The sequence below is a fragment of the Eucalyptus grandis genome, chromosome 8 (assembly GCF_016545825.1).
Source record: "Eucalyptus grandis isolate ANBG69807.140 chromosome 8, ASM1654582v1, whole genome shotgun sequence".
NCBI classification, from domain to species: domain Eukaryota; kingdom Viridiplantae; phylum Streptophyta; class Magnoliopsida; order Myrtales; family Myrtaceae; genus Eucalyptus; species Eucalyptus grandis.
Genome location: NC_052619.1, coordinates 54,393,929 through 54,466,017, shown reverse-complemented (window position 1 = coordinate 54,466,017; position 72,089 = coordinate 54,393,929). Strand labels below are relative to the sequence as shown.

Genomic DNA, 72,089 nt, shown 5'->3' with positions numbered 1-72,089 from the left:
TGGATCATAGGAGGATCTTTAAGTTTGAGAAATAAAATGTTGTTAAACCAGGTTTCCAGGTACTCCTGGGATTTACACTGAAGAGCAAGTCAAAGCATGGAAGAAGGTGGTGGATGCTGTTCATTCCAAGGGTGGCATCATCTCCTGTCAACTTTGGCACGTTGGTCGTGCCTCCAACCGTGGTACTAAATTCATTTTCTCAAACCGACGCCACAAAATATCTCTGTAGCTCCCCCATATATCACATAATCACGACCTGCACTGTTTGACTTTGACAATTTGTTTTTGCTGTTATACTTTTTTCCTACTTTGGCAATGTTAACTTATTAAATTTCACCTTCTATACTTGTTTCTAACAACAAATTGTATTATTTAATGGTGATCGTATTAGTTTATCAACCGGATGGAGGCGCTCCGATTTCGTCAACAAATCAATTTATCTCCGATAAATGGAAAATCATCATGCCCGACGGGACTCTTGATGTTCCTCACAAACCAAGAGCTCTCCAAACATGAAGTATGGCAAGTTATCGAGCAATATCGCCAAGCAGCTGCAAATGCCATTCGAGCAGGTTAGTCCATGAACTATAGTCATATCGTGATGGATGCTTAAATTAGTTTTATTTTCTTCGTTTGTTGCACATAAGTATTAATAATCAAATCGATTTCAACTTTAGGTTTTGATGGTGTTGAGGTGCATGGAGCACATGACTATCTCATTGATCAATTCTTAAAGCATTCAATCAATGATAGAGTAGATGAATTTAGAGGATCAACTGAGAATGGATGCAGATTTTTGATGGAGATCATCAAAGTGGTGGCAGAAGAAGTTGGCATTGATCGAATGGGAGTTAAAATCTCACCAGTAGTTGACCACAATGATGCCATGGACCCCGATCCACTCAGTCTAGGCCTAGCAGTCATCGAGGGATTGAACAAGTTCCAAAATGAGATAGGTTACAAACTCGCATATCCCCACGTGCCTCAACCTCAGTTCACAGCCAATGGCATGAAAAATTATGGCGAACAAGAGGAGGATGAAGAAGCTCGATTGACGAGAACTTGGAGGAGAGCTTATCAAGGTACTTTCATGTTAACCGGCGGTTTCACCCGAGAGCTCGGGATGAAGGCTTTGGCTGGAGGTGACACGGACTTGATATCGTATGGTCGGCTCTTCATCTCTAACCCTGATTTGGTCTACCGATTCAAGGTGGATGCACCATTGAATGGTTACAACAGAGAGACATTTTATACTCAAGACCCAGTTGTTGGTCACATAGATTATCCATTTCTTGACCAGGAAAATGGGGAAGTGACACACTAGTAAATGAGAATGCTATCGGTGTGTTTGTACTCATGGGAACTTTGGGTTACATTGTACAAGTTAAAGCTAAGGAGGATTGAAGAAATAAGATAGCTAGTCCATTGGATATACCTTATGTCCGTGATATTAGGGAACATGGTTTGTACATCATAGAGTCAATTACGTAGAGTCTGATGAATAATTATACCTCCTTGTTCAACAAACTATAATTCTCTCTTGTATTGCACTTGTTCGTATATTCTGATTATTAATAAAAATACGTAAAATAATATAATCAATTATGGTGAAAACCAATGTTCATGTGCTTTTTTTTTTTTTTTTTTTTTTTTTTTGCCGGTAAGAGGTGACACCCGTATGGGTTGTTGGAGAGTTAGTAGCGGGAACGAGGAAAATAGAGTCCGGGGGAAAACAAGGGGACTACTTATTTGAAATATAAGAGTGCCATGTAAGTGTTGAAAAATGAGCAATGTGATGAACCCAGAAAGGCTTTTTTCCATTCAAGAAGTACTTTAGTATCTAAGATTGAACAACTTGCACCAGTGTCTATGAGAGCAATAACAGTGATAGATTTGACAAACTTTGAAGTGAAGATTTTCATAGGAAAATGGGGACATTGGATTTGGCTTGAAAATATGTCAGGGTTTTGTTCTAATGAAGTGAGGGATATGTGAAAGAGTTTGTTCAGGTGGTTCTTCATCTACAGAGAATAGAGATTCAACATCGTCATTTTCAAGTGAAAAGCTAAATCAGAACAACAAGCCTTTCCATTCTTTAGATTCCGAATTTGGCAGAAAAAAAGATGGCACTATTTCCATCAAGTTTGGAAAGGAAATGGAAGAAAGTCCTTCTATCTTCCAAACCCTCTTCATAATTGAACCATGCGTTCCTGAGTCAATCTTTGAGCCAGACCCCAAAAAGCTTGTTCAATATTTCCAGAGTAATGGAGACCCTGTCCATTACTACAAACACAAATATGGTCACTACTTCTGGGATCCTTTATGTCAATATTCCTATTGTACAAATTCTCCTGACGAAGTAGACCCATATGCAAAACCCCGACGGAAGCATAGAAAGTCAAAAGATATCATGTATCAAAGGTACTTAAACGGAGACTTCTCCATTGACACTCTTAGTGAGTGTGATAAATTTCAATTTATGGTTTCTTATGCTTCAACTCCACCACTAGAGTTCACTGCTCCACCCTTCATTTCACCGGATCCACCACTGTCACCACCATCACCTCCTCCTCAAAAGAAATCATCCATTTCCCTGTTTTATAAGCCAATCTTAAAGTGGGCAAAAAAGCATTCCTACTCACTCGAAATTCCACAAGCAACACCGCCTAGCTCTTCCATTGCTATGTTTCGAGAGGCAGAGATTCCTCCTCTTATATGTGAAAACTCGCAACTTTCATTCCCTGCTCCAGAAGAATTCATTGATCCACAAGGTAGATATCGGCATGTTCTTAAAATACTTGCCCCCACTAATGTGAATGAACATGGAAGACAGAAAAGAACTCCTGTTGCTGAAGCTGTCCTGAATTAGCAATTGGTGACTCTTTTAGCACACAACAATGCATTCAAAGCAATTGACTCCAAAATTATGAACGTACAACAAGATCTTCGAAGATATGATGAAACCACCAAGAAAATGCTTTCGGACTTCCAAAAGAGGCTTCATGCCTTGGAATCTGGACAACATTTGAGATATCATCATATTGAAAGTCCCAAGGCGGAAATAGAAAAGCTCGAAAGACAGATCCAACTCCTTGAAAAAGGAAGGTCAAATCCTTTCAACCCATTTTCAACTATGGTGCGGATAGAGCATTCGCTTCCACAACCTTAGAATACTTCAATCTTTGCTGCCCTCACAGACGTTCCTATTAGACAAGATAAGACAGATGTGGTAGATATGCAAAATCGCCTCAAAGAACTGGATCGAATAAGGAAAGAAAAGGGAAAATAGAAGATGCTTGAAGAATCCCCGCTTGTTATAAAGGAAAAGCCAAGCCAAATGATGCTATCAAATCCGTTAGAATCATTTTTGAACGATCTTAGCAATCGGGAAGAATCCTGTCACCTTCAAAAGACCAAATTCTAGCAGAATCGGTTTTTTTCGAACAAATTCTGACATTGAGTCAAATTCGCTATCTCCTTCAACCTCTTCATCCTTCTCAATCCTTGACCTTGACTCATTTCTTATTATGCCGGCAACGTCATCAATATTCAAGGCTGACCCTCCAGATCAGGATATGGAATCCAACCCTTCTGAACCAGATGTGGTTCAAGCAAACAATCCTTCTCTGAATATGACCACTTCCTCCAAATAGTTTTTCACTATTAACGATATTTCCTATTGTTGACACCTAAATTTTGGCGATTCGATCATTTATTTATTGCATAGAAAATTATGAGTCAATTTTATCCTTGAAAAAAATATTAATTGCATATAGATTTAGGTGCATTTATTTTTAATTTACATTTTTGCATTTTATTGGATCGGTGGTGGATGAATTTGAATTAGTGGTTCTAAGCTTTAATTTGGCAGATTAGACTAAGCCCATGAAGCAAGTAAATTGGCCCAAGCCAATTTTCTTTTAATGACAAAAATTACCTAACTTGAGATTTGAAATGATATTACGGTGGATTTTTGGAATTTAAGAAAATCGGGTTGCAATCTTATCTTTAGGCGATAAAATCATGAGATGTGGAAAATAAAAAAAAGTGATATTACATGCGAAAAAGAAATTTTCGCGGATGTTGATTTGAAAAGGAAATTAAAACCCTAATCCTCAGCCTATAAAAAGGTTTTTCACGTAGGGTTTCAAAGGAAGCCACACATATCAATACACATGGCCGTATGTAGGGGGGCTTCGCACACACTGAGAAAAAAGAGAAAGAAGAGAAGTCACGGCCAAGTCCCTTTCGCGGCTGTGACCTTGTTATCTCTGCAATCCTCACGTAGCCTCACCACTACGCCTACCCTCATGTCGCTATTGCTGATCCATCAAGAGTCCTACCACCAGCAATGCACCTCAGGTCAAGCTCCCAGGAGTGTCCAGCGGTCTCGGCAAGCTCCTCACCAACACAACTCAGGATCGTCTGAGTCACTTTCATCATATTTTAGAGCCAGCGAGACTCCTGTGGAGTTCCATCTATGCCCGATGGATTCGCCGATGTTCAACAAGGTCAATATCTCTCCACATACGTGAAAGTCACGCCAGATTTTTGTGGCCACCGCTCGCGAGCCTGAAGTCCGAGCTGCATCTCTCGTTGCCCCGAAGTCCATAGGCAAAACAAGTAGCAAGATTTTGGTGAAATAAGCCCAAGTGGTGGATTTGTCTTCTTCTGGGTGTTGTCCAGAAGTGAGATTTTAGTGAGATTTTTGTGAGTTTATTTCATGCAAGCAAAGGGATATTTTTGGGCAAGGATAACGTGAAGAGTTTGGTCCGTGGCGCCGTACAAATTTCAGAAAATAATAATCAACGCTTCCTTGTCGAGAAGCCTTCACCACCGAGAACCCATGACGATTTGCTATCCAGCCGAGGTGCGACCTTCGATGATGATCACACGCCATGGAGCATCCGATGACGATGGTAAAAAACTCACGACGTTTAGAATTTGGCGGCTTTAACAAAGCTCCACTTGGCGATGCTTGGAGATCAACATGGAATGAGAGAAAATTTTCCAGGCGTCCTTGACGTGCCCGAGACCTCCACCGATCTAGTTATTTTACTCTCGTTTGAATTTTTATTATTGCAGGTCTTCCTTGACTGAATCCAGTCACCGCCCGGCAGCCGGCGAGTTTTACCACAAACCAAGCGTCGCCGTTCCTTGAATTCACCGTATTTGTGTTTGCAGGCGTCTCCGTGAGCATCGGTCATCTCCCATGGCCGCCCCAACGTCTATCTAGAGGCAATTAATCATGTAATCTATTAGCAAGTCTTGAACCCGCGGCAACTGCTTCGATGATTCTCTGAACAACTCAACTGACACCAGATTCTTCAATGGGCACAAGAGGGCGTTTCCAATGCAAAAGAAGCGGTGAAATTTGTCCTGTTTTGCTCAAGCTTTTTTTAAAAGGCGAAGCTTGATAGCAAAGTGAAAAGAAGCTGAAGTTCTCAGATAGAATTCCAAAGTACTCCGTCTTGTGGAATGCGTCCGACGATTACCGAGCGATCGTGCATGCTACGGATCGTCGATCTTCCTCACCGTGATTCTCATGACCCATCATCCGTCCGAATTTGGAAACTTCACCCGCGTGATATCGTGAATTAGGTAAGACTCTCAATTAATTTGATTTTCATATATGTCTACCTAATTCGTGATATAGCAATCTTCCTTTGAATGTTTGATCGGTATTGTCGTATCCAAGAGATCTCTTGATCCCTCATGAATTGGGAAATTTTCCTAATTTCACAACGTGCATATGATTGACAGTCCGATTTCACGCTTGAAATATGACTCGCAATCGCACGGAAAAATCACCAATCCGATCTCACACTCGAGATACGATTTGTGATTTTATTTAAAAATTGGTCAATTCGATCTCATGCGCGAGATACGATTCGATAATTTATTCCCAAAATTAAATGGACATGGATGATATATTGCTTGATTTGTTGCTGTGCTATTCTTAATGCCTTTATTTGATTGCTTCTGTAAAGGAAAAACCAAAAAAATATATTTGAGTTAGATTAGATGCATTTTAGAATATTTCTTGTTTTAGGGTTATCTTGCATATTTAGGATAGAGATTTTATTTCGAATTTTTAAAAATAAAAATCCAAAAATAAAAATTCGAAAAAATGCATTCATTTAGGATGTTAGTTTTAAATTTGAATTACACGTTTATTTATTTGGCAATTTTAATTTCAAATTTCATATAAAAATTAGAATTCAGGCATTCTTTGCACGTCATTGCATATTATGATATATTGCATGCTTATTAGGAAAATAAAAATCATGTGCATATCATATAGAATTAGGTTCATACAATGCATGTCATTTAGTGATTTTTGTTAGGTTTATTTAATTAGAAATTGCCCGTCATTGAAATTAGGCCATTCGATTAATTTAGATTGCATATTTAAGTGTTGCATTTCTTTAATTTCGAATCTCATGGAAACTACAAAAAAATATTTTTTAGATTAAATCCATCTCATGCTTCAGGATAGACTACATGCTTATTTATGTCATATCGCTTAGGTCATATAGCTAAGTCATGTTGCCATGCCATATCATTTCATATTAGATTAGAAGCATTGCATTACATATGGATTATATTCTCGTTAAAAAAGTGAAAACAAAAATAGAGTGATGGCGTGTTAATTAGAAATCATATCTAGGACTGTTGATGTAAATTCTAATCTAATATTGCAGATGCTTTCGATGCCATGAGGTAAATCTTGCAATTTATTCATTGTTTTATTTGGGTGTTAAATTGATGGTTTGCACACCCGCATGATCACCTAACATGTTAGGGAAGTGAATTAAAATTAATTCAAGCTGCTTGTAAAACATTTTTTTTTTTTTAAATAAAAGAAATGGTACCGAAAAGGCATTAGAGAAGTCTAGTGTAATCAAGTCCTCGTACCCAAACTCTCGGTTCGTAAGAATAAAATAATCTTCCCATTATTTTACTTAGGTGTCTAATAGATCTACTGTAACTGTTTAGTGGCGACTCCTAAATAAAATCTATTTGCATGTTAAGAAATTTGAACTTAAGTCGCGAATTGGTATGGGCTTAGGAGAGCCCGAGTTAAGTCTAGGCTTAACAATCCATTAGCCAAACCTTAGGTGGTTCACACCAAAAAAATTGGTTGCGACACCTATTCCAAATGGCCAGAAAGATTTGAGAAATTTTATACTTGGTTAAATGCCCAATCTCTTACCAATCAGGATAAATATGATGTCATTTTTGGTTTTGTCACAAGGTTTACAGGAAGTCTCAAACATTGGTGACAATCGATGACAGAACAAAAGCAAGTTCAATTTTTACTTTCATCAGATTTCAGCCATGCCATCTTATATAATTTTTTTATTGGAAAACCTCCTAACCTTCATGAGCTCACAAGGAGAGAATTCTTTAAAAGAAAATGTTGCTCTCTCAGAAAAAGCATCTCGATAAACATTATCGATAAATGCTCAAACTTTTATATGGTATTAAAGCTGATCCAAATCTAAAGCAAATTTTCCTGACTTCCATCCCTAAAGAGTTATCCTAGTAGGTTGAGAAATCTTTTCTTAGCAGACAAAGAAGAATTACGGATATTTCTTTGGAAGAAATACAACAAGAGATCCATCTATGCCTAGAAGATTTGTGTTTGAAGCGCCAAATGGTCAAAACTTGTCTCACAGACAGCAAAGAACTAGATAAAGCCTGCTCTCGCTAGGATTTGAAGATCAAATGCTTCAAAAGAGACTGTGATGGCTCTTGTGGAAAGTCTTCCAGAAAGAAACACTTTAAAAAATTCTAGATAAAGAAATCCAAACATGGCTCTAAGCACTTCCGGAAAAGAAGAAATGGCGATTCTTACGCAAAAGGAAGGATCGTTCAGGCCACAAGAAATCAACTCAATGCTTCATCTGCAATCAAAAGGGCCATTTTCCCAAAAATTGCCCCCAGAGAAGAAAATGTCAGAATCATTTGATACATCACATAGAGAATAAGATAGGTATTTCACTTGAAAATGACGATGTCGAATCTCTATTCTTTGCGGATGAAGAACTATCTGAACAAACTCTTGGTGTCATTCCTTGTTACCAGACTCCCAGTGAAACTGATTTAGATTCCGAAGACCTTTTTCACATATCCTCACTTCATCAGAACAAAACCCTAACATATTTTCAAACCAAATCCATTGTCTTCATTTTCCTGTGAAAATTCACTTCAAAGTTTGCCAAGTCTATCACAGTCATTCTCTCATAGACACTAATGCAAGTTGTTTAATCTTAGACACTAAAGTACTTCCTGAAGAATATTGGACTTCATGTGTTTGATATTTTAATTCTACATCAGGAGATACTTTTTCTACATATGTAAGAACTACTCTAGTAATTGTTCAATTTTTTTTCCCAGTGTTCCATAACTACAAAAATCTTCGGATCTAGTCTTCCCAATAAAAGATTTAATCATTGGTTGGGACATTATAACTCAGATTTCTTAGCTTCATATCATTCCTGGAAAATGTCTTAAGTATAAGAACCAATTCTCTGGATTTGTCAATAGCCAAAGACCTTTTTCCATCCAAATGAATCTGTTAGATCCGATAATACAGAAGCTGTTAAAATATTGTTCATAATCCCATTCTGAATTTTCCTAAAAATGTTCTCATCATTTATGGAAAAATCTAGAATTCTTTATTTGTCTTCCCTTAAAAAGAATAAAGACATTAATCCAACCAATGCGAGTCATATGGGAATGAATCCAGAACATCTGGTTGCTGCTAAAAAAGAATGCTCAGAATTGTTACGACAAGGCCTTATTGAAATCTCCAATTCTCAATGGGCTTATGAAGCCTTTTATGTCAATAAGCGTTCTGAGCAAAATAAAGGAAAAGTATGACTTGTAATAAACTACCAACCTCTTAATCTCTTCTTTCAAGATGACAAATTCCCTTTACCTTCAAGAAATTCCATTTTTACCAGATTATCCAAAGCCCACATCTACTCCAAATTTGATCTCAAAGTTGGATTTTGGCAATTGGGCATCCACTGAAGACAGACGCAAAACGGGGTTCTGCATCTCGAACCAACATTTTCAATGGAAAGTCTTTCTTTTGGCTTAAATGTGGCACCATCCCTATTTAAGAAAGCCATGTGTCGAGTTTTTCAACCCATCTTGTCAAGCGCAGTAGTATATATTGATGGTATTATGCTCTACAGCCCTGATGAGGAATCTCACTGCCAACTTCTTGGGCAGTTTGCAGAAATCGTAAAAATACATGAGATTATGCTTTCTCAAAGAAAGATGAATATTTCCCCAACATAAATCAAATTTCTTGGCATGCACCTTAACAAATGAACGTACTATCTAAGGCCACACATTGCTCAAGAATTGTTAAAATTTCTTAAAGAGAACTTTATGACAAAACAAGTTCAGCAATTTCTTGGGATAATTAATTATCTTAGAGACTTTGTTCCAAATATTGCCAAACTGCTATTCCATTGCAATCAATGCTGAAGAAGAATCCTCCACCTTGGGGAAAACCTCATACTAAAGTAATCACTGAACTTAAGGAGATTATGTAGACTCTTTCCCCATTGCAAATCTCTTCAACAGGAAAGAGAATTCTCCAGATTGATGCTAGTGATGAATACTGGGCAGCCATTCTATTCGAAAAAATTGATGGTAAGAGACATTTGTGTGCCTACAAAAGTGGAAATTTTCCCAGGCTGAAATGCATTATCACTCAACTTTCAAAGAAATTTTGGCGATAAAAAATGGCATAAAAAAGTTCGAATTTCATCTTATCGACCATCACTTCCTAGTAGAATTAGACATTGCATTTTTTACTTAGATGACAAAGTTTAAACAAAAGCATATCTTAAATTCTCAACTGCTTCAATGGGCCGAATGGTTTTCAAAATACTCTTTTGAAACCAAACACATTGTTAGGAAGAATAACATGCTTGCTGACTTCTTATCAAAACCAAAAGTACTAGCAGAATACGAGATTGACCAAGCTGGCGATACCCCCAGGAGATGGACGAACAAGTCTAGAATGATAGCCTAACTGAAAACATGGAAAACCTCATGTGACAATGCCACACAAATCTATTCAGATTCCATGGAGGTTCAATTCTTTATCCTTTTGGGTTAAACTCAAACTATCCGTTTATACATCCTTTAATTTGGAAGGATGAAGACTTCCTTGATCAGTTGCGATAGTTATTATGATATTTAACCAATAAGTACTTAATAACTATTAAGATTCCAACCAAAAGATTCATTGCCAACCTCACCAGGATATTTGGACTTGGTTTAAACATTGAAAGGGAAAATGACAAAAACCTCTTAAACTTCCTTAATTGGTTTTATCCTCCTAATCATTGGAAGCAGCTCTTACAACAAGAATTGAGAACCATCCAACCAAACCCTAAAGTCCACACTATTCTATTCTTTAGACATCCATGGGCTTTTGTCAATAACAATGGTAACATCACCGATGCTCCACAGATTATAGATATCACATCTTATAAACCTCAACCACATCTCACAGAAGCTTGGATTTACAAATCCTTTCTAATATGTTGGAAGTTAAACAATGTCAATCGAGTGATTTTGTCTATACACAAGACATATTGGTTCGTTATTCTTGTACAAGCATACTCCTTTTCTTAGTAAAGTTATTCTATTTTCCTTGTGTTTATGTTCAAAGAGTTTGAGATTTTAAATTGTACTTTGAGAGCATTATAGCTTTAAAAGAGTGATTTCATAAGTTTCTTAGCAGACCAATTTTGTTTTCTATATGTCTTTTTTTTCCGGGCTTTCTCCCTTCAATCTCCAATGTTATAGTCCAATTTCTTTTTTATATGGTTAATGGTAGGCGAGGAATCTAAAATAAGACCCAATGAGAATATTAAAAGTCAAATCACAATGATTAATGAAAAGAGCCTTACGTTATAAAAGTTGTCAATCTCTTGGTTTTAGTATATCCAAAAATTTGTTTGTAATTTTGATCGATATTCTACAATTTCTCTCCCTTTGTGCCACATTAATTGTGCTTTTACGGAGATTTCCTCTCCCCCTTGCTCATTCGGCTTGGCCCTTTGCCTCAAGCTCAAATAGCTTTTGTGAAAAAATCCCAATCTAGTCGTTTCTTGAATTAAGTATGGTAGATTACAAATAGATGGCGCATAAGAAATATACTAAATGGCAATGACGTCTTGGTCTATTCAGAAGGAATTATGCCAGATGTGACCTTCTCTTTTACCAACTTCGCCTGCCATCTTCAATTCTCGATGTTATGCTTTATCATCTTCTTGGTTTGTTCATTCTTAGTTGGATATAAGCTACGCTCAATGGCTTTGAACCTCATCATTCCATGTCAATGGGCAAGTTCAATCTCCCTCGGGAGTATCATCACTTGCTTTCTTTCTCTCCCTATTCAATTGTCCATACTACTGCTACTGCTATTGTTACTGCTACCTACTGCTATTGCTACCTACTACTACTGCTCCTACTACTACAGCTACTACTACTACTGCTACTCCTACTCCTCCTACTGCTGCTACTGCTACAGCTACTGCTGCTACTGCTACTTCTACTACTGCTACTCCTACTGCTACTGCTACTGCTACTGCTACTACTACTACTATACGACTGATGTTTATTTATTTCTTATTGGCCACTAGAGAAGTTGGCACGTGAGCAGTGTTGTTCGAGAGTTTGTAATATGAGTGTGGAAATTTATTTCTTATTGGTCGCTAGAGAAGCTGGCACGTGAGCGGTGTTTTCCGAGAGTTTGTAATGTGATTGTGGAAATAAAAAAGAGTCCCACATAGGAAAAAAAGAAGGAAACTATTTTGTTCGAATATGAAAGCAACCATGTTTTTGTTTTTTAAAGGCATGGGCACTCAAGCGGACATTTTCCATTGGCACGTGAGCGGTGTTGTTCGAGAGTTTGTAATATGAGTGTGGAAATTTATTTCTTATTGGTCGCTAGAGAAGCTGGCACGTGAGCGGTGTTTTTCGAGAGTTTGTAATGTGACTATGGAAATAAAAAAGAGTCCCACATAGGAAAAAAGAAGGAAACTATTTTGTTCGAATATGAAAGCAACCATGTTTTTGTTTTTTAAAGGCATGGGCACTCAAGCGGACATTTTCCATTGAATACGCCTAATTATATTTAATCTTAATTGGGCTTGACAAGTTGTGGTTAAGCAATTTTGAATTTTATTTTAATTAATATTAACATTTCAGACAAAAATGTATGTCGGAAGTTAAACAATGTCAATCGAGTGATTTTGTCTATATACAAGACATATTGGTTCGTTATTCTTGTACAAGCATACTCCTTTTCTTAGTAAAGTTATTATATTTTCCTTGTGTTTATGTTCAAAGAGTTTGAGAGGTTAAATTGTACTTTGAGAGCATTATAGCTTTAAAAGAGTGATTTCATAAGTTTCTTAGCAGACCAATTTTGTTTTCCATATGTCTTTTTTTCCGGGCTTTTTTCCTTCAATCTCCAATGTTATAGTCCAGTTTCTTTTTTATACGGTTAATGGTAGGCGAGGAATCTAAAATAAGACCCAATGAGAATATTAAAAGTCAAATCACAATGATGAATGAAAAGAGCCTTACGTTATAAAAGTTGTCAATCTCTTGGTTTTAGTATATCCAAAAATTTGTTTGTAATTTTGATCGATATTCTAGAATTTCTCTCCCTTTGTGCCACATTAATTGTGCTTTTACAGAGATTTTCTCTCCCCCTTGTCCGTTCGGCTTGGCCCTTTGCTTCAAGCTCAAATAGATTTTGTGAAAAAATCACAATCTAGTCGTTTCTTGAATTAAGTATGGTAAATTACATATAGATGGCACATGAGAAATGTACTAAATGGAATTGACGTCTTGGTCTGTTCAGAAGGAATTATGCCAGATGTGACCTTCTCTTTTACCAACTTCGCCTGCCATCTTCAGTTTTTGATGTTATGCTCTATAATCTTCTTGGTTTCTTCATTCTTAGTTGGATATAAGCTACACTCAATGGCTTTGAACCTCATTATTCTATGTCAATTGGCAAGTTCAATCTCTCTCAGGAGTATCATCACTTGCTTTCTCTCTCTCCCTATTCAATTGTCCATACTACTGCTATTGCTACTGTTACTGCTACCTACTGCTACTGCTACCTACTACTACTACTGCTACTCCTACTCCTCCTACTGTTACTACTGCTACAACTACTATTACTACTGCTACTACTGCTACTCCTACTACTGCTGCTACTGCTGCTGCTGCTACTACTACTACTACTGATGTTTATTTATTTCTTATTGGCCACTAGAGAAGCTGGCACGTGAGCGGTGTTGTTTGAGAGTTTGTAATGTGAGTGGAAATTTATTCTTTGTTGGATATAAGCTACGTTGAATGGCTTTGAACCTCATCATTCCATGTCAATGGGCAAGTTCAATCTCTCTTAGGAATACCATCACTTGCTTTCTCTCTCTCCCTATTCAATTGTCCATACTACTACTGCTGCTACCTACATCTACTGCTACCTACTGCTACTGCTCCTACTACTACTGCTACTATTTAATTTTTAGCGCTCCATCATCTTGATGGAGAATGACACAAAATGTTGAAAGGGTGGGAGAATTGGGCATGGACCAGGGGCAAGCCCCAACCATCATTCACTATCCTTGCCATATAATCCATAAAATAAGGTTGCAATAGATGAAGGCACGGGTTTATTGCAACTCTCTCCGGACCTCTCCTTGCTACTTTTGCGGTGCTCATGACTCCAGGAGGCCCGACTTAAGTGAAGGCAAAGTGGCATGTCAAGACTATTCTTTTTCTCCCCCTTGAGATTTCCTACATGAGTGGTCGAATTGAAATCTAAATGCCGCCCGACTTTTTTGTTCTTCTCGTGTATAGTAAAAACAGCACATGGCAGGGCAAGGAGAAAAGTGAGGTTAAAGAAAGCAAATTGCAATTCGACCTTCCCAACATGCGACGACTTAGTAATAACAAAATTAAACCTAGCCATGTTCAAACTGAATTACGGCGAAGCTTCCCAGTTCTTGCTGCAATGTTCAAATGGCAACACCAAACTATAAAAACCGATGAGCAATATTGATCAACCTCACATCGCACCGTCTTCAAATCTTCACCATCATATTCTTAGTATCAATCCTTGTTGTTCGTTCTTGACAGAATACAAGCTACGCACGAAATGGCCGCGAACCTATTCACTCCATGCCAGATGGGCAAGTTCGATCTCTCACAGGGTAGTGCTAGCGCCTATGACGAGACGCAGAGCGATCAATGGGATTCCATTGCCGGTGCATGCAGAGTACTATGCGCAAAGAACGACCAAGGGTGGTTTTCTCATCACCGAAGGCACCCTCATCTCTGACACGGCCGCTGGGTACGTCCTTTCGTCCTGAGATCAAGCTGTCTTGTATATATCATGCAGAAAGGAACTGAAATTTTCTACATACCGATGTACACCTGAGCACCGCAAGCTATTTATACCCTATTCATTGTTTGACAACAAGTAATATGAACTTCGCTTTGGATCATAGGAGGATCTTTAACTTTCAGAAATATAATGTTGTTAAACCAGGTATCCAGGTACTCCTGGGATTTACACTGAAGAGCAAGTCGAAGCATGGAAGAAGGTGGTGGATGCTGTTCATTCCAAGGGCGGCATCATCTTCTGTCAACTTTGGCACGTTGGTCGTGCCTCCAACCGTGGTACTAAATTCATTTTCTCAAACCGACGCCACCAAATATTTCTGTAGCTCCCCCATATATCACATAATCACGACCTGCACTATTTGAATTTGACAATCTGTTTTTGCTGTTATACCTTTTTCCTACTTTGGCAATGTTAACTTATTAAATTTCACCTTCTATACTTGTTTCTAACAACAATTGGTATTATTTAATGGTGATCGTATTAGTTTATCAACCTGATGGAGGCGCTCCGATTTCGTCGACAAATCAATCCATCTCCGATAAATGGAAAATCATCATGCCCAACGGGACTCTTGATGTTCCTCACAAACCCAGAGCTCTCCAAACACATGAAGTATGGCAGGTTATCGAGCAATATCGCCGAGCAGCTGCAAATGCCATTCGAGCAGGTTAGTCCATGAACTATAATCATGTCGTGATAGATGCTAAAATTACTTGTATTTACTTCATTTGTTACACATAAGTATTAAGAATCAAATCAATTTCCGCTTTAGGTTTTGATGGTGTTGAGGTGCATGGAGCACATGGCTATCTCATTGATCAATTCTTAAAGGACTCAATCAATGATAGAGTAGACGAATTTGGAGGATCAATTGAGAATAGATGCAGATTCTTGATGGAGATCATCAAAGTAGTGGCAGAAGAAGTTGGCACTGATCGAACAGGAGTTAGAATCTCACCAGCAATTGACCACAATGATGCCATGGACCCCAATCCACTCAGTCTAGGCCTAGCAGTCATTGAGCGATTGAACAAGTTCCAAAATGAGATAGGTTCCAAACTTGTGTATCTCCATGTGACTCAACCTCGATTCACAGCCAATGGCACGAAAAATTATGGTGAACAAGAAGAGGATGAAGAAGCTCGATTGATAAGAACTTGGAGGAGAGCTTATCAAGGTACTTTCGTGTTAAGCGGCGGTTTCACCCGAGAGCTCGGGATGAAGGCTTTGGCTGGAGGAGATGCGGACTTGATATCGTATGGTCGGCTCTTCATCTCTAACCCTGATTTGGTCTACCGATTCAAGGTGGATGCACCATTGAATGGTTACAACAGAGAGACATTTTATACTCAAGATCCCGTCGTTGGTTACATAGATTACCCATTTCTTGACCAGGAAAATGGGGAAGTGACACACTAGTGAATGAGAATGCTATTGGTGTGTTTGTACTCATGGGAACTTTGAGTTACATTGTACAAGTTAAAGCACTAAGGAGGATCGAAGAAATAAGATAATTAGTTAATGGGATATGCCTTTTGTTCGTGATAATAGGGAACATGGTTTGTATATTATAGAGTCAATTACGTGGAGTCTGACAAATAATTATATCTCATTGTTCAACAAACTATAATTCTCTCTTGTATTGCACTTGTTCGTATATTTTGATTATTAATAAAAGTACGCAGAATAATATAACCAATTACGGTGGAAACTGATGTTCATGTGCTCTTTTTTTTTTTTTTTTGCCGGTAAGAGGTGACACCCATATGGGTTGTTGGAGAGTTTGTAGCGGGAACGTGGAAAAAAGAGTCCGGGGGAAAACATAAGGGAACTATTTATTTGAAATATAAGAGCGCCATGTAAGTGTTGAAAAATGAGCAATGCAATGAACCTAGAAAGGCTATTTTCCATATGTCTTGACAATAGCAGGTTTTGGCTTTCGAGGAGCCTATTAGAGAATGAGATATGATTTGATTCTAATTATTCTAATCGCGGGTTAATTGACCTGGTCAATCCATTAAATTATATATTTGAAATATAGAGTATGAAACGTTATTGCATATATTCTTTCCCATTATAAATAGGCTTGTAATACTTGTAGGAAATGTGGCATCCCAAAAATAACTCACGGCCATGTGTTTTATAAGTAGGAGTTTATTGAATTATGATTTCAAGATTTATGGCCAAGTGAATAAGAATGATATGGTATTTATATAAATGGATAATTGTTGACACCTAACATTTTTTAAAAAATAATAAATTAAATAAAATTCGGTTTTTGAAAATCTTTGTTGTTGAAAATATATTCTCATCTCAAAATTTTAAAAAAATTAACCGTTTGATTTTTGGAGTCATTTCTTTGTTGAAGAAGTTGAGTGAATATCGCCGGACCTTCAACAATTTCAAGTCTTTCCTCTATAAAAAGGAATGCGAGGTTTCGGAACCGGAGGGGAGAATAGAGAAAAGTACAGTGGCAAAGAGAAAGGGTAGAGTTCAGCAGAGACGTGAGGAGAGAGGGAGAGAAGAAATTAAAAAAAAAAAAAAAAGGAAAAAGTTGACAAGACCCCTACTGTTCACCTTGTTCCCCATTTCGCTTCTGCTCTGCACGGTGTTGCTGCTCGTCCGCCACCACACCACCATCGTGCAACCTCCGCCGCCTCCAGCCCGAGCTCCGCCACCGTGCCTACTGCCCATCGCCGAGCGCCGCTCACCTCTGCTGGTTCCGCCTCCGCCGGCCGCTGCTGCTCGCCCTTTCACTGCAGTGGCACTCGCCCCAACAACCTGCACCACCACGACGCCGAGCCTCGCTGCGCCTTCCTCGCCAACGCTCCCTGCAACCCGCCAATCCGTTGCCAGAGTTGTAACCCGCAGCAGCTACAACCCGATCTCTCGCATCGCAGAGTTGCTGATCACCGCGACGTCAGCCCTCTTTGCTCTACCACCGCTTCGCCATCCTCCTCGTGAAGCTCGCCCTGACGCTGTCACCAATTTGCAGAGCCCGAGCTCCCGGTGGTAGCTGCGACCCGAGCTCCAGATGTTGCATCGCCGCTCCACTTGATGACCCACGACCCACACCCGGAATACTCTGCCGCGCCAGCACCACCGTTGTCGCCACCGTCCAGTTGCCACTCATCTGCGACCGCGTCACGACGCCCCGAGCAACCACCGCTCGGCACTTGCGCCGGCAACTGCACCATCAACTCCGTTCGAGCCCTCTTGCTGCTGAGCTCGCACCGTTGCCCAGCCCGAGCTCCGCCACCACGTCCCCTGCCCAGCTGACGCCACTCCGCCAGTTCGAACCAGATCTGCACCGCCTACGCCCGCCTCTACAGTGCCCAGACCTCTCGCGCTGCTCTGCCTTCTACGCCCCCTCCCGAGCGACACCTGACGCCACCGCCTCGAGCTCCTGCCGCCGTCGCTCCTGATCCGAGCCTGCTGCCGTGCTCTTGACCCACCTATTGCCTCCCCTGTTTCTGTTGCAGGGCCTTAGGTAGTTTATTTTTATTTTTTTACTTATTATGTTAGCTTATTTTTAAGTTTCATTATTTGAATTATAGTATTGTATGTTAATATTTGTAGACCTTGTAGACATTAGGAGTTTTAACCCAAATTAAGGTAATTATTAACTTGACCCGTAAGACGTCGGGTTATTTTTTTTAATTACTTTAATTTTTAGGAATTTGGATAGCATTTCAATTATTAAATCATTATAATGTTAAAATAATTGTTAATTTAATCCGTGAGACAACGGATTATTTTTTCGGTTATTTTAATTCTTATCTTCATTCTTTTAAAATAATTACTTGTTTGGAAATATTAAAAAATAAAATAGGGCCACGAAGCACCCAACGAATGGAGGATTGGAACGGCTTAAAAATACATAAAAATCTAAATATTGCCTTAGAGCATTTAGGTTTAGTAAATTAGGACTATATTTTTAGGGTTAGTAAATTAGAATTGCATTATAGGATTATAATTTTTAGATTATACTTTTAGATTGGTGATTTTTGTTAGGACTAATTTCAAATAATGTTGGCATGTCATGATATAGTTTTTAAGATAAGATATAGCTTAAGTTAAATTGATTCCTAAAATAAATTAGATTATCATTCACTTTAGTTAGTTTAATTAGATTTAATTTCGAATATCAATAAAAAAATCAAAAAATATTAGGTACATATTAATTAATTTGCATAATAGGTTCAATTAGAATTTGTTTATTAATAAAATATTGTCATATCTAGAACTTAAGTACTTAGGTCCATGCACATTTCATATTAAAGCAATACACCTAGATATTTTTAGATTAAGTCGATTTTCATTTAGTAAAACAAAAAGAAGAACAAAAAATGTTATGCATGCCATATGAGTTATAGTTTAATTATTTTTTTTAATTAAAAAAAATGCTAAAAGATGATCATTGCACCATTAAGTTACTTTCTTTCCAATAAAAAACATTATGTCATTAAAAAATAAAAATAAAAATCATTTCCTTGGTTAGTTAATAGGTTAATCCATAATTAATCTCATATCATCATTATTTAGCATAGGTTGCATATATGCATAAAAAATGAATCATCATAAAAAAAATCATAAAAGAGCATGCATGTAGAATACCATGTCATTCATCCCATATCACGTAACACATGCATATTTAAGATTATATAAATTAGATTTGCATATATATAGTGATAAGTTTAAGTCATATCATATGAATTGCATCTCGCATGTCATTAAAATAAATTCATGCATATTAAGTTAAATTAAGATTGCATATAATTAACATTTTTTAAAGAAAAAGAAAAAGAAAATTAGGTGTCATATTATTTAGAAATCATGTTTAGGACATGCATTTTTATTAGCATTTTTATTTGAATGTTATTTTATTGATTGTGCACCCGCATGACCACCATTTGCATGTTAGTAGCTTAGATTAATTAATCAACATTGCCTACAAAATATTTTTAAAAATTAAAATAAAAGGTACCGAAAGGGCGTTAGACTAATTTAGCGTAACCATGTCCCCGGACTTATTGAATATTTGGTTCGTAAAAATAGAGTATTCTCTTATACTTTATTTGGGTTTCTAATCAACCCTAATTGATTAGTGGCGGCTCCAAATTGAATAGAATTGCGTGTTTAAATAGATTAATTTCTATCAAGTCGCGATTGGTAGGACTTGGGAGGGTTCGCGCCAAGTCTTCAGACTTAGTAATCCATTAACCTAAACTTTAGGATTGCCCTGAAAATTTAGGTCGCGACAATAATTATTGTTGTTGGAAACGCATCCTATGTCCATGTGAGACCAAAGATTTTATTTGATAAGGAAATTATGTATTTGGCCATGAATTTTATAAGTTGGATTTTATTAAACTATGTTGCAAAGTCTTTTGGCCTTTTTATTATGCATTTAGGTATTTATTTAAAATGAGGATTAAGATGTGTTATTAAAAATAAACTTGGGCCATTTAAGTTTGGGCTTTAGGCCCAAGTGAGATGGGCCTAAAGTGGGCCATAAGCCCGGCCCATGTCGATGCATGGAGAGGGGGAGGAGCCGCATGGCCTCCAAGTCTCTTCAACAAAGGAGACACTTGTCTCCTTCTTAGGGACAAGTGTCCCCCATGCAAAATAAGAATGCATGCAATATAAGAAACCAAAAAGAGAGAGAGAGAGAGAGAGGGAGTGGTCGGTCTAGGTGCCGAGAGAGAGGAGAGAAAGAGAGAAAGAGAGGAAGAGAGGAAGAGAGAAAGGAAGGAGCTTGCCCATCGCCGCCCGCACGCTGTCCGTTCGTCGCCAGTGTGCCGTCTGTTTGCTGTCGTCCGCTTGATCTTAGAGGCAAGTTGAGACTGATTTCCACTCTTGCATGTGTGCCTTGCATGTAAGATTTGTTTGTGGTGAGTCTCAGATTTTAGGGTAGGCGAAACCGAAGCAAAAATGTGCCTTGTTCTTGAATATGCTTGCTGTTTTCGTATGAACCGCCTGAGCCAGAATCTTGTGAGAGCTTGCATGCATGTTTTGAGTTCGATTTTGACTTTTATTTCTTCATGAAATTTGTAGAAAACATCTTAAAATATAACATACTAAAATTTGGTGCAAAATGGTGGATATTTAAGGGGTCAAACCGTCATCCTACGAAGACACTAGATCTGGAACGTTTTTGCTGACCTTTTGGTAGATCTGTGGTTGCATGTCAATTTTTATCAATAATCTCTATTTGACTTCTTCATTAAACTTGTAGAGAAAATCTTAAAGACTAACATACTCAAATTTGAAGTAAAATGAGCAATTTTAGCCTAGTGAATCGACTTTCTCTTGAAGACGGTAAATCTGGAGACGCGGTACTGGGCACCCGAGACTTCATGGACCCATATGGTGACTGTTATTTGTAAATTTGTCTTAGATTCCTTAATGAAAGTTGTATGGGACCTCTTGAAGTAAAACATATCCAAATTTCAGAGGAAGCAAAGAAGAATAAGTGGGTAAAAACTCGGTATTTCGGAGATGACTACACTGGTCGTTTCGGTGTGAGAACCAGAAGCTTCGAATGACTATAGGAAATTATCTAAAATTAATCTGGCCTATAAGTATTCATGAAAAATCTAATTTAGTGTCTTAACTATAACCTGTTAAAATTTCATAATTTTTGGAGGTCGTTCAGGTATTTTAATCGAATTATTTCAAAGACTGCGCAATCTGTTTCTATCCGAAATTGCATGCTGTATTTGTGTGAGCTATATCTTCTTGTGTGAAACTCTTTTGGGCATGTGTTCTTCATGAAATTGTTATCTTATTGTCTTATCTAGTACGTGCTCTAATTTTGTGATTTTTGAGGATCATATTGATATTTAATTTAAATGATTTCCAAAATTGTGCAAGCTGGAATTTAGTAAATTTCAAAAAGGCATGATATATGGACTATTCTAAGTTGTATGGATTCCATGGATTGTATTGTCTTTAGTGATTGTATCTTGCTGCATGTATGATGATGATTGGAGATGCATATAAGAATTAAAAATGATGAAAGTGATTTTGTTTACCATTACATCATATGCCATGCTAATTTTGAGACATAAATTAGTGAACATGAAAAATGATAAATGAGGAAATTGTTGGAGGCGGTTGATAATGCCCCGGGAGTGTCGGGATGCCCGGTGGCCTAGTGGCGTAATTCCGGAGGGTCTTCGGGAGTTTCGAGATGCCCGGTGGTATACGGTACGTAATTCCAGAGGAGGGGGGATCCTGGTGGTATGTCGATACGTAATTCCAGAAGCCCGGAGGTTTGTGCCCAGGGGGATGCCTCGTGATGCTAGTTGGGATGCGAGATGCCCGGCCAGGGAGTGTAAATGCCGGATGCCTAGTTGTATCTTGGATACATGCCCGGAGATTACTCGCGATGATTGGTTGGATGTGAGAAATGAATTGTGGAATGCAAACATTGGTCCCTGGAAAGAAAAATTGATGAGATCCTTGTGAACGATAAGAATTGAAAATGAATCATGTGCATGGGTGTATGCATATGGCATGATGCATGATTGGCTTATGAAAATAAATTGATGCTATTTGATATTGAAAATGCAATCATGAAGGCATGAATGGATCTCATGGTGATGTATGCTTGATAGCATGGATGATATGAATCATGGTTGTATGTGCACCTATGGCATGGTGCTATATGCATGATAATGATGATGGTACATGTTATATGATGATGATGAATGCATGGATGCATGGTAATGATGATTATACATGTGATATGATGATGATATGTGCATGGATGCATGGTAATGATGATGGTACATGTGATATGATGATGATATGTGCATGGATGCATGGTAATGATGATGGTACATGTGATATGATGATGATATGTGCATGGATGCATGGTAATGATGATGGAACATGTGATATGATGATGATATGTGCATGGATGCATGGTAATGATGATGGTACATGTGATATGATGATGATGAGTGCATGGATGCATGATGATGGTAAGTGCATGGATGTATGTGTACCTATGGCATGGTGGTACATGTGACATGATGATTGTAAGTGTATGACATGATGGTGATGACTATATGATGATGTATGTACATGAGATATGATGACATGTGCATGATATCAAGGTAAATTGTGCATGGATACTTCAATGACATGTAATGCTATAGTTGTGATGATTGTGTGGCATGATGCATTGAGTGGTTTATTGGTTATTTACTTGCTGAGTGGTTGTACTCACCCCCTTCGGGGACCAATATTTCAAACTAGATAAGACACATCTGCTACCACTACTACCAGTAGATGGATCAAGTGATTAGATATGACCGAGAGGAGGAGGATAGCAAGGGAAGGAACTTTTGGATGCCGACACTGATTGATGGACTTTAAGTGTACAACCGTTGGAGGAGATGACGGTCATCTTTTGAAGTGTAGCCGAATATAGAAGACTACGGCATTTTGATGTACCAATGAATGATGTCCATCTGGTTTAAGTAAATAAAAGTGTACGGTTTTGACTTATAAATGTTTAGTTGGTGTGCATCGTTTTCTGTATATAGGGAAGGGAGTTAATGGATGTGCTTCTGCTATATGAATTGCACAAGGGACCGATCAAAAAAAAAAATGTAAACCCCTAAGTTGTATGGACCTGCTACAATTGAAATTGTATCAAGGTGACATGTTATAAGTAAAAGTGAAAGGTAAGCATATTGTGGCGACCCTAACGGATCGGGGACCGTCGAGGGGTGCCACAGGAAAGTCAAGACATACATAGTACAATTTTCTCCAATATTCTTCATATTCTATTCGGAAACATAGTATCAGAGCACATGGATGATCAGAGCCTCTACTTTTTGAGATCATGAGTTATTTATTTACTTAATAAAGGACTGGTGGTAAACCAATCCTCCCGACTTCTCAGGCTTTGAGTCTATGATCCTCCTACCAGCGTCCTGCTCTCCAGATACCTCTTAAAAGCTACGGGATTAGATGACTTGGAAGAGTCCCTACGAAAGTGGAATAAGCTGATAAAATAGACCTCTAAGCTCGGACTCCAAGAAGAGTTCTAGGAGGTGCGTAGCGGTTTGAACATTAGTCTTTATCGATGCTTTTCATATGACCCATGGAGTGGTAACTAGGAAAGTCGAAATGAAAGTCCTATGACTGGATATCAGAGCACGGTGATCATTGAGCCTATCTCTTGCCTTTCGGTCATCCAATGTTGGCCAGCGACCACTAGCCGTCTATTTGCTTCTTTTTTTGGACCCTCTATTAATTTGCTTTGAATGACTTTTCTGCACACCATCTTTTGTTTTTGGATTGGTTATCATGTCCAAACTAAGCTCCCGGGCTGAAGAAGCCTCTAGCCACACACCTGCTCATGAACGGAACTATAGTTTGTACTTCCTCCATACCTCGGATAGCCTTGGTTCGAATTTAGTTAGCATGGTTTTTTCGGGTGATAATTATAATAGCTGGTCACGAGCCATGACCATTGTTTTGTACGCAAAAAACAAAATGAGTTTCATTACGGAAGATATTCCGAAACCAGAATCAAATCATATCTCCTTTAAAGCCTTATGCGCAAATCTCACCTGCAACGCTACAGCACAAAGCATCCATTACCCAAGAAACAAAAAACAACGGCCAAGAAGACCATCCACAGACAGCCAATGCAATTCTTCATTTAGCAGAAATAACAAAATATTAAATAAATAAATAATAAAATAAAAAACCCAAGAGGCGGTAGGCAGCATGAACCAACCTTCCTTGGGGCGGCAGCATTATCGCTAACGGGTTTCGAATCCATCAGATTCCGCTGCTAATCGTTCAGTTTAGAGTTTGAGTGAAGAATTTGCTGAAAGATTAATTGCCCGATATATTAGAAAAGTTCCCGAAATTAGTTATCAGCCCAGTGATCAAAGGGAACTCATCGCGCCAATCAAAGGAGGGTTTCTCAAATTCGTATTTTCTTCCCTGGTTTCTGCGCGAGATGGTAATGGCGGTTAGGGTTCCCACCGGCTGCGATGGGGAAGACGACGCGATCGCAGAGGACGAAGCTGGGCTTTTCTACGTTGGGCTTGGGCCTTGGAGACCTGCATATTGGGCCTTCTGCATGCTGTCAGTTTGAAGAAGTAAGCCCGCTACATCAGGCAGGGACAGTGAATTTTTTAATTTTTGGCAAGTATATTACTTTCACAACCAATTTGATATTTCCATTTAAGACTACTCTGTATAAAAAAAAAAATCGTTCATACTAAGTTTAATTCATAATATAAGAAGGTATATGACGCAACAGGAATGGAAATAATGAGAATCCTCGGTCGCAAATACGAGAAACATGCTCGCAACATGAACAAAAGTGCATGTGCATGAAGCACGACAATTTGCATGAAGCACAGCAATTCAAGAGATAAGCAATAAAAAAGAAAAATTCACTTAAATATTTTTTCCCCAGATCATAGAGATGGAATTCGAATAATGCACATTGTCGATTATTCAGTTCATTCTAGAATTTATATAAATACTCTTTATTCCCTCCAATGAATGTATTATTATTACCTCTACATTCATTACATGCTCAAATTAGAAAATTTTTTATACGTATATACAGAATAACCACTTATTTTAGTATTCCTATCTTAAAAAGATTCTCAGTACAATTATTAATCATACCTAATGAAAAAAGATATTCATTTTTTCAATATGTTGATTGTACATAGAACAATAAAAAATGATATTTTTGTGCAATGATCCCCCTTGAAAATTTGCTACACGAGATGTCTATGGCATGGTCCAAATCGAAATCAAAGTTGCTACCATACCTCTTGTTCTTGCACATCATCAAGCGATCATCTCGCAGATGAATTATAATTGTGCACGGTAGAAGTCAATTAGAGTTTCTCAATCGAGAAGCAAAGAGAAAATTTCATTTTAATTATCATTATTATAAATTAAGGGAGCCATATGATTATTATTATTAGCAGGTGATGAAATGTCGAATGGTCTTGACAGAAAGCTATTGAATAAGAGTTACGGTAATCTACGACTTCTTTAGTCTTGACTAATGAAACCATGTTTGCTTCATCATCACTATCAAGCATTTATATCTTTGTGGGGAAAAAAAAAGAATAGTCAATAGATGAAGGCATGGGTTTATTCTGACTCTCTCCAGACCTCTCCTCGCTACATTCGTGGTTCTCATGGCTCCAGGAGGCCCAACTCAAGCGAAGACAAAGTTGCATGTCGAGACTATTCTTATTATCCCCTTGAAATTTCCTACATGAGATGTCGATGGCGTAGTCGAACTTGAAATCTAAATGCTGTCCAAATTTTTTGTTCTTCTTGTGCATAATCAAAAAAGCACATGACAGGGAAATTCTAATAACATGAAGACGAACCCAAAATAGTTCTGGTCACCCAAGAAAGCCAAGAGAAAAATGTCATTATCATTATTATAAATAATATAATGCAACATATTATTATTTATTAATATTAGATTCTCCGGACAGGGAACATAGATTGATTGCTCTATATTGAAAGAAGATGAGGAAGACGAGAGATTTTATAAATTTGTGTATTCAATTGTATCTTCTAATGGAGAATGTGTTGGAGAAATCTTTCCAGAATATTTTGAAGCCGACAAAACATTTCTATCGGTCTAGTCTCGGATAAATACGTACTTTCTGTTTAGAGTCTCGAAGACTTTCAGATCACCGGACTCAAGACTCAAGACTCAAGACTCAAGACTATTCTCATTGACAGTTTTTCTAATCCAGTGACGAAGGCAATCTAGAGACGAAGTATTTGGTTGAGGATTTAGTCCTATCCTCTGGAGAAGATCTCTTGGCTGGATAAATATAACGGATTCTTTTATTCGTAATCAAGATCGTTTGAAGATCCGATGGTCGATGAAATATTCTTGGAATGTTCTATTCTTGGAAACCAAGATCCTGATTGTATGGGCGAATAGGATTGATGGGCTATCGTCAGGTTCTTTTAATAGCTCGAATAATCTTCTTGATTGATTCTGTCCAACGGGTAGATTGGAGGAATTCCTTTAGTAAGTGCCAACGGGTATGATGGCATAAATGAGTATAAAAGGAAGACATTCTAGTTGCTTTAGTGCATGATCGATAGAGAAATTCGAGAGTCTGAAGCACCTTGATTATTAGTCGATACATTTTGAGCGAAATTGTATACACAAAGAGTGTCTATACTCAGTGATACCTTGAGCGAGTGTGGTAGATCATCTACACCGAGAGATCAAGGGAGAACAATGCTGTAACATCTCTTTGTTCATAGTGGAATCCAGCCAATAAGCTGTTAGTGCAGAAGAGTGGACGTAGGCTTGAAATAAGCCAAACCACTATAAACCGCGTGTTCAATCTTCTCTTTTCTTAGTCTTACTTTGATTATTATTTGTCTCAAATCTATTAACTGTCTAGTATTGTGCAATTATCGAGAAAAATCCTTTACATACCTATTCACCCCCCTCTAGGTACTTATACTAGCTATATCAATTGGTATCAGAGCTCGTGTACTCACTCTATTTGAAGTGTTTTACTTCAGAGTAAAAGATCCATGGCTAGTATGCTAGCACCAGGGCTGATGGAAGGGCAAAGCAATACCAGACCACCCTACTTTGATGGAAAGGATTACAACATCTGGAAGAACAAGATGAAAGCTTTCCTACGATCAAAGGATCCTTTGGAATGGGACGTTGTAGAAAAATGAATTACTCCTACAGCTGCATCAGTCTCTGAAAGAGGAAAAGAAACTGTTGAGACCAGCGGAATGACTCAGGAAGAGATAATCAAGAGACAAGCACTCGATGCAAAAGCAATTTACTCTTTATATTGTGCTTTGTCACCAACTGAATATAACAGAATATCTTCTTGTGTTACAGCAAAAGAAGTTTGGGACATATTACATATCACCTATGAAGGAACAAATCGAGTGAAGTAAACCAGAATTAACATTCTCCTCGGTCAATATGAAGCCTTCAAAATGAAACTAGGAGAATCTATAATTGACATGTTTAGCCATTTTACAGATATTGTCAATGGTCTTGAGAATCAAGGACAAACAATTTCGATCCCATGAAGGTAAACAAGCTCTTTGCGTGGACTCTCCAAGGATTGGAACCACATAAAGACTTCAATAAGAGAGACACAAAGAATTATGCCACTATCTGTCAACGAGCTGATTGAAACTCTTCAGTCTTATGAAGTGGAACGAATCAATGAAGATGAAGATCCAAAAGGTAATAAATCCATTGCATTAAAATCAAATGATGATTCTGATGATACAGATTCTGAAGATGATATGGATGATGAGGAGCTTACTCTCATGATAAGAAGATTCAGAAAACTGAATAGAAAAGGAAGAAGGTTCAACTCAAAGAAACAAAGTTTTCAAAGACAGCAAACCAAGTCTGTTGATGATGAGGAACCAAACAAAGATGTAGTCTGCTTTGAATGTAAGAAAAAGGGACACATCAGACCCAACTATCCTCTTCTGAAGAAGAAGAGAGGAAAAGCTGAAAAGTTTCGAAAAGCTCTCAAAGCCGAAACCTAGAGTGATACAGAGTGTGAAGAAAGTGATAATGAATATGCCAACCTATGTCGATGGCACACCGGACTCGGACTCGGTTCTCGGATCGACTCGGATAGTGAATTTGAGGCAAGTAATTTTAAAATTCCTGTCAAAGTTTCTAAATACATTGATGAACTGTGTTTTAATCTTAAGACTTCTCTCAAAAGAATTTCCGAACTTAAAAAGGAAAACTCAGCTCTAAAACAAAAGGAAAACGTTTTAGAAAAAAGAGTTAAAAGTCTAGACTTGACTGTTTCCACTCTTAAAGAAAATGAAGATAATCTTTTGAAAGAAAATGCCCTTTTAAAAACTGACTTATCAAATCTTTCAAAGAAATTTTCAATAGGGTCCGAAAAACTTGAAAAAATTCTTTCAGCTCAAAGACCTTACTTTAATAAGTCTGGTCTAGGTATGACAGCAAAAACAATTCCCTTGATTGATTTTCCTAAAGTAAAACAAAGAATTAAGGAAAGACTTTTGAGAGAGGCTTACAAAAATCATTTCAAGAAAGTTTTTGTAAAGTCTATAGGTCGAAATGCCCTCGGGTGTTCAAAGTGTAACAATCTGGATCACTTTGAAAAAGAGTGTCCTATGGTTTGGAAACCTGTTAAGAAAGTATGGGCTAATCTTGTTTATCTTACTAACATCAAAGGACCCAAGAAAATTTGGGTACCAAAGAAAGCTTGAGACTCTTTTAATTGCGGGTCTCCGTCAAGAAAAAGGTAAAGTGGTATCTTGATAGTGGATGCTCAAGACACATGACAGGAGACTCAAATTGCTTCATAAAGCTTGTTCAAGTAAATGGTGGAAAAGTTTTATTTGGAGGAAACAGCAAAGGAAGTATTGTGGGATTTGGAACTGTGAAAATCGAAAATCTCACAATAAGTAATGTTTCCCTAGTGGAAGGACTCAATTACAATCTTCTCAGCATTAGTCAATTGTGTGATACTGGTTTTAAGATCTTCTTTCAAGAAGGAACATGTTCTGGAATCAGTAAAGACTCTATTCAGTCTTTCATGGGTCGAAGACATGGAAATATCTATCTTCTGGATGTGAAACCAAATGAATCGCAATGCCTTATCTCAATTCAAGACGAAGCAAGCTTATGGCACAGAAAGCTTGGTCATGTCAACATGAAGCAATTAGCCAAAATCTCAACAAAGCAGCTTGTTCGAGGTCTACCCAAATTACCATACCAAAAGACTGATCCATGCACTCCATGTATTCTGGGAAAGCAGGTAAGAAATTCATTTAAGCAAATAAATCATGTCTTTACTAATCATGTACTACAGTTGCTGCATATGGATATCTTCGGACCAACCAGAACCTAGAGCATTGGAGGTAAGAAATATTGCCTAGTAATTGTGGACGATTACTCCCGTTTTACCTAGGTATATTTCCTTGCAAGTAAGTCTGAAACCTTCTCGTATTTTGAAAAATTTGCTAAAAAGGTTCAAAATGAAAAAGGATGTGTTATCTCAAGTATAAGAACAGATCATGGAGGTGAATTTGAAAATCAAGATTTTACAAAATTTTGTGATGAATCTGGCTTTAAGCATGTGTTCTCCTCTTCATATACTCCTCAGCAAAATGGAGTTGTGGAAAGAAAGAATAGATCTCTTCAAGAAATGGCTAGAACTCTTTTAATTGAAAGTAAGATTTCTTCACGATTTTAGGCTGAAGCTGTTTCAACAGCATGTTATATCATCAATAGAGTCTTCTTAAGACCTATTCTAGAGAAAACCCCTTATGAGTTATTCAAATATAAGAAGCCTATTGTTTCATACTTTCATGTATTCGGTTGCAAATGCTTTATATTGAAAAATGCAAAAGATCGAGTTGGTAAGTTTGAAGAAAGATCGAGATGAAGGCATCTTCCTTGGATATTCTACATCAAGCAAAGCCTATAGAGTCTATAACAAGAAGAGCCGATCAGGAAGAGTCAATGAATGTCAAATTTCAAGACTCTACGCAAGATGAATCCGTCGAGACTTATCATGAAGAGTCCGACTCCTCCGACCCTCCCAAAGCTTACAACTCAAGAAGCATCTCAGACTATGGAAGACCAGCATCAAGCTATTCGTGAAGATTCAAATAAAGAAAGAGATCATCAACTAGACAAATCAACCAATAACTGGAAGCAAAAATCCAGTCATCCCAAAGATCTCATTATCGACGAAATTAATGAAGGAATTCGCACCAGATCCAAAAGGTGTGAAGAGTCTAGTGCTGTGGCTCTTGTTTCTGAAATTGAACCAAAGAGCATAGAAGAAGCTTTATCTGATGAAAGCTTGACTGAAGCTATGCAAGAAGAGCTCAGACAGTTCAACATTAATGATGTCTGGGAATTGACATCTAAACCAAAAGGTAAAACTGTTATTGGAGCAAAATGGGTATTCAGGAACAAGATGAATGAGAAAGGAAGAGTCGTACGAAACAAAGCAAGACTCGTGGCCAAGGGATATACGCAAGAAGAAGGAATAGACTATGATGAGACTTACGCACCAGTAGCAAGGTTAGAAGTTATTCGACTATTACTTGCGTTTGCTTGTTATAAAAATTTCAGGTTATTCCAAATGGATGTCAAAAGTGCCTTCCTAAATGGATTTATCCATGAGGAAGTTTATGTGGAACAACCTCCAGGGTTTGAAGACGTAAAGAAGCCGGGGACTCGGTCTTGGGCGAAAAAGGCCTTGTATGGTTTAAAGCAAGCACCTCGAGCTTGGTATGACAGGCTAAGTAAGTTCTTAATACATAATGGTTTTGTCAAAGGTAAAGTAGATACTACTTTATTTATCAAAAAGGAAAACAAAATTTTTTTACTTGTTCAAATATATGTGGATAATATTATTTTTGGATCCTCAAATGAAAGTCTGTACAAGAAATTTTCTAAGTCTATGCAGGACGAGTTTGAAATGAGTATGATGGGAGAGTTAACATTATTTCTTGGTCTTCAAGTAAAACAATTGAAAGAAGGAACTTTTATTTATCAAGAAAAATATGCTAATGATCTTGTCAAAAGGTTTGGACTGGAAAAGTGCAAAAAGACCGACATACCGATGTCAAGTTCTTTGAAGATAAACAAAGATGAAGAAGGGAAGAAAGTTGATCAAAAGCTGTATAGGAGCATCATTGGTTCACTTCTTTATCTTACTGCTTCTAGACCTAACATTTTGTGGAGTGTTTGCATCTCGTGCTAGGTTTCAATCGGATCCTAGAGAATCTCATCTCGGTCTTTGAAACGTATTATTAAATACGTTGCTTCATCTTCAAGCATCGGTCTTTGGTATCCTAAGAAGGAGACTTTAATCTTATGGAATATTCGACGCAGATCCGCGCCTTGCGAGTTGATAGAAAGAGCACTTCGGGGAACTTGCCGGTTGCTTGGAAGCGGGAGTGTCTTGGTTTTCAAGGAAACAAAGCACCGTGGCTCTCTCAACAATAGAAGCGGAGTATGTAGCTCTTGGAAGTTGCTGTTCGCAAATTCTATGGATAAAACAATAGCTACAAGACTTTGGAATTGAAGACTCGTGCACAGAGATTAGATGTGACAACACCAGCGCAATCAATCTCACTAAAAATCCAATCCTTCACTCAAGAGCAAAACATATAGAGATTCGACATCATTTCATTAGAGATCATGTTCAAAATGGAGAAATCTCGATTCAATTTGTTGATTCAAAAATCAACTAGCGGATATATTCACGAAGCCTTTGGAGAAAAATCAATTCAATTTTATCCATTCCGACTCAACATTTTGAAGCTTGACGAAGTTAAAGTCTAGAGACTCTCCAACCCTTAGACTCGATATTCATGGCTATAGACGTAAGTTGTTATTATATTCAATCTCGAAAAGGTACGATCATGAGTTCGGTTAATTTATAATTTCCGTGAAAAACTGAATCTTGTCTTTTCAAAAGATTAACTTCTATTTGGCGTTATTGATTTTAAAAGAGGCGTCTCCGTCCATTTTCCTTTGCGCTGATTGGTTTTTTCCTTTTTAAATTGAGTTATATATATATATATATATATATATATATATATATATAAGTACAGTTTTCCTTGGTTAGTCTTCAAAACCCTAAAAAGGCATTCTCCTCCCAATCCTGTCTCCACTTCGTGTTCATCTTCGAGAAAGTTGTCATCTTTTCTTGGGAAAGCGAGTAAAGGAATCTTTCAACGATAAGGAAGGATGTCTTCTTCGAGAAAGTCTTCAAGAATTGCGAACAGGGGACCATAGAGAATGAGGGAGGGGCCTACCTATTTCGATCTCACCGAAGAGGAAGAATTACCGAGTCGAATGAGCCCTATTCACTCTCCACCACGTCACTCTTCATCATCTACCCCACAAGGTGCGGGTCATCAACCGGAGGAAGAAATAATCGAGGACGCGAGACCACTCGTAAGAGTCCAAAACCCTCTTTTTATTTACAAGCTCTATCGTGCGTTGAAGAGCATTGGAACTCCGCTGAACTATATAGATGATTTCCTTAAAGAAAAGAATTATGGGAATGAGTATATATTTTTGCGACGAATGGAGGATTTGGGAATTGCTCCCAAAGGAAAGGCTGAGGAAGCACTTGCGAACATTCCAAGTGACCCTCGTGTATTGGGTCTGAATCCGACTGACGGGAACGATGATGATAAAATGTTCAGTGAATTTCAACCTAGAATGGGTGTTGCTGCGAAGGTGAAGGGAAAAAGGATGGATTTGTTTAAATCGAAGGAACATGAGAATATGTTCTTCGATTTGTTGAAACGAGGGTGATAAACCCTAGAAGTGTTGATTTCGATTTCTTGGATGCCATTAATGTGAACTTAAGGGAGAAGTTCAATTTGCTTCAACTTGAGCAATTTTGCTTCGATACCACAGACAGTTATGCGCAATTAACAACATACTTCTATTCGAATCTTAGCTTTTTAGATGCGAATAGAATATCCTTCAATGTTCGAGACCAAGTCTATGAGGTAGATGTGGACATGTTGGCAGACATAATTGGAGTTGAAAGAGGACGATATAAACCAATCAAGGTTTCAATCGCTCGTACCACACTGGAACTTGTCAAAGACAGGAGTACAGAAGGAAGAGTTACCTACTCAAGAATGCATGCCATCAACATCTTGCTTCACAAAATTGTGATCAACTGTATCAGGCCAAAGTCTACATCCAAGACTGATGTGTCTAACTCCGAGGTGAAATTGATGTATGCGATCAATTTAGGAAAAAAGTTCTCTCTCCCTCACACCATTCTCTTTCACATGTATAGAGCAATGGTGAAGGACAAGGGCCAATTGCCTTATCCAGGTCTTGTGACCAAGATCTTCGGACACTGAACATTGAACCTCCACATACTCTTTGTGTTCGACCATGCGACAAAATGGTGGTGGGTTTGAAAATGCTTGACAAAAATGCGTCCGAAAGAGCTTAATAAGGTGATGGAAAAGTTCAAAGTGAAGACTCCGGTATCTTCTGCATCAAAGAGAAAAGGGAAGGAGCCCATGGGTGCTCCATCCAAAAAGAAAAGAACTCTTATCTTGGAGGATGAAAATGAGGAGGAAGATGTCACTATCTCTGCATTGAAAAGGACCAGACGTTCTGTACCTGAATCAACAAAACAACAGAAGAAAGGAAAAGAAGCAGAAGAAAAAGAACAGAGAGAAGAAGAGGGACAAGCAAAGAACAGAGAAGCAGAGAAGCAACAAGAGAAAGAGAAAGAAGACGAAGAGAAAGAAGCTGAAGAAGAAGGAGAAGCAGTAAAAGAAAAGTCTGCAGATGAAGCCGCGGAAGAAGGGAATCAAGAAGCTGAAGAGCATGACCATCACTCTTCCCCAATTGAGGTCCTAGAGACAGGGGGAGATGGCGAGCAAGGAAGGACTACACCACATGCTATCAATAGCAAAGGTGTGAGTCGCTCACCAGCAAATCCAGAAGACTTTCAGGCTTCTCAAATGCCTGAGTAAGGACATGATACGTCAACACCAAATTTGTTTGATTACACCGAAGTTCCATCGTCTGCCTTCACTCCATCCAAAAGAGCAAATGCGAGCACACAGACGGACAATACTACAGATTTTCGTCGTATCCTTGATGTTCTTCTGGAAATGCAGGGTCAAATCTATGCTCTGGAATGTGAATTTCAAGTCATGAAGAATGCTGGAAAAGCATATTCTATTACCTTGGCAGATCAAATGAAAGACCTCGCTCTTCAAATTCAAGCCAATGCCAAAGGAGAAGAGGTGGCTCATCTTCGGGAAGACTTGAAGAGACTGAAAGGCATCGTCCAGTCGATGGGAGATTTCCAGATTGTGCGCATTCCCAAGCAGACTTGACTCCTCTCTCACTTTTTTAATGATGACAAAAAGGGGGAGAATTGCAATTTGAACTCTTTAAAACTCTTTTGAACTCTTTAAACTTTGACGTGTTTGAATATTTAAGTATGACTTGGGTGTGAACTTGAATTTGACTGACTTGGGTGTGGATTTTGATGTTTGACTATTTGCATTTATATCAAGTGTTGTTGTATGGTCTTATCCATGAAAGACTAACCGATTTTCTATGGATGCAGAGTCTGGTTGATTTATTAATCTTTATGAGATAGCCATATTGCTTGAGTAATGTTTTGCAAGTCAAAGTTGTTCAAATCTACAAGAAAGTTTTGTCACCATCAAAAATGGGAAGATTGTTGGAGAAATCTTTCCAGAATATTTTGAAGCTGACAAAACGTTTCTATCGATCTAGTCCGGATAAATACGGACTTTCTATTTAGAGTTTGAAGACTTTCAGATCACCAGACTCAGCACTCAAGACTCAAGACTCAAGACTATTCTCATTGACAGTTTTTCTAATCTAGTGACGAAGGCAATCCAGAGACGAAGTATTTGGTTGAGGATTTAGGCCTATCCTCTGGAGAAGATCTCTTGGCTGGATAAATATAACGGATTCTTTTATTCGTAATAAAGATCGTTTGAAGATCCGATGGTCGACGAAATATTCTTGGAAGGTTCTATTCTTGGAAACCAAGATCCTGATTGTATGGGCGAACAGATTGATGGGCTATCGTCGGTTCCTTTAATAGCTCGAATGATCTTCTTGATTGATTCCGTCCAACGGGTAGATTGGAGGAATTCCTTTGGTAAGTGCCAACGGGTATGATGGCATAAATGAGTATAAAAGGAAGACATTCTAGTTGCTTTAGTGCATGATCGATAGAGAAATTCGAGAGTCTGAAGCACCTTGATTATTAGTCGATACATTTTGAGCGAAATTGTATACACAAAGAGTGTCTATACTCAGTGATACCTTGAGCGAGTGTGGTAGATCATCTACACCAAGAGATCAAGGGAGAACAACGCTGTAACATTTTTTTGTTCATAGTGGAATCCAGCCAATAGGCTGTCAATGCAGAAGAGTGGACGTAGGCTTGAAATAAGCCGAACCACTATAAACCGCGTGTTCAATCTTCTCTTTTCTCAGTCTTACTTTGATTATTATTTGTCTCAAATCTATTAACTGTCTAGTATTGTGCAATTATCGAGAAAAATCCTTTACATACCTATTCACCCCCTCTAGGTACTTATACTAGTTATATCACAATGCTTCTGTAATTATAATACAGAGATGAAATAATAAAGGCAAAGAGATATTTGGAAATCATAATCTGATCTCAATCTAAGATTCCTAGCTAATTTATATACAAACAAAATTGGTTGAGAATCCGAGCGTATCTTCTAGATTGATGCATATCTTCCAACACTCCCCCTCAAGCTGGTGGCTGGTAGATATTCAAGATGCCCGGCTTGCTTAGTATATATGCATGATGTCTTTGACATAGAGGCTTGGTGAAGATATCGGCTGGTTGCTCTGCCGTTCCAATTCCTCTAGTCTCAATTATCCCTTCTTGAATCTTGTCTCGAGTGAAATGACAGTTCACTTCTATATGCTTCGTTCTTTCATGTACTATAGGATTCGCTGCAAGTTTGAGTGCGGCATCATTGTCACAGAACAACTTAGTCGGGCCCTTTAACTTTATCCCAAGATCCCCAAGTAGCCCCCGTATCCATATGATCTCATAGGTGGTCTTTGCCATAGCTCGATACTCTGCCTCGGCTGAAGACAATGAAATGGTAGCCTGCTTTTTGGTTTTCCATGAAAGAAGAGAATTTCCAAGTTTAATACAAAAACCTGTAATGGATCGTCAACTCATAAGACAAGTCCCATAATCCGCATCACAGTATGCCAACATTTCCATGTTGCAATCTCTGGATAAAAGAATCCCTAGTCCTGGACATTTCTTCAAATATTTCACGACCTTCAAAGCAGCATTTAAGTGAGACAACTTTGGACTATGCATGAACGCGGAGTCCGCACCGCATATGATATGTCAGGTCCGGTCATAGTCAAGTATATAAGTTTCCCAACAAGTTTCTGATAACCTGAAGGATCATTAAGGATGGGATCATTATTCTCAGATATCCCAGCATCATAATCCTTGGTGGTCAATTTCACGTTTTGCTCAATTGGAATGACTGATGGCTTGCATCCCGACAAACCTACCTCTGATATAATTTCCAGCACAAATTTCCGTTGACTAAGGGAAATCCCATGATCAGATCTAGCAGTTTCTATCCCAAGGAAGTATTTGAGTGCCCCCAAGTCTTTAATGTGAAAAAGTAAAGTGTAGATACTCCTTGAATCTCTCTATTGCAGTTCTATCATTTCCCATAATGAGAATATCGTCAACATTTATCATCAGATAAATAAATGACGTACCTTGGTTCCATGTGAATAAGGCGTAATCATATCTGGACTGGTTGAAACTTGTAGAAGTGAGGGCATTGGCAAATTTGGTATACCATTGCCTGGAAGCTTGCTTAAGACCATAAAGAGATTCATGGAGACGACATACTCTATTCTCCCCCTGTCTCTGTAATCCTTGAGGAATATCCATGTAGATTTCCTCTTCCAAGTCTCCATGCAGAAAAAGGGTTATGCACGTCCATTTGATGCAGTGGCCAATCATTAATAGCTGCAACAAATAAGAACAATCTTACGGTTACATCTTTGGAGACCGGGGAAAATGTCTCATGATAGTCAAATCTTTCCCATTGAGTAAATCCTTTGGCCACCAACCGAGCTTTGTAACGTTCAATGGATCCATCAGTGCGGTATTTAATCTTGTAAACCCATTTGCATCCGATGGGTTTCCTATTTGGTGGTAAATTGACCAAATCCCAGGTTCCATTTGCAGTTAGTGCCTGCAATTCAGCCCCCATGCTCCCATGCTTCTTGCCATCTTGGGTCTTTAGTTGCTTCTTCATAAGTAGAGGGCTCGATATCCTCTGATATTCGACTCACACAGCATCTATGTTCCGGTGAAAGTCTATGAAACGAAACATAAGATGATATTGGGTAGTGAATACCTGGTGAGTTGAGGGATGTACAAACATAGTCTTGTGTCTAGGCTGGCAATCGTGTAGATCAACCAGATCGTCGAGGAGGATTTACTTGAACTAGAATTGAGGGTATTTCTGTATTGCCAACTTCATTGGAGGATTCTTCTATCATTGAGAAGTTTCCTTGAGCTTCATCATTGGAATTTTCAGCAATTTCTAGTACGGAAATCTCAGGAGCCATTGGAGTAATTGGTGCTTGAGTTCCTATCACAAGGTATTCAGTATGTGGAGATTCTTCCATAGATAGTGACTTACCAAAAGTGTTTGATGCCTCCCTTGGAGAATCTCCTTCCTTGAAAGGAAAAATATCTTCGTGAAAAATGACATCTCTGCTGATGAAGAATTCCAGCATTGACTGATCGAGGACACGATACCCCTTCTGTAAATTCGATAACCCATGAATATGCAGCGTCATGCTCGAGGGCCCATTTTGTCTCAAGGACCCAAGACAATAGCAAAGCACCGGCAACCAAATATCCTTAAATGTCCCAATTCCGGTTTCTTCTTGAAGAGTATTTCAAATGGAGTTTTTCCATTGAGTACCCGAGTTGGCATACGGTTGATGAGATATGCTGCAGTAATTATGCATTCGCCCCAATAGTTTTCTAGAATAGACGCTTGAAATTTTAAAGCACGTGCAACTTCTAATAGGTGGCGATGCTTACGCTCCACTACTCCACTCTGTCATGGAGTATAAATGCAAGTACTCTCATGAAGAATCCCATGAGATGATAAGAGTAAGCTGCAATCATTGTTGAAGAACTCCTTTCCATTGTCTGTCCTCACTCATTGAATGGATCTCCCAAATTGATTCTTGGATAGAGCAATGAAAGTTTTCAAGTGTGAGAAAACTTGTCCTTTGGACTGCATTAAAAAAACCCAGGTGGCACGAGAATAATCATCCACAATCGTCAAGAAATATCTTGACCCATCATGATGTTGGGTATGATAAGGACCCCATACATCCATGTGAATTAAAGAAAAAATGTGCATGGCACGATTTTTACTAGGAGCAAAAGGAATGCGTGATTGCTTTGCAATGGGACATATCTGAAACTTAGAGTAAGGAATGGAAGCACTATGACCCAATCATGAATGTAAAAGATAGTCTTTATTATTGGTAGTCGTGTTACACAATGACATTTTGTTTGAAGGAAATAAAGACAAATCAAAATTACATGGAGAGTTCTTCCATAGAAATAACCCTTTAGAAAGACTACCCAATCCCATCACTTTGCCAGTCGAAAGGGCCTGAAAGAAGCAAGTGTCAGAACCAAACAATACACGACAGGAATTTGCTCTGCAGACTTTGGATACAGAAATAAGATTGAATTGAAATTCTGGAAGGTAAAGAACATTTTGAAGTGTGATTTGTGGACTGAGTTTGACTGTTCCAATGATTTTGACATGAGTGGTATTTCCATTTGGTAATTGAACAAAAATAGGAAATTCAAAATCCTCATGAATATCTGAAAATAATGCCCTCTCACAAACAATATGATCACTTGCCCCGAAATCAATTATCCAGAATTTTCTGGAAATAATATTTATCAGGCAACGAGAAATACCTGAAAAATTTCCTCCTTTGTTTGAGATGTCTAATTTCTGTATTGCCTACATCAGCTGCTGGTATTGGTCATTTGTGATGGACTGATCGGCATTAGAAACCCCAATCTGATAAGCTACATAATTTTTTTTTTCCTTTTTCTCTGGGTTTACCGTGCAATTTCCAGCAATTTTCGATTGTGTGGTGTGGCCTTATGCAAAAATCACAATATAATTTACCCTTTTTTGGGTTAAGATTTTTGCAGATGTCGAGAAAATTCCTCCACCGTCAAATCCAGAGAAATAACTCCCACCGTCAGATGCGAGGGAAACGCCACCACCGTCGGATGTCTTCCAAGCCCCCTCATCTCGTTCGTTGTATCCGGACAAATAGATCGGTCCTTTTGGGTCGTCCGATCCGCGCGGCAAATCTGAGCCACTCGTTCCTCCTCTTTTAAGGAGACGAGGATCCTCAGATACGGATGCCTGTAACCCTAGCTCGCCCCCTTTTTCGTGTGCTAGGGTTTTGGGTCCCCAATTTCTCCGATCGCCGCGATTGGCCAGAGTGAAGCTCTCTCCTCCTTTCGCTAGTTCTGATGAAGTGAGCCTCTGGCTTTCTTCCTGGACAGCCAATTGGAAGATCCGTCCGAGAGGTGGCACCAGTTCCATAGCTAATATCTGCGATCGGAACGTTAGGTAAGAGTCATTCAAGATAAGTAAAAAACGGGTCGCCTTTTCTCGTTCTTTCATCAATCGGTACTGTGCGAGCGTCTCCTCTAGTCCCTCGAGTTTTTCTTCTGCAGCTTTGAGGTCATTCCACAGAGACGATAATTTGTTGTAGCATGCGGAAATCATCATATTTCCTTGTTTTAATTCGCTGAGTTCCTGCATCAAAGAAAAAATTCTTGCCCGATCTAGTTTGCCGTACATTTGCTTGATATTCTCCCACATATTTTTGGAATCTTCCGTCGGTGGCAGACTGGCCGCAACGTCTAGGGAGATGTAATTCCCGATCCATGAGCGGATGAGCTGGTTGCATTTCCTCCAGTTTCGCGCCAGTCAATCATCGGTCGGAATCGGGACGGTTCCATCTAGGAACCCGTCCTTGTCTTTTGTCACTAGCGCTCGTCTAAGATCTCAAGACCACCTGGAATAGTTCTCTAGCCCGGTTAATTGTAGGTTGATTAACCGCAATTCTAGGCCATCGGCTGTTGAGACATACTGGGGTCTCCAGGCTCCGGTCATCCGGTGATTGCTCTGATGGGAAACGGCAAAAAATCAAGCGCGAAATTCAGGTAGGGATTTGTCCCTAAACTTGATCCGCTCGATCCGTATTGATGCCCCGCATTGAAAACTCCCGGGTAAGAATTTGTGCCTAGACCCGGTTCTCCTGACCCGCTTGTTTGCTCCAATCCGGAGGTCGGGCTTGCCCCACTTACGGCTGGTGGGCTCCCTTCAGATTGGATGTGGGCTCCTTGGTGCCCTATAAAGCTAGGCGATGATGTAGTTGGGCTTGGCCCAAGGTACCATGGGTAAGGTGCCCATTGGAAGGTTGGCCCGAAACGGGTTGCCCCAAATTAAACTGAGCTTGCGTGGGTATTCATTGTATGGGCTGGGTCTGAAGTGGTTGTTGTTGTGTTGTGGTAGGTGAGCTTTGGATCTGCGACTGCAATGGATTCTCTGCGATGGACTGATCGTCAGCCATTGAAGGTAAAAAAAAACTCTCTTATCTTCTTCCTCTAAGATGATTCCACTACCGGATGTCAATTCTGTTTTTGTAGGTCAGAACTCCTCTGGTGGGCAATCAGAAGCGGAAGTGAAAGGATCAAGAAGCGAAAAAAAAAAAATCAGAAGCCTAAAGCTCTGATACCATGAAAGAAGATGAGGAAGATGAGAGATTTTGTAAATTTGTGTATTCAATTGTATCTTTTGATGTACAATGCTTCTGTAATTATAATACAGAGATGAAATAATAAAGGCAAAGAGATATTTGGAAATCATAATCTAATCTCAATCTAAGATTCCTAGCTAATTTATATACAAACAAAATTGGTCGAAAATCCGAGAGTATCTTCTAGACCCAACCCCCACCCCCCGCGGGGCTTCGTAGCAGCGCAGCAGGCGATGAAATGTTGAACGGTGAATGTAAGAACCCCGTTGGGCAATAAAGAAAATAAAGAAACGTTAGAACCACATGTTCTATACGTCAACGTCTTTAAAACAATTTTGCAAGGAGAAAAGTGAGGTTAAAGAAAGCAAATTACAATTGGACCTTCCCAACATGCGACGGCTTAGTCATATCAAAATCAAACCTCGCCATGTTCAAACTAAATTACGGTGAATCTTCCCGGTTCTTGCTGCTATGTTCAAATGGCAACACCAAACTATAAAGACCGATGAGCAATATCGACCAACCTCACATCGCACCGTCTTCAAATCTTCACCATCATATTCTTAGTATCAATCCTTTTTGTTCGTTCTTGACAGAATACAAGCTACACACGAAATGGCCGCGAACCTCTTCACTTCATGCCAGATGGGCAAGTTCGATCTCTCATAGGGTAGTGCTAGCGCCTATGACGAGATGCAGAGCAATCAATGGGATTCCATTGCCGGTGCATGCAGAGAACTATGCACAAAGAACGACCAAGGGTGGTTTTCTCATCACCGAAGGCACCCTCATCTCTGACACGGCCGCTGGGTACGTCCTTTTGTCCTGAGATCAAGCTGTCTTCTATATATCACGCAGAAAGGAACTGAAATTGTCTACATACCGATGTACACCTGAGCACCGCAAGCTATTTATACCCTATTCATTGCTTGACAGCAAGTAATATGAACTTCGCTTTGGATCATAGGAGGATCTTTAAGTTTGAGAAATAAAATGTTGTTAAACCATCCAGGTAGTGCTGGGATTTACACTGAAGAGCAAGTCGAAGCATGGAAGAAGGTGGTGGATGCTGTTCATTCCAAGGGCGGCATCATCTTCTGTCAACTTTGGCACGTTGGTCGTGCCTCCAACCGTGGTACTAAATTAATTTTCTCAAAATATCACATAATCACGACCTGCACTATTTGAATTTGACAATCTGTTTTTGCTGTTATACTTTTTTCCTACTTTGACAATGTTAACTTATTAAATTTCACCTTCTATACTCGTTTCTAACAACAATTGGTATTATATTATGGTGATTGTATTAGTTTATCAACCCGATGGACGCGCTCTAATTTCGTCAACAAATCAATCTATCTCTGATAAATGGAAAATCATCATGCCCGACGGGACTCTCGATGTTCCTCACAAACCAAGAGCTCTCCAAACGCACGAAGTATGGCAGGTTATTGAGCAATATCACCAAGCAGCTGCAAATGCCATCCGAGCAGGTTAGTCCATGAACTATAATCATATCGTGATAGATGCTAAATTTACTCGTATTTACTTCGTTTGTTGCACATAAGTATTAATAATCAAATCGATTTCCACTTTAGGTTTTGATGGTGTTGAGGTGCATGGAGCACATGGCTATCTCATTGATCAATTCTTAAAGGACTCAATCAATGATAGAGTAGACGAATGTGGGGGATCAATTGAGAATAGATGCAGATTCTTGATGGAGATCATCAAAGTGGTAGCAGGAGAAGTTGGCACTGATCAAGCGGGAGTTAGAATCTCACCAGCGATTGACCACCTGGATGCCATGGACTCCGATCCACTCAATCTAGGCCTATCGGTCATCGAAAGATTGAACAAGTTCCAAACTGAGATAGGCTCCAAACTCGCCTATCTCCATGTGACTCATCCTCGATTCACACTCAATGGCACGGAGAATTACGTCAAACAAGAGGAGGATGAAGAAGCTCAATTGATGAGAACTTTGAGGAGAGCTTACCAAGGTACTTTCATGTTGAGCGGCGGCTTCACGCGAGAGCTCGGGATGAAGGCTTTGGCTGGAGGAGATGCGGACTTGATATCATACAGTCGGCTCTTCATATCTAACCCTGATTTGGTCTACCGATTCAAGGTGGATGCACCATTGAATGGTTACAACAGAGATACATTTTATACTCAAGATCCAGTTGTTGGTTACATAGATTACCCATTTCTTGACCAGGAAAATGGGGAAGTGACACACTAGTAAATGAAAATGCTATTGGTGTGTTTGTACTCTTGGAAAGTTTGGGTTACATTGTACAAGTTAAAGCACCAAGGAGGATCGAAGAAATAAGACAACTAGTTCATTACATATGCCTTATGTCCGTGACAAGAGGGAATATGGTTTGTACCTTATAGAGTCAATAACATAGAGTCTGATGAATAATTATATCTCCTTGTTCAACAAACTATAATTCTCTCTTGTATTGTACTTGTTTGTATAGTTTGATTATTAATAAAAATACTTTTGAGTAATATAATCAATTATGGTGGAAACCGATGTTCATGTGCTTTTATTTTTGGACGGTAAGAGGTGACACCCATCTAGGTTGTTGGAGAGTTTGTAGCGGGAACGTGGAAAAAGAGTCCAGAGGAAAAACGGAAGGGAACAATTTATTTGAAATATAAGTGCGACATGTAAGTGTTAAAAAATGAGCAATGCGATGAACCAGAAAGGCTTTTTTTTCCATACGTCTTGAGAAAAGCAGGTTTTGGCTTTCGAACTGGAGGAGCCTTAGGTGCAAATCTCATCTGCAACGCCACAGCACAAAGCATCCATTGCCCAAGAAGGAAAAAACAACAGCAAAGAAGACCATCCACAGACAGCCAATGCAATTCTTCATTTAGCAGAAATAACAAATATTAACTAAATAAATAACAAAAAAAAAAAAAAAAAAAAAAAAAAAAAAACCCAAGACGCAGCATGAACCAACCTTCCTTGGGGCGGCAGCATTATCGCTAACGGGTTTCGAATCCATCAGATTTGGCTAATAATCTTTCAGTTTAGAGTTCGAGTGAAGAATTTGCTGAAAGATTCAAATGCCCGTATATCAGAAAAGTTCCCGAAATTAGTTATCAGCCCAGTGATCAACGAGAACTCATCAGGCCAATGAAAGGAGGATGTGTCAATTTTGTCTTCTCTTCTCTGGTTTCTTCTCGAGATGGTAATGGCGGTTGGGATTTCCACCGGCTGCGATGAGGAAGTCGACACGTGGGCTTGGGCCTTGAGATCGTCGGGACTTCTGCACGCTGGCAGTTTGAAGAAGTAAGCTCACTACATGAGGCACAACACAATCAGTGAATTTTTCTTTTTATTGCAAGTATATTAATTTCACAAACATTTTGATATTTCCAGTTATGATCACTTTGTATAAAAAAAAAAAAAAAAAAATTTGTTCATACTAAGTTCAATTCATAATATAAGAAGGCATATGATGCAACGGGAATGGAAATAACACAAATCCCTAGTCACAAGTATGGCAAACATGCTTGCAACGCAAACAAAAGTGCATGTGCACAAAGCACAACAATTTGCACGAAGTATGGCAACTCAAAAGATAAGCAATAAAAAGAATAATTCACTTAAATATTTTTTCGAATTATAGAGATAGAATTAGAATAATGTCACAATGTCGATAGTTCAATTCATTCTTGAATTTTATTTAAATACATGTTTTTATTCCCTTTGATAAAGGTATTATTACAACGTCTACATTTATCCCATGCTCAAAATTAGAAAATTTTCAAAACGTACGTGCATAGTAGTCACTTATTTTTGTGTTCTTCTCTTCAAAAGATTTTCAATGCAATGGTTAGCCACCCATAACTAATGAAAAAGGATTTGTATCTTTTCAATATATTGATTATACATAGAACAAGAAAAAATTGCAATGAACCCCCCAAAATTTTGCTACATGAGATGTCAATGGCATAGTCATAATCGACCTCAAGGTTGCGTGCAAATCTCTTGTTCATGTATAAACCCTATAATTTCAAATTTCAAATTCTCTCAATTTTCAGTGAAATTATGCAAATTATATATTATTGGAAAGATCTTGACATGTAGAACAAAAAGTCCTATGGTTTCGGGATCAACCGAGCAAAAAATCCACGCAATAAAATTGTTGACACCTAATTTTGGAAAAATAAAATTGCATTTTGATCAAATAAAAAGAAAAAAAATGAAAATGGGGGAAATTGATTTGATTGAATATGGAATTCTAATGGATGTTTGGATTTTGTTAAATGCAGCAACAATTTTGAAATCAAGTGAAAAATGGGCAAGAATTGAGCTGATTGCCAAATCATAAGATTTGATTTAATGTGACAAGAAATGGTAACTCGGGGAATGCCATGTAAAGAGACCGTTTTGAATCACTATAAAAGAGAGGCTCATTTTTCATGACAAAAAGGAGAAAATTTTTGAAGAAATTGAGAGTAAAAAGTTCTGGTTCGTACAAAAAAAAAAAAAAAGCTTCGAGGAAAAAAAAAAAAGTTAGCTTTTTCCTTTTAAATGGAAAAAGCAAAAAAAGAAACAGGAGAGGAAGAAAGAATTTGTACAGAGAGTAGACGTGAGGTGAGTAGGGGTGAGCATGGTTCGGGTTGGTCCAGGCCACCTCCTAACCCTAGGACCAATCCGTACAGTGTCGGTCCTCAATTTTTAGAACCGAGGACCGACCTTATTGAGCCTGGAACCAAGGACCGGATTGACCCAATGGGTTCAGTCCGGTTCCTGGGTCAATCCGGAACCGATCGATAATTTTTTTCATCTTATTTTTTATACTCCCTAAAAAAGCAAACCTACAAATTCAAATTACACATACATTGACAATACGACATTGTGCAACTAAACTATAAATACCAATACATATTTAGCAAATTTAAGATGACACAATAATAGAAATTTCGTACCTGCTAATCTTTCATCGAGATATGGGACAAGATGGAAAGTTCTTGTAATCATCTATCTTTAATATTCATAACACCATATGCAAAAGTGTTTTCCTACATTCGATCATATAGAGTCCACTCAACAAAAAAATGAATTTCACATGACTTGACTAGCAAATCACCATAACAACTGCAGTACTACTCTACTCTTCAAAAACTTCTACCATTTGACACAAATTGAAAAGCAAAGTGCAGCTGAAATTCATTAATAAAATACAATTAAACCATAAAAAGTTCATAATACTTAATATAAACCATGAATATATAACTTCACATCTTGTTAATTCACTTGAACTTCTAAACACCTGAAAACAAAACAAACAACATATAATTAATACTCAACAAAAGTTTTAAGTTGAAATTTTTATTAGTGCTATTGATAGTACATCTCAATATAATATAATATAACAGACATTTTACTTAGGTTTGAATATATAAAAATATAATATAATATAATATACAGGGTTGGTCCAGGATTGGACCGACCCAAAACTCTTAGGACCGAGGACCAACTCATACAATGTTGGTCCTGGAATTTCAAGACCAAGGACCAACCCAGTCCTCTTGGGAATCGGACCAGGACCGGTAGGGTTGGGCCGATCCAGGGTTGATCCAGGGTCGACCCTAGACCGCTGCTCACCCTTAGAGGTGAGAGAGAGAGAAACCAAAAAAAGAAAAAAAAAAATGGAAAGAAAAGACGTGCACTGTGATTCTTCTTTGTGGGTTCCTTCTCCGTGAAGCTGCACGCCGCTCCGCTACTGCTGATTTGTTAGCCACCGTCCCTCACTAGTGAGATCCGGGCGTGCCATCATCTCCGCTCGACAACCCTCCATAGCGACACCTCTGCTTGCCGTCACCACTGCTGCTTTCTGCCTCATGAGCGACGCCCATGCCACCTGCTGCCGCCAACATCCGCACCCAAGCATCCCCGTCCGCCTGCCCTCAGCAATGCTCACACTTGCGACCTGCCTCGACACTTGCAGGACCTCCACCGCAGTAACCTGCGACCTGCAGCCCCCACGGGCCCACTCTTTGTTCAACCCGAACGCCCACCATCGCTGCTGCTAGTCACCGCCGCTAGGTGCCCCCCGCCTAAGCGACCACCAGTAGCTCGCTCGAGCATCGCCACTACTGCCATGCCTCCTTTTGCTAGCAGCCCGAGCTGATCGTCGCACTTTCGCGCCCCTGCAGCAGCCCGCGACGCCACTATTCGCTACCATCGTTGCTCCCACCGCCTCATTCGCACTTGCACGAGTGACGTTCGTAGCTCCACCGCTGCTCCGTCGCCGCTCCGATTGACCCACAGTCTCCCGAGTGCCGTTGCTACTCCAGCGACGAGTCGTGCTTCCTGATTCAAGCGGCTCCCCTATTCGTTGCCATTCTACCAGCTGCCATCCGAGCCCCTCGCTGGAGCTTTGACGATCGTGCCCATCGCCCTCACCGAAGCCCTTGGGTGACTTACCACCACAGCTGCTGCCTTTGAACCATGTCATGCTGAGCCTCCATCGTCGGTCCATCTCACCGTTCGAATTTTTGGAAAAAAATTCAATTTAGGTAGAGATTTATTTTATTAGGTAGATTTGTTTTATCTTATTTTAGTTTTTGATAATTTATCTCTTTGTTTGAAATATTTTCCAATGCATAATTGAAATTCCCGATGTGGCATCCAATTTGCAACAGCACGAATTTTTATTTTATCTATAAAGCTTTAGATGGAATAATTATCCACGCGGAGTAAATTGATATTTTGATCTTTAAGGCTTAAGATCAATTTATCGATTTTATTAGCGAGACAATCAAGTTTGAATTTCAATTCGAATGGTGGATAACATTTGGATGATTTGGTGTTTATTATTATTATTTTTTAATTGTTCTATTTACCCCGAAAATACAAAAAATTGCATTTGCATCCCATGTAGATTAGGATTGATCGCATGACAAAAGTTAGTTAGTCATTTTTCTTAAATGCATGTTTAGATGATATCTAGGTTAGATGATATCTTTGAATTAAATTGCATATCTAGGATAGGAAATTTACTTATTTCAAAATTTTTAAAAAAATAAAAAATAACAAAAATAAAAATCCAAAAAATGCATTCGCGTAGGATGTTATTTTTTTAAAATTGAATTGCATGTTTAATTATTTGACAATTTTAATTTCGAATTTTATAAAAAAAAAACACAAAAAAAAATCATGTGCACGTCTTATAGAATTAGGTTCATGAAATGCATGCCATTTAGTGATTATTACTAGGTCCATTTAATTAGAAATTGCATGTCATTAGAATTAGGTCATTTAGTTAATATTGCCTTGCATATTGTATAATTTTCATTAATTAAGTGAAAAAAAATAAAAGAAATTGCGTGTTAATTAAAAATCATATCTAGGGTTGATGATGTAAATTTTTAATCTAACCATGCAGATGCTTTCGTTGATACAAAGTAAGTCCCTGCATTTTTTTTTTTTTTATTTCATTGCTTTCTTAGATGTTAAATTGGTGGTTTGTGTATCTGCATGATCACCTCACATGTTAGGGAATTAAATTTAAAATCAATTTAAGCTGCCTGCAAAAAACATCTTTCAAAATAAAAGAATGGTACCGAAAGGGCATCAGAGAAATCTAGTGTAACCAAGTCCCCGTACTCATAGTCTCTGGTTCGTAGGAGTAAAGTAAAACTCACATTACTTTACTTGGGTTTCTAATCGACCCACTAAAAATAGATTAGTGGCGACTCCTAGATAAAATTTATATGCATGTTAAGAACTTGAACTTAAGTCGCGAATTGGTATGAGCTTGGGAGAGCCCGAGTTAAGTCAAGGCTTAATAATCCATTAGCCTAAACTTTAGGTGGTGCACCCAAAAATTTAGGTTGCGACAAAAATAATACCCATATTTGGCTCAAAGAGGAAAATTTCGAATTTTTCCATTAAAAAATAAATTGGGTTCTACAATCATATATGATAGGTTCTGATACTACATGTAGAAAATTATTCACATAAACAACTAATCGATTAAGAAGAAACGGATCCATATATAATTGTAAAACACCGAAATCAATAAACACAGCGGAATTAAAGCGTACCTGTATGAGCCATTGCTTCACTTGAAGAAAAATAGATCCCTCTGATAATTAGAGATCTATTGGAATGCTAGATCATTGTCTCTATGAGTTATTTCAATATAGCAGCTTTCAATGGGATTAAAACAACTGATAGGTATAACCTACTTTTTTATAGGCTAGAGGGGGGACCTAGCAAACCCTAATCAACAGCGTGTCAATTGGGCTCTTCTCATTATGAACTTTAGTTAAACATAATTGCTTACACTTTGCTGCTCAACTAGACCCGTTATTAATAAATACCAATATCCTATTCAATCATATCACTGTAGGGTTCAAGAAATATTGGGTCAATTAATTAATGTAAGCCCAGATTATAGGAAATTTCACAATCAAGCGATCATCTCATATATAATTTATAATTAAGCACGGTGGAAGTCAATTGGAGTTTTCTGAATCGGGAAGCAAAGAGAAAAATTTCATTTTTATTATCATTATTATAATGTAAGGGAACCTATGATTATTATTATTTTTTTGCTCAGCAGGTGATGAAATGTTGAAAGGTCAATGTAAGAACCACACTGGGGTAGAAACCTTGGCATGAACTTCGCCGATTTTCCGTCCCCGTGCACCGTCGGTCCGACATTCTTAAGCACGCTTTCTTCTCGAAGAGAAAGAAGGTCAAAGAAGGCCAAAATGCAATTCGACTTTGCCAACCTCCTGGCATCCACGTAATGAATTACGTCGATTCTGCTGCCAGGGTTCCCATGGCAACAGCAAACTATAAATACCAAACGAGCGATGCAGATCCACCTCAATTCAGTTCGCACCATCTTCTGATTTTGGCCATTGTTATCTTTAGCGTTGGCCGTCCCTGTTCATCCTTAACATGGCTACGCACGAAATGGGCACGAACCTCTTCACTCCATGCAAGATGGGCAAGTTTGATCTGACTCACAGGTATCGTATATAGTCCGCACAGATCTGTACAGAATAACTCTGCACGTCTCGATTTCAACTTGGTGGTGGTGGTGACAGGGTGGTGATGGCACCCATGACGAGATGTAGAGCGGTCGATGATACTCCGTTGCCGGCTCATGCGGAGTACTACGCACAAAGGGCAAGCGAGGGCGGTCTTCTCATCGCAGAAGGCACCGCCATCTCCAACACGGGCACCGCGTACGTCCTCTTCTCCCAAGATCATTGCTTGACAGCAAGTAACAGAAAATTTGTTTTGGATCATGGGAGGATCATTGAATTATGTTGTTAAACCAGGTTTCCGGGTAGTCCTGGGATTTACACTGAAGAGCAAGTCGAAGCGTGGAAGAAGGTGGCGGATGCTGTTCATTCCAAAGGCGGCATCATTTTCTGTCAAGAGTTTCACGCTGGTCGCGCCTCCAATCGTGGTACTATTTATTTATTTTTCCTATTGGACTGTTTTCCTAAGAATAACTTGAACAATCTAGATTTGATTTTGACGATATCGACGTATTACGGTGATTGTATCAGTTTATCAACCTGGGGGAGCCGCACCGATTTCGTCTACAAATCAATCTATTTCCGATAAATGGAAAATCCACATGCCCGATAGGAGTCTTGATGTTTATCACAAACCAAGAGCCCTCCAAACACATGAAGTATGGCAGGTTATCGAGCAACATCGACTAGCAGCTAAAAATGCCATTCGAGCAGGTTAGGCCTTGAATTATAGTCATACCATGATGGATGAAAAGATGAAAAAATTAGTTTTATTTACTTAGTTCGTCACGCATGTGTACGTGATCATATGAATTTTGATTTCAGGTTTCGATGGGGTTGAGGTCCATGCAGCACATGGCTTCCTCATTGATCAATTCTTAAAGGACTCGATCAATGATAGAACGGATGAATTTGGCGGATCGATTGAGAACAGATGTAGATTCTTGATGGAGATTATCAAAGTGGTTGTTGGAGAAATTGGCGCTGATCGAACGGGAGTTAGAATTTCACCGGTAGTCGACTATAATGATGCCACGGACTCCGATCCGCTCGGTTTAGGCCTAGCAATCATTGAGAGACTAAACAAGTTTCAAGACGAGTTAGGCTCGAAACTGGCCTATCTCCATGTGACTCGGCCTCGATTCATGGCTGCTCCCACAGAAGAAGAAGGCGAGGACGAAGAAGCTCGATTGATGAGAGCCTGGAGGAAAGCTTATCAAGGTACTTTCATGTCGACTGGTGGTTTCACTCGAGAGCTCGGGATGAAGGCTCTGGTTGATGGAGACGCAGACTTGATATCGTATGGTCGGCTCTTCATCTCTAACCCCGATTTGGTTCACCGGTTCAAGGTTGATGCACCATTGAACAGTTACAACAGAGAAACATTTTATATTCAAGATCCAGTTGTCGGTTACATAGATTACCCATTTCTTGACCAGGAAAATAAGGAAGTGGCACATTAGCAAATGAAAATGCTATGGGTTTGCTCGTACTCCTAGGAAGTTTGTGTGGACTTTTCTCTTATTGGATTATGTTGTATAAATTAAGCACTATGGAGGATGGAAGAAATAAGACAACTTGTTCATTGTATGTACTTTATGTCCGTAAAAATCGGGCACATGATTTGTAAATTGTCGACTCGATCGAGTCTGATGAATGATCAAATGTCCATCTTCTTAAATACATTATAATCCTTTCTCTGATATTGTATGCGTTGTTGTATTATAATGAGATTCTTAAAAGTAGTTGTAGAATATTATAATCATCTACAATAGAGACTCATGTTCATATTACTTTTTTTATTGGCCGCTAGAGAAGCTTGCATCCGCGCAGTGTCATCAGAAAGTTTGGAAAGCTCGATTGAAAGTCTTAAAAACTTATTACAAAAGTATAATTAAATCCTAAAACATTCAAATAGTGCAATTAAGTCCTAATAATAACGTGCGGCGACCTTGGTATTCTCAAACTGAATTACGTCAAAGCTTCCCAGTTTTTGCTGCAATGCTCGAATGGCAACAACAAACCAGAAATAACAACAAGCAGTACAGATCAACCTCATATCACACCGTCTGCAAATCTTTCCCCATTGTACTTTTAGCATCAACCTTTTTTTTTTTTTTTAATAACCGAGGATCCGTAGGCCCCCTATTAGCATCGACCTTTGTTGTTCGCTCTTAACAAGAATACAAAGCTACGCACAAAATGGCCGCGAACCTCTTCACTTCATGCCAGATGGGCAAGTTTGAACTCTCTCACAGGGTAGTGCTAGCGCCCATGACGAGATGCCGAGCAATCAATGAGATCCCATTGCTGGCGCATGCGAACCTCTTGTCCCAAGATCAGGCTGTCTTCTGTATATAGCGCAAAAAGGAATTAAATTTGTGCGCATGCCGTCGTTCATCCGAGCACAGAAAACTAAATAAATCCTATTTATTGCTTGACAGCAAGTACTATGAACTTTGTTTAGGATCATAGGAGGATCATTAACTTTGAGAAATGTAAGTTGTTAAACCAGGTTTCCAGGTACTCCTGGGATTTGTACTGAAGAGCAAGTCGGAGCATGAAAGAAGGTGGTGGATGCTGTTCATTCCAAAGGCAGCATCATGTTCTGTCAATTTTGGCACGTTGGTCATGCCACCAATCATGGTACTAATATATTTTTTCCCTCAAATTGAACAAATTAGTTTTGACAATTTCTTTGCAGTTAACTGTTTTCCTAGTGAGGCAATGTTAGCTTATTGAGTTTCACCTTCAATCCTTGTTTTTGACAATATTGAATTGTTATGATGATTGTATTAGTTTATCAACTTGGTGGACGCACGCCGATTTTATCAACAAATCAATCTATTTCCGACAAATGGAGAATCATCATGCCTGACAAGACTTTTGATGTTCCTCATAGACCAAGAACCCTCCAAACACATGACGTATGGTAGGTTATCGAGCAATATCATCGAGCAGCTGGAAAATGCCATTCAAGCACGTTAGTCCATGGACCATAATCATACCATGATGAACTTTCAAATGAGATTTTTGTACTTTGTTTGTTGCGCATAAGCATTAATAATCAAATCAATTTCCACTTAAGGTTTTGATGACGTTGAGTTTAGGAGCCCATGGCTACCTCATTGATGAATTTTTAAAGGACTTGATCAGTGATAGAACGGACAAATTTGGAGGATCAATCAAGAATAGATGCAAATTCTTAATGGAGATTGTCAAAGTGGTGGCAGGAGAAGTTGGCACTAATTGAATGGGAGTTAGAATCTCGCCAGCAATTGAGCACATGGATGCCACAGGCTCTGATCTGCTTAATCTAGGCTCAGTGGTCATCAAGAGACTAAACAAGTTTTAGAATAAAATATGATGCAAACTCGCCTATCTCCATGTGACTCAACCTCGATTCATGGCCCATGGCACAAAAAAATTATGACAAAGAAAAGGAGGATGAAGAAGCTCAATTGATGAGAACTTGGAGAAGGGCTTATCGAGGTACCTTCATGTCAAGTGGTGGTTTTACACGAGGGCTCGGGATGAAGGCTCTGGCTGATGGAGACATAGACTTGATATTGTGTGGTTGGCTCTTCATCTCTAACCCCGATTTGGTCTACAGATTCAAAGTATATGTACTGTTGAATGGTTACAATAGAGAGGCATTCTATACTAAAGATACAGTTGTTGGTCACCTAGACTACCCATTTCTTAATTAGGAAAATGGGGAAGTGACACACTAGTAAATGAAAATGCCACTGGTTTGTTCGTACTCCTAGGAACTTTGTGTGAAGTTTTCTTTATTGGATTTTATTCCACAAGTTAAGCACCATGTAGGACTGAAGAAATAAGACAACTTGTTCATTGCATATAATTTATGTCCATGAAAATAGGGCCCATGATTTGTACATCGTCGACTCAATAAATTAGAATCCTTGGTGTTGTATGCATTGGTGTATTTTGATTTAAATTATTGCAAGTTGTCGTGGAATAATATCATCATTTACATTAGAAACTGATGTCTATTTATTTCTTATTGGCCGCTAGAGAAGCTATCCTCTGAGCGGTGTTGTTCGAGAGTTTGTAATGTGAGTGTGGAAGTAAAAAAAGGAGTCCCACATAGGATAAAAAGAAAGAAATTATTTTTTTTTTAATATGAGAGCAACCATGTTTTTGTTTTTTAAAGGCATGGGAACTTGAGCGGACATTTTGCATTTAATACGACTAATTATATTTAATCTTAATTGGGCACTTGAAAAATTGTGATTTAGCGATTTTGAATTTTATTTTAATTAAATTTCCGGACAAAAATGTATGTCAGAAGATTGGCCATACATTAATCGAGTGATTGTATTTGTTCACAAAACATATTGGTTATTCTTATACAAGCATGCTCCTTTTTTTATTAAAGCTATTCCATTTTTCTTGTGTTTATGTTCAGAGAGTTTGAGAGGTTAAATTATATCTTGGGGGCATTACAGCTTCAAAAGAGTGATTTCATACGTTTCTTAGCAGAACCATTTGTTTTCTATAATTCTCTGGGGCTTTCTATCTTCAATCGAACTATATTCGAGGATACACTATTGGCGTTAAATGCGAGCAATGACTCTAACCTTATTGACTTTGATCCTATTAATTGCAGGGGCTGAGTGAAATTGTTACAATGTATTGTTACAAATTTGATGAGAAACTACTCCCATTACTTAGAGTTGTGATGGATGGGCGTAAATTATCATGTGATCACGATATGCTCTTACTTTAATTTTTCCGTTCTTCAATTTCTTAAATTCAGTGGAGTAAACCCCCAACTTCTTGCTCAAGATGCCATTCCCTTCGAGAACTCAGGATTGATCTAGGAGCTCACCTTGATGACCCAATATTGAGTTCGCAGTCCTTTCTTGTTTGTCTGCCTTTTCTTTAACATGCAAGCACTGCATTTGCTTCAAAGTTTTCGATTAAGTGAAGTTGAGTAACAATCAACATGGCATGCCTCATATTTTCATTTCTGCAATTTTAGCCCAATCAATTGGCCTGAGTTAGTGTTAGGGATTCAATCTCTTAGTCTTTCTTTTTCTGGTAAGCATCATTCAAAAACGTGAACTTTAATCCAGTCATTATTATATTGCTCTATTATCACGTATTTGCATTAGCATGATATCCTCAAAAATCAGATTCGTAGCAAGGTGACCCCGACAGACTAATTCTACGGAAATATAGGCAATAACTGTATCATAAAATGTCATCATAACGGACGTCACCGTTATTAAGAGGGAATGACGGTGCCTCGCTTCCCATTAATTCCCATTCAATGGGAATGGGCTACCAGTGGAACAAATTTGGGAAAGAAATCTTGATAGAAAATTCTAAAATATCAATCATTATTTTTTGATAAAGAAAATAAAAATTCCTGCTTGGACCATTAAATACTTTGTATAACTAATTAAATATTAAACTCAATTCTATTGCAAAGTACTTGTGAAATCAATTTCACCAATTCTACATACAATAAAAATCAAAATAACAAACCACACATATATTTTAACCTAATATGATGAGACTTTAAAGAATTATTGAATAAGTGAAAAAATTTGAAAGTTGGCTAGTATGGAGAAAAAGTGTGGCAATACAAAAAAAAAAAAAAAAGGAAAAAGCATCAAGGTAAAAAAAAAATTAATCAAATGAATTCAATATACTTAAATTTTACATTAAATTCATCTTTAGTTACTAATGAGATGATCATAATTTTGATTTTTGAGTTAGCTAGGATTGCCATGGCTTGAGCAGAATTTATTAAAGTTTTAAATTATGTAAATTAGGTATTCAACTCTTTATTTTGACAATCATGTTCATTGATGAATACTTTCATTCACTACTGTGAGTGTGAAAAATATTTAATTGTAGAGGTGTTGTTAATAAAAAATCCAAAAAAAAAAAAAAAATTGTCTTAAAGAGAGATGTTTAGACATTCCGTAAATTGTTGAAACATTCGCTACATAAAAAGTTTGTAGACTACAAGGGAAAGGATACAAATAGAGGAACTTTGCAGAAAAATTACTACCAAAAGAGAAGACTCATAGCACCAAAAAGAAAAGTAAAAGGAAGGTGTAAACAACCTGAGAGCGGAACTGGAAAAGGAGTTTCCAATAGTAACCATGAGAGTTACGGCCCTTTTTAGGCCACAATTTTCTTCAAGGAAACTTGGAAACTCTTTTGTCCGGTTTCCACTCTAAGGTTGTTTACACCTTCCTTTTACTATTCTTTTTGGTGCTATGAATCTTCTCTTTGGTAGTAATTTTTTTGAAAAGTTCTTCTATTCGTTTTCTTTTCCCATGAGGTCTACAAACTTGTTATGTAGTGAATGTGTAAACAATTTACAGGATGTCTAAACATCTTTACTATAAAACAAAAAAAGTTGGATTTTTTATTAACGACACCTCTACAATTGAATATTTTTCACATTCATAGTAGTGAATTAAAGTATTCATCAATGAACACGATTGTTAAAATAAAGAGTTAGAACACCTAATTTACATAATTTATAACTTCAATAAATTATCCTCAAGCCATGACAACCACAGTTAACTCAAAAATCAAAATTATGATCATCTCGTGAGTAATTAAAGATGAATTTTATTTAAAAATTTAAGATATTGAATTTGTTTGATTAAATTTTTTTACCTCAACACTTTTTCCTTTTTTGTATTGCCACACTTTTTCTCCATACTAGCCAACTTTCATTTTTTTTTTTTCACTTATTTGATAATTCTTTAAAGTCTTGTCATATTAGGTTAAAATACATGTGTGAGTTAGTAATTTGACTTTTAGTGTGGAGAATGGTGAAATTGACTTCACAAGTACTTTGCAATAGAATTGAGTTTTATATTTAAATAGTTGTACAAAGTATTTAGTGGGCTAAGGGAATTTTCATTTTCTTTATGAAAAAATAATGATTGATATTTTATAATTTTCTATCAAGATTTATTACCCAAATTTGTTCCACCGGTTGCCCATTTCCATTGAATGGGAATCAATGGTTACAAGGCACCATTATTCCTCCAAATAACGGTGCCTAAAGAATCCACAAGTTCACATCCATTTCCTCTTTAAAATATATTATTATTATTATTATTATTATTATTATTATTATTATTATTATTATTATTATTATTATTATTTTATTAACAACAATAATAAAAGGCAGAGAATATCAAACTGAGATTTACTCCCATAAATGACTAAAATAAAAAACGAAACCTAATTACTTTCTCTCTCAATGATGCCTATAAAATGCACCATCTTACGCACGAGATTTATTAGATATACATTACATCTGCAATAGAGCCGATTGAACTTGATGGAGAGGTGTTCATCATCCAAGATAGCTCTCGCGCTCATGCTCGTCGCCGTTTTGCTGTGAGCAAGTCTGCCGTCTTCAACTAATGGGATTCGCCCCAGTGGCCACCCTTTCAACATGGAAGGATGAGGTGAGGGTTCAAATCCCACATTCTCGAGGGGGTGGGGTGGGGACGCGTGAGAGAGGTAGAAATAAGTAGGACTGACCAAAAAAAAAAAAAAAAAAGTCTGCCGTCTTCAATGGCCGTGCCTGGTGAGTGCCGCACTAATGCGGATTGTCGCACCACTTGCGCCTCAGGTTGTGGACTTTGTGCCGAAACCCAATGCTCCTATTTCGATGGGACGCCGCCGGCTTGCAATAGCCGTCTTGGAAGCATAAACACTCCTTGATGATGTCATATGAGAAGTTTTACTTACATGGATTCCCACTGATGTCCTTATTATGAAATATAATATGATTGTGCGATAATATTTAAATGAAATTATCGCTCCTTACTTTGTGATTTTGCAGTACTTTTGGTCCGCGGAGAAATTACTGTGCAAGTCAAGCAAATTTTTGCACCATATAACTAACAAAACTCATGAAATTTATGTGAAAGCAACCTAAAAATAACTTTGCTGACATAGAGTCCTAAATTATACATTAATTCATGGGATGCTTCAAGTTTATTCTTATAGTCCAGCTTCTATTTTATACGGTGGTTACACTGGTGGGTGAGAAATCTAAAATAGTACAGCTAACGGTTTTGAATCCAACATATTCGGCTGCTGACCTTTCAATTTAGAGTTTGAGTACAGAATTTGCTGAAAGATTCAATTGCCCGATAAATAAGAAAAGTTCTGGAAATTAGTTATCAGCCGAGTGATCAACGAGAACTCATCGTGCCAATCAAGGGAGAGCGTCTCAAATTTGTCTTTTCGTCTCTGGATTCTTCTCAATATGGTAATGGCGGTTAGGGTTTCGCCGGCTACGACGATGAAGAAGACGCGATCTTAGAGGACGAAGCTGGGCTTTCTACGTTGGGCTTGGGCCTTGGAGATCCGCTTATTGGGCCTTCTGGATGCAGCGGTTTGAAGAAGTGCGCCCACTACATGAGGCCCAAACGTAAATTTTTATTTTTATTTTTGGCAAGCAAATTAATTTCACAAGCATTTTGATATCTCCATTTAAGACTACTTTGTATAAAAAAAATTGTTCATTTAAGAAGGTATATAATGCAGCGGGAATGGAAATAACGTGAATGCTTGGTCGCAAATACAAGAAGCATGAGCACAACACGAACAAAAGTGCATGTGCATGAAGCACGAGAATTTGCACGAAACGCAACAAATCAAAAGGTAAGCATCAAAAAAGAAATTTCACTTACATATTATTTTGAAATCATATAGATGGAATTAGAATAATGTCACGATGTCGGTTGCTCTGTTCGTTCTTGAATTTATATAAACACGTGTCTTTATTCCCTCTTATAAGCATATTATTATTGCCTCTGCATTCATCACATGCTCAAAATTAGAAATTTTTTGATATGTATATACTAAATAATCACTTATTTTTGTGTTCCTGTTGGGACCTCCTTTTTCGGATGCCATTACACATGGGCATGAGCGAAGGCTAATGGCTCACAAAGTATTAAGCTTAGCGTGGGCACTCTCAAATCCATTAATTCACGACTTATAAATTGAATTTTTAACTTGCAAGTCAATTTCAAATATGAGTTGTCACTAATTGATTTGGGATGGATCGATTGAAACTCAAGTGAAATATTGGGAGAAATATTTTAGAGAAATTAGGATTATACTAGTTAATCACTAATGTCATTCCGATGTCTAATTTTATTTAAATTCCATGACTTTTTTAGATTTTTAAGGATTTTCCATGCATTTGTGGAGAATAAAAACCATAATTTCGAAATTTTCTGAATTTTTAGAAAATGTATCGTTTTGGATTTAAAAAAATTAAAAACAATAAAACAAAAGGTGACCCGGGTCGGTGAAGCCCGATTATGATCTGGCCCGACTTACCCGGGTCGGGTCTCCGGAGGTTTAGAGGTGAGGTCCCCTCCCTATGTGTTCTTTTCAGTTTCTTTTATTCCCATTTTGATTTTTTTTTTTCCCTTTTTATCACTCTCCTACTCTCTCTCGTCCTATCTTTTCCGTGCACGTTGCCAGACCAGCAGCGGAAAGGAGACCTATTTCTCTATTTCGAGTATTTCATCAGCCGCCCACGCAGAAAGGGAACCCATTTTATCTTCTTTCACCTATTTTTCTTATTCCTTTTTTTTTTTTTTTTTAAAACCAACCCATGCTCTCCTCCTATTGTCTTCTCTTCAAGCGTACCCCGGACGCCCGAATCGAAGAACCCAAAAATGTCACAGCCGGCTAAACCCGCTCAACCCGTCCGAGACGCCCAGACCCGCAAGTCAGGCCCGACCCGGACCAGCGCCCGCCCGACCCATCTCCCCCGCGGGACCTCTTATCGCGGCAGAAATGGCCCCGGCAAAGTGGCGCCGCTCGTTTATCGTCTGGCTGGTGGCATCTCCGAGCGCCGCCTCAGCAGCCTGGGCCTTTGTCTCGGACGGCCGCAACACCGCCGGCCGATGGTCCCCTCTCCCGCAAACGAGCAAGAAACAGCAAAAAGGAAAACGACGGTGACGATGGGGACTCTGCGAAACGACCCAAACGACCGACGCCAGAATCGCTAAACACGACGACATCATCTCAACAACGTGAATCAAGCCAAGGGCGCTCGGTTTTGGCCAGAAGCGAGGGCACGGAAACTAGGTCTCGTTGAGTCATTGTGTCGAACAAGTGGTGTACGTTATGGGATCAAGGGTTTTTCAACTCAGCTGAGACCCAAACCGGAGACCGGCACTCTCGACGGACGAACACGCACGGCAGCAAACCGAAGGACAGATGGGGAGGGGCCGGAGTTCGCGTTAGCCTGACGGCCGCGAGCTCCGCCCCGACGCCCCCAAAACAGGGCAAAAAACAAGGCCGGGGGCTCACGGTTTGGCTTGGCGACGCCGGCCGGAGCTCGTCGGACGGGGGTCGTCACGGCCACAGCGTCGGCTGAGGCTTACTCACTCTCTCTCAGCTCTCTCTCTCTCTCTCTGATCTATCTTCCTAGGTCTTTCTCTGTGTTCTCTAGCTTGCTTTATTGTCATTAAAGTTTCCGGCGATGGACCGTGGACTGATTTCTCTATGTGAGCAGGGGCCAACCGACCACCGACTTTCTGGCAGGCGATGAAATGTTGAACGGTCAACGCAAGAACCACGTTGGGCAAAAGAGACAGGAACTTTAGAACCCAACGTCCTATTCTTTAGACTCACCGTCCACCTCCGTCCAACATTTTCAACGATTTTCTTGAAGAAAAGGAAGGCGGCTAAAGAAGGCCAAATGCAACGTACGACGACCTTGGTATTCTGAAACCTGAATTACGCCGAAGCTTCCCTGTTTTTGCTGCAATGGTGAAACGGCAAGAACGAACTATAAATATTAACGAGTAGTATAGATCAACCTCAGATCACAACGTCTTCAAATCTTCCCTTATTGTACTTTTGGCATCGACCTTTCTTGTTCGTTCTTGACAAGAATACAAAGCTATACACGAAATGGCCGCGAGCCTCTTCACTCCATTCCAAATGGGCAAGTTCAATCTCTCTCACCGGGTAGTGCTAGCGCCCATGACGAGATGCAGAGCGATCAATGAGATTCCATTGCCGGCGCATGTGGAGTACTACACGCAAAGATCAACCAAGGGTGGGTTTCTCATCACCGAAGGCACCCTCATCTCCGACACGGCTGCCGGGTATGTCCTCTTGTGGCAAAAGAATACTTCAAGTCCTTAACTTTCAGACTGGGACACTTAAGTCGCCATAACTTACGAAGGTACACTTAAGTCGCCAAAATCGGAGTAAAATGGATCACTTGAGTGCCAATTCGGCCAAAATCCGGCCAAAACGCTGACGTGTCAATTTTCCGACGAAACGAGTGCGAAACGATGTCGTTTTAATCTTGACATGGCCAAAAATTTAATATAAAAAATAATTTAAAACTAAATTTATTTAAATATTTAAAAATATATTAAAATATCAAAAATGTTAAATTTTAAAAAATTTAAAAATTCTAAAAATTAAAAAACATTATGAAAAAATATAAAAAAATTAATTTTTTTTTTTTAAATTTAGAAAATTTTTAAAAATATTGTAAAAATATTAAAAAATTTGTAAAAATTTTAAAAATTAGAAAATTTTTAAAAGTATTAAAAAATTTTGTAAAAGTTTTGTAAAAATTTATAAAATTCTATAAAAATTTATAAAATTCTATAAAAATTTATAAAATTCTATAAAAATTTATAAAATATTAAAATATTTAAAATTAAATTAAATTAAATTAAATTAAATTAAATTAAAATTTAAAAAATAAAAAAATTCAAAAATTTTAGAAAATTTTAAAAAATTTCGAAAATTTTTAAAAATATTAGAAAATTTTTAAAAATTTTAGAACATTTGAAAAATTTTAAAACATTTTAAAATTTTTTAAAACATTTTAAAACATTTTAAAATTTTTTAAAATTTTTTAAAATATTTTAAAATATTTTAAAAAATTTTGAAAATTTCTTTAAGAAAAGGAGGCGGGCCCGGCCAACCCTCCCCCACCTTCCGGCGATGGCGGGAGGCAGCGGCAACGAGGGCTCCGCCCTCGCCGTTGGCTGCCTTTCTCCTCCTCCTCCTACATTTTTTAAAAATAAAAATAAATTATATTATTATTTTGTTTTAAATTTAATTTAATTAATTTTTCTATTATATTAAAATTCAACTTATACCAAAACAACGTTGTTTTGGCCGATTTAAGTGCTCTAATCTGGCCAACACCTGAAATGACGTTAATTTGGTGCTGACATGGTAAAAAATTTAATATATAAATTAATTAAATTTAATATAAAAATAAATTTATTTTAAAATTTAAAAAATTTAAAAAATTTGCAAAATTAAAAAGTTACAAAAAATAATTAAAAGAAAAAAAGAAAAGGGAGGCGGTGAGGGCTGAAATTTTTTGTAGCTTTTTTAAGTTTTTGTAAATTTTGTAAATTTTTAAATTTTTTGTATCTTTCTAAAAAATTTTGTAAATTTTTTGAATTTTTTGAATTTTTTTAAATTTTATGTAAATTTTGTAAATTTTTGATAAATTTTGTAAGTTTTTGTAACTTTCTAAAAAATTTGCAAAATTTAAATTTTTGTAAATTTTTAATTTTTTTGAAATTTTTAAATTTTTCTAAATTTTTTAAATTTTATGTAAATTTTGTTAATTTTTTCTAAATTTTTTAAATTTTTGTAAATTTTGTACAATTTTTGTAAATTTTGTAAAATTTTTGTAAATTTTGTAAATTTTTTGTAAATTTGTAAATTTTTTGTAAATTTGTAAATTTTTTTGTAAATTTGTAAATTTTTTGTAATTTTTTTAATTTTTTTTTAATGTTTTAAAGTTTCTAAATTTTTTTAAATTTTTTTAAATTTTTTTTTAAATTTAATTTAAATAATTTTTATATTATTAGAAAATTCAAATGATGTCAAAACGACGTCGTTTTAGCCAAATTGAGCGACTCACTCCCCGTGAGACACATCGGCGAGAAATATTAATATTTTAATGCCACGTATGATTTCCGGCCAACTTCGCCGGAGATGGCACTCAGTGTCCCACTTTTCTTAAAATGTGGCGACTTAAGTGTACCTTTCGTAAGTTATGGCACTTAAGTGTCCTTTGGCCAGCTTATGGCACTCCCGGGAGTCCGCACGTCGTCCTCTTGTCCTAAGATCAAGCTGTCTTCGGTATATAGTGCACAAACGAATTAAGGTTTTGTACGTACGGTTGTTCATCTGAGCACAGCAAACTATCTAAACCCTATCCATTGCTTGACAGCAAGTAATGTTAACTCTGTTTTGGATCAAAGGAGGATCATTAACTTTGAGAAATATAATGTTGTTGAACCAGGTTTCCAGGTACTCCTGGGATTTACACTGACGAGCAAGTCGAAGCTTGGAAGTCTGTGGTGGATGCTGTTCATTCCAAAGGCGGCATCATTTTCTGTCAACTTTGGCATGTTGGTCGTGCCACCAATCATGGTACTAATTTTCTTTCTCAAATTGACGCCCTACAAAATATTCTTTATGGCTCCTAAATAACATAATCAGAAATTGAACAAACTAGAATTAACAATTGTTTTGCTGTTACACCATTTTCCTAATTAGGCAATATTAGCTTATGAAGTTGCACCTTCTGTACTTGTTTCTGACAATATTGAAATATCATGATGATTGTATTAGTTTATCAACCTGGTGGAGGCGCCCCGATTTCATCGACAAATCAATCTATCTCAGATAAATGGAGAATCATCATGCCCGATAGAACTCTTGATGTTCCTCACAAGCCAAGAGCCCTCCAAACACATGAAGTATGGGAGGTTATCGAGCAATATCGCCGAGCAGCTGAAAATGCCATTCGGGCAGGTTAGTCTATGGACTATAATCATAGCACGATGAATGCTCTAATGAGGTTTATGTAGTTTGTTTGTTGCGCATAAGTCTTAATGATCAAGTCAATTTCAACTTCAGGTTTTGATGGTGTTGAGGTCCATGGAGCACATGGCTATCTCATTGATCAATTCTTAAAAGACTCGATCAATGATAGAATAGATGAATTCGGAGGATCAATCGAGAATAGATGTAGATTCTTGATGGAGATTGTCAAAGTGGTGACAAGAGAAGTTGGCACTGATCGATTGGGAGTTAGAATCTCGCCAGCAATCGACCACATGGATGCCATGGACTCCGACCCACTCAATCTAGGCCTAGCAGTCATTGATAGACTGAACAAGTTTCAGAACCAGATAGGCTCCAAACTCGCCTATCTCCATGTGACTCAACCTCGATTCACGGCCCATGGCACAAAAAATTACGGTGAAGAGAAGGAGGATGAAGAAGCTCGATTGATGAGAACTTGGAGAAGAGCTTATCAAGGTACTTTGATGTCAAGTGGTGGTTTCACACGAGAGCTTGGGATGAAGGCTCTGGCTGATGGAGACGCGGACTTGATATCATATGGTCGGCTCTTCATCTCTAACCCCGATTTGGTCCACCGATTTAAAGTCGATGCACCATTGAATGGTTACAATAGAGAAACATTTTATACTCAAGATCCGGTTGTTGGTTACATAGATTACCCATTTCTTGACCAAGAAAATGGGGAAATGACACAGTAGTTTATCAAAATGCTATTGGTGTGTTCATATTCCTGGGAACTTTCGATTACAGTATACAAGTTAAGCACTAAGGAAGATCGAAGAAACAAGACAACTTGGTCGCTGCATATACCTTATGTCCATGATGGTAGGGAACATGATTTGTATATTATCGAGTCAATCATGTAGAGTCTGATGAATAATTATATTTCCTTGTCATCAATCTATAATTCTCTCTCGTATTGTACTTGTTCGTATATTTTGATAAATTAATAGAAATACGTAGAATAATATGATCGATTATGGTGGAAACCGATGTTCATGTGCGATTTTTTTTTTTTTTAATTTTTTTCCGGTAAGAAGCTGACACCCATTTGGGTTGTTAGAGAGTTTGTAGTGGGAACATGGAAAAAAGAGTTCAGAGAAAAAACAGAAGGGAACTAGTTATTTGAAATATAAGAGCACCATGTAAGTGTTGATTAAGAATGGGCTCTCAAGTGACCATTTAACATTGGATAGGCTTGATTATGTTTAATCTTGGTTGGACACTTGAAAAGTTGCGATTACAAAACTTCGAAATTTCCTTTTTAAATGTCAGTTGGAAGATTAACTATTCCGTCCAATCCAATGGTTAAGTTCGTTGACGAGACACATTGTTTCTTTATTCGATTTTAAATATATTTCTTCCTTCAGAAATGCTATTCCAATGCTCGTGTGTTCATGTCGAGAGAGTTTAAGAGGCTAACAGGTATCCTAGGGGCATTATGTTCTCGTTACTACTCTTCTTTGTGGGGTTTCTCTCTCCAGTCTCCAGTGTTATAGTTAAGCTTCTATTTTATAAGGTTAATGTTAGGTGAGAAATCTAAAATGATACCCAATGAGAACATTAGTTGTCGACATAATAAAAGCAAAAAAATATAATGTGCAAGGATGACAAATCGTAACACGTTTTCATCTGTTATTTCCAATATTATAGTTGATAGCATGTGTTTAAGTGATGAACACCATAAATTGGACTACTCACTCTCGACTTGGTCTGTTGATTCAAGATTGATGCACCATTAAATACTTATGATCAAGAGACATCTATAATTCAAGATCAAAGGGGTTACATAGATAACCTATTTCTTGACTAGGAAAATGGTCAACGCTTGTGAATGTGAATGCTAATGAGATTATCCTATTTAGAAGACACGGACTTTTAATTTTACTCTATTGAGCTATCTCCTGTGTAATTCGCGACTCATCAAGCAAATTAATTGATAAATTTGCTTGGAAGGTGCGAGCTCAATCAGCACCATTCATCGAAGCCCTAGCTCTCAAGGAGTCCCTCTCTTCTATTCTTCCATGGGCGAACCCTAGCTTTAAGAATTGAATTTGATGACTCAAGTGTGGTAAGTAGTAAAGTACAGAGTCGGGTGCAGATCAGTCAGGTTGGAAGAAAGTGCTGCTATCAATGACTGTAAAGCTTTGCTTCACTAACTAGCTGTCGGAAAAGTATTAGAAAAGCCATAATCGAATTGTATTGATATCAGTTTAATCTTAAATCTTTCATTGGTATCAAATTAGTTATAAATATTTTGATTTAGTGCCTGTCGCGACCAATTTTTCGGGGTGAACCACCTAGGGTTTGGCTAATGGATTGTTAAGCCTAGACTTAACTCGGGCTCTCCCAAGCCCATACCAATTCGCGACTTAGTCTAAATTTTTAAACATGCAAATGATTAATATCTAGGAGTCGCCACTAATCTATTTTTGGTGGGTCGATTAGAAACCCAAGCAAAGTAACGGGAGATTTACTTTACTCCTATGAACCAGAGATTTATGAGTTCGGGGACTTGGTTACGCTAGATTTCTCTAACGCCCTTTCGGTACCTTTCTCTTTTATTTCGAAAAATGTTTGGCAGGCAGCTTGAATTGATTTTAAAATTATTCTCCTAACATGTGAGGCGATCATGCGGGTGCGCAAACCACCAATTTAACATCCAAGAAAGCAATGAATAAATTGCAGGACTTACCTCGTAGCAACGAAAAGCATCTGCGTTGTTAGTTTAGAATTCACATCAACAATCCTAAATATGATTTCTAATTAACACACAATTTCTCTTTTTGTTTTCACTTATTTAATGATAATCATGCAATGCATGCTACTAATCTAAGATGATATGACATGGCAATATGACCTAAGTTGTATGACATGAGTAAAATAATTTCTAAAGAAATGCAATGATTAAATGTGCAATCTAAATTAACCTAATGACTTAATTCTAATGACGGGCAATTTCTAATTAAATGAACCTAGCAACAATCACTAAATGACGTGCATTTCATGACCCTAACGCTATATGACGTGCACATGATTTTTTTAATTTTCTTAATAAGCATGCAATCTATCCTAATATAAAACTAACATCTTAAATGAATGCATCTTTTTTGGATTTTTATTTAAGGAAGTCGAAATAAATAAACATCCTAAAATAAGTAATTCTAACATGAACCTAATCTAACTCAAATGTTTTTTTTTTTTTTTCCTTTTACGGAGCGAACAAATAAAGGCATCAAAAACAGCACGGCGCCAAATCAAGCAAGATATCATCCATGTCCATTTAATTTTGGGAAATAAATTGACGTATCGTATCTCGCGCATGAGATCGGATTGGCCAATTTCAAATGAAGTCGCGAATCGTATCTCGAGCATGAGATCGGATTGGCGATTTTTCCGTGCGATTGCGAGTCGTATTTCGAGCGTGAAATCGGACCATCAATCGTATGCACGTTGTGAAATTAGGAAAATTTCCTAATTCGAGAGATCAAGAGATCTCTTAGATAGGGCAATATCGATCAAACATTCAAAGAAATATTGCGATATTACGAATTAGGTAGCGACATATATGAAAATCAAATTGATGGAGAGTCTTACCTAATTCACGATGTCACACGGATGACGTTTCCGAATTCAGATGGATGATGAGTCACAGAAATCATGGTGAGGAAGACCGGCGATCAGTGGCATGCATGGTTGCTCGGTAATCGTCGGACGCGTTCCATAAGACCGAGTATTTGGTATTCTGTTTGAGAACTTCAGCTTCTTTTCACTTTGCTATCAAGCTTCGCCTTTTAAAAAGCTTGGGCAAAACAGGACAAACTTCACCGCCTCTTTTGTATTGGGAACGCCCTCTTGTGCCCATTGAAGAATTTGGTGTCAGTTGAGTTGTTCAGAGAATCATCAAAGCGGTTGACGTCGAGGTGTGTATCGGGTTGAGCCGGACTTGGTCCTAGCTGCTTCGCCCAATCTGTTGGATGTGAAGACAGATTTGCAAGTTTGGTGGAAACGTGCTGCTGAATGCTTTGGTCGTAGATCATCACTTGCAGGACTTGAGTCTGTGTTTAATGCTATGGTGGGTGGATGGTTTGACCGCGTGGACTCAACCTTTCCAGTTGAACGAGTATGTCCTTTGTTCCCAGTTCTCCATATCTCCTGGTTCTGCTCAAAAACCTGCAAAACAGAATATTTATCTAACTTGGTTCGGTGAGGACGCTGTAAGTCTCGATGGTGCTTTATGTCATCATGATGGAGGGCACTGGCAGCAATTCGTTATGGTGATTGCGGCTAGAAGGAGTGATGTAGATCGGTGCGAGGAAGCAACTCGTGGGTGTCGCTCCGTGCAAGGCAGGAACAGAGCACCGTCGCTGGGAAAGAGTGGCAGCTTCACGGTGGCGTCTTGACTCACGCTCGGTGCTACGTTTATTCTTTTAGCGTGTAGAGTATCTGGTATCAGAAAGAAGCGAGCCCCCCCTTCAATGTGGCCATGGATGCGTCGATGTCGCGGCTGCTCTCTTGCGGTTGTGCAAGCGGCAGGATCAGAGAATTGCAAGTGTCGACCGGCACTGGTATAGAGGACTTGACCGAGGCTCTCCTCTCCAAGATCTCTCTCTTCTCTCGTGTGTTCTCTCTGAAATTATCAATTTGCCGGCCACCACGATTTCTTCAAGGGGGCGTGATGCTCTCTCTTCAATGCTCTCAATTGTGGCTGCCCCCTATTTTCAATATGTGTGGCCTCCTTTTATATGCATGCACGAAGCCCCCACCAAGGAAAGAAAATGTGATAAAATATTATAAAATCTTCACTTTTGTTTTTCTTTCCCCTCTCGGGTGCGCTCAAAATCTGCGACTTTCAAGTTTTCGAACGAAGAATATACCACGCCGTGTACGCTTGATACATTACATGAATATATAAAAACGTCGACTACCATATCATCCTTTCTTTTTATTCATTTTCATTGGTCAAATTTTCCTTTTATGCTCTTGAATGAATATTGACACGATATTTCTTTTGGTCTTGTTCCGATTGTGAATTTTCCTCCAAATATTTGACGAAGATATCCATTTCTTGTTTAAAATAAAGAAATGCCTTCATATCTATCAAGCTTAAAACCGTTCGTTCGAGTCCATCCACCATCGTCGACCCAATGTGACTGCAATAAAAAAATGAATGCACCTAAAATTATATGTTATGCAATTAATATTTTTTCAAGGATAAAATTAATCCTTAATTTTCTATGCAATAAATAAATGACCGGATCGCCAAAATTTAGGTGTCAACAGCTGCCCCTCTTTGAAGGTGAGCTCGTAGAGGTTACCTTCAAAGACAAATTGAGACCTAAATTTTGGTCATGCATATGCAATGAATGATTTTTTGTTGGAACATGAATTCCATTTTTTAATGCAATTTATATGATGCATGTAAATGCTAATGCAAATGATAGATGAACCTACCTGGAATAACTTACCTTTAAGGATGATAGAGTAATTCAAGGTAGTGGGTGTTACCTGTCCAGGACCCGTACCATTCTACGGTCGCCTAGAATAGTAACATGACTTTGTGAAGGAACTGCTTTCCCAGACCCGTACCATTCTACTGAGTCGCCCAAGATGGCAGAAAGGAGCTGCTTTCTTAGGACCCGTACCATTCTACGGTCGCCCAATATGGCAGAAATGTTTTGTAAGGAATCTGCTTTCCCAGGACCCGTACCATTCTACGGTCGCCCGATGACGGCAGAAATGTTTTGTAAGGAACTGCTTTCCCGACCCGTACCATTCTACGGTCGCCTAGTACAAAGAGAAAGGTTTTGTCTAGGACCCGTACCATTCTACGGTCGCCTAAACGGGATTCATTTTCCAGGACCCGTACCATTCTACGGTCGCCTGAATAAGGAATATGTGTTGTCAAGGACCCGTACCATTCTACGGTCGCCTCAACGAAGAAAATTATTTTCCAGGACCCGTACCATTCTACGGTCGCCCGAATGAAGAAATTGCTTTTCCAGGACCCGTACCATTCTACGGTCGCCTGTTAGAGCAATAAATGTTGTCTAGGACCCGTACCATTCTACGGTCGCCTAGACTGAGGTTTTGCTTGGCTAGGACCCGAACCATTCTTCGGTCGCCCGACCTTGCGACAGAAATCATCTGACCAGGACCCGAACCATTCTTCGGTCGCCTTAATCAGATTGAATCTGAAGGAAAAATCTTTGGGGGACAACTCCATTGAGTGTCGGTGAAAAGGACTCTGGGCTGCGAAAGCACGCCAGGTCAATTATAAGGGACATCGGGCTACGAAAGCACGCCGAGTCGATGAAGATGGGCCCTGGGCTATGAAAGCACGCCAGGTCAATATATTTGGACAACTTGACCAAGTCAAGTGTCGATGTACTTGAGAGAGAATACCTGCACAATGACAAGTATTTTAGAGTATGGTAGAGATATACTTACCTGATGATATCTCTGATTCTTGGGGATATGTCTTTTGGAATTTGGATATCCTGTGGAGGTATTTCACCTCATGGTGGAGGTTTCTCATCTCCTAATATCATGAAACATTCTGAAAGGAACTTGAATTACCTATCAGACATGATTTAGAGCAAAAACTTATATGCATTCATCAAAGAGATAGACAAACTGAGCTACTCTAGAATGCATATTTCAAAATTCAATGAGATTTTCATCAACTCAATTGGGGTTCATGCATAATGACCTTTGCATCACCCAAATTTCCACTGGAGAGAATTATCATTCAAGACAATCTTCACTCATGACATGGATTTCCTAAGAATACCAAATGAGAGACCTTCAGTTAAAAAGGACTTTCACTCACTCTCATTTAGAGGCTATTTTATGAGAATCACTCCGTCTCACTATCGTCATACCAACAAGGGTCCGAGTTTTCTCGCAAGCGGTACGACCTTACCAATCTGAGAGGTCTTTGATAGGGACCGTAATGTGGGCTCGGTCAACGGCTTAACAAAGGGACTCTTTGAGTCAAGGCTATTGAAAGAACAACTCTTTAATTATCTCCGGGTTTACAAGTCAAGAACCCTGCAAAATGAGAAAGAAATAATCTTGCTCGCACTTTTTCGAGCGATGCATAAAACATGTGAACTCCTATGTTAATTCAAGTGCCATAATCTGAAGAGACTTTGTAAAGGACGTAACGTAGGCTGGGTTCATGGGTTGAGAAATGAAAGGATCATTAGGCTCAAAACGTGTGTAAAAGGTGAGAGTTGATGATCATCTTGGCATTGCCACCGGTTTTCTTTTTCACCATCGGGGATTGTCTTCATGAAGTGCCCCATTGATTGTAAAAACTCAACATTTGAGTTCCTTGACTATTGCTCCATTGGGATTCAATTCTTGTAATTGATAGTCACTTATCTTGACTCATTTTTCATCTATGGGCATTGGCCTTGCTTTTACCAGGCACACAGCTTTTTCATACCCCTAGTTCTTATTCATTTTTTTCACTTTTTTTTTCTTTCATGGGCATTGGCCTTGCTTTTACCAGGCACACTGCTTTTTCATGCCCCTTAGTTCTATTTTGAATTCAATTCTTGTACACAATGCATGCGTCAAGCAATTGCACTTTGAATGACACTCGAACTTTTCAAGAGTCTTCATCTGCCTTTTGCCCTGCCCCAGTGTGGGGGATGATCATCAACTAGGTTTAGAGAAATGAAATTGCAGGCTCAAGTGGGCTATGCAAATGATATAAGTATGTAGGATAGAGAAAGAAATGCTCTTCGTCATCCTAAGGCACTTAAATTACCATATGAATTCAATGTAATAGCACGACTTGAAAATTGATGCAAGTGAAAGCAAGAAAATTTCAATCCATTTTCTTCACCTTATAGTACTGTCTTACCCTCCAATTTGCCCCGATGTGGGGTGGTTCTTGACAGGGATAATTTGAAAGAATTTCCACAAGTGTATGGGCTCAAAAGGGTTAAGCAACGGATCACCTGTAGTGTTTGGGATAGAGAAATGAATTGCCTCTCATCATTTCGGTTGCCGTACCTCTTGTGAGAGAACTCTTTACCTTATAAATATGGAACTTCCTACACTCATCTCACAAGTGTATAAGTAGGGGATTGTGTATAAGATAAGGCTTGCCTTTCATCATACTGACACATCTCATTCAGCATTCTTAAGCATTGATGTCACTCCATTGAGCTGTCTATCTTGATA

The 72,089-nt window shown here is 38.4% G+C and overlaps 2 protein-coding genes and 4 pseudogenes across 3 annotated transcripts; all 6 read left to right on the top strand.

Moving 5' to 3' along the window:
• LOC104440231 overlaps nt 1-1,471 on the top strand; it is a 1,770-nt pseudogene extending 299 nt beyond the window's left edge.
• Nucleotides 1,472-14,071: 12,600 nt separating this feature from the next.
• On the top strand, nt 14,072-15,996 carry LOC104438139 (annotated as a pseudogene).
• Nucleotides 15,997-41,567: 25,571 nt separating this feature from the next.
• Nucleotides 41,568-43,197, top strand: LOC108953986 (annotated as a pseudogene).
• Nucleotides 43,198-49,819: 6,622 nt separating this feature from the next.
• On the top strand, nt 49,820-51,685 carry LOC104438137 (12-oxophytodienoate reductase 3). Of its 2 annotated transcripts, none has more exons than XM_039299497.1 (5): nt 49,820-49,964; nt 50,043-50,183; nt 50,280-50,407; nt 50,514-50,696; nt 50,808-51,685. In XM_039299497.1, the coding sequence occupies exons 1-5, from the start codon at nt 49,894-49,896 to the stop codon at nt 51,443-51,445; spliced, it is 1,161 nt and encodes a 386-aa protein (XP_039155431.1). In that variant the 5' UTR covers nt 49,820-49,893; the 3' UTR covers nt 51,446-51,685. The 2 variants fall into 2 exon arrangements, with proteins under 2 accessions (XP_039155431.1, XP_010049521.2); XM_010051219.2 differs by having other exon boundaries at nt 50,280-50,410.
• A 1,391-nt stretch (nt 51,686-53,076) lies between these two features.
• On the top strand, nt 53,077-53,692 carry LOC104440229 (annotated as a pseudogene).
• Nucleotides 53,693-60,864: 7,172 nt separating this feature from the next.
• On the top strand, nt 60,865-64,879 carry LOC104438136 (12-oxophytodienoate reductase 3). The gene is made up of 4 exons (XM_039301229.1): nt 60,865-61,138; nt 63,322-63,452; nt 63,654-63,836; nt 63,942-64,879. The coding sequence occupies exons 1-4, from the start codon at nt 60,942-60,944 to the stop codon at nt 64,586-64,588; spliced, it is 1,158 nt and encodes a 385-aa protein (XP_039157163.1). The 5' UTR covers nt 60,865-60,941; the 3' UTR covers nt 64,589-64,879.
• The last annotated feature ends 7,210 nt before the right edge of the window (nt 64,880-72,089 follow it).

What these genes read in the sequence shown, in the direction of transcription:
- LOC104438137 (XM_010051219.2), top strand. Translation starts at nt 49,894, where the DNA reads ATGGCTACGCACGAAATGGGCACGAACCTCTTCACTCCATGCAAGATG. An exon ending in AAGTTTGATCTGACTCACAG is followed by an intron (nt 49,965 to 50,042) that starts GTATCGTATATA and finishes TGGTGGTGACAG; the next exon opens with GGTGGTGATGGCACCCATGA. An exon ending in TAAAAATGCCATTCGAGCAG is followed by an intron (nt 50,697 to 50,807) that starts GTTAGGCCTTGA and finishes TTTTGATTTCAG; the next exon opens with GTTTCGATGGGGTTGAGGTC.
- LOC104438136 (XM_039301229.1), top strand. Translation starts at nt 60,942, where the DNA reads ATGGCCGCGAGCCTCTTCACTCCATTCCAAATGGGCAAGTTCAATCTC. An exon ending in ATCTCCGACACGGCTGCCGG is followed by an intron (nt 61,139 to 63,321) that starts GTATGTCCTCTT and finishes TTGTTGAACCAG; the next exon opens with GTTTCCAGGTACTCCTGGGA. An exon ending in TGAAAATGCCATTCGGGCAG is followed by an intron (nt 63,837 to 63,941) that starts GTTAGTCTATGG and finishes TTTCAACTTCAG; the next exon opens with GTTTTGATGGTGTTGAGGTC.